Below are 72089 nucleotides of genomic sequence, written 5' to 3' on the forward strand. Positions count from 1 at the left end.
TATGAAAGGGAGCTAGATATACCTGGACACTTGGTGTTTTCTAGAATCTCATCACTTCGCATCCCCATCAGTCATATGTGAGAACTTGAGTTGTCCTAAATCTTCACCAACAGTTAGCATTGTCACTTCCTTTTACATTTTAGCCATTCTCTTGTGTATTGGAAAATAAAACTAGAGTTCTCTTCACTTGCCTTTCTCCTCTACGTTCACACAGAACACTTCAGTTCTGACACTGCTGGTCACCAAATGTGTGGGAGGTTTTCCCACATCAGCAATTCTGTGACACCAGCAGTATGTCCTACAGTTCAACTCAATTCTGACATATCTACCTGGAGGTAGCATCAGATCTCACAGGTTAAGGGCTCAGTCCCACAAGATTGTCCCACTTCAAATGCCAATTTCAAAGAGTAGGTTCCCCAGGTTACCCACAACTTCTGTCCAGCTTGGCTAAGAATCAGAAGTTCCCATGGCCTCCTTCCCCTTGGATCTGATTATCTTCTGGAACAGCTCACAGAACCAGAGAAACACATTTACTATTTTGGTAAAGAATGTGGTACAGGATGCAGACAAACAGTCAGATGGAGAGAGACATCGGACGAGGTCTGGGAGGGTCCAGAGTTCAGGAGCTTCTGTCACTGTGGAGTTGGGGTGCTGATGTGCCCTAGTGGTACATAGATGTGCTCTCCAATCTGGAAGCTCTCTGAAACCCTTATCATTGGGGTTTTATGGAGGCTTCTTCATGTAGACATGATCAATTATCCACTCCACTTGCACCCCTCCTCCACTCTCTGTGGTTGCGAGTCCACAGATGTGGAGGGCTAGCTGTATACATTGATCTTTGCCATTTTATATAGGAGACTTGAGCATCCTCAAATTTTTGTATCCCTAGAACCAATGCCCCTACCGATACCTAGGGACAACTGATGTAGTTAAGTTTTGGAAGAGTCAAAAGTATAACTACCATATATTATTAAAAATTAATGAGCAATCACCTGATAGTGTGATTGCTCAGGGTATATGTCTTATTTCATCATGAGGTAGTAGGGTTAATTTCAAGTCTGATTTAAATTGTGCATTCTGAGTTCAGGAATATATGAAGGCCAATATCCCATCCTTAACTTTGTCTTTGTGAGGAGACAGCCTTGGCTGTGGGGATTTTCTGGCACAAGTTTGAGAGCCATGCCCAGCCTTTGCCCATGATTAATGGAGTGCCGCTAGTACAGGCACACAGAGACCCAGCTGTGCCGGAAGGTACGACTGTGGGAGAAAGCAATGGGCAGACTGTAGAGATGCTATCACAGTCATTCTTATTTTCAGAAGGAAGGCATGATGAACATCCAAACTATTAGAAATAATTATACGGTCTTGGCTCTTAGTATTTGATGGTCTTGCCTAGCTCCCGATCATAGGTGACTCAGGCTTTTAAGCAGCCTTGTGTTAGCTATACAAAGACCCAGAAAACTTGAGTTTTCAGAAAAATTAGAGTGGTAGAGGAATTTTTTTCAGTCACAATAAATTTATAAGGTTTATCATCTATTCTGTAAACTGAGTGCAGCAATTTTTATGATAAATTAATCTCCTTAATCTACTTATTGAGTCCCAACAGTGTACAAGGCTTGGAGTTGTTAGACCCTGCAGGAGGCATGTGAATATTAGCCAGGGCCTCTGTCTTCAAAGGGCGTGCACATATTTCAGAAGATAAGATGAAAATTTTACTAATACTTCCTGCCATTGCAAGTGTTTGAGAGAAGTAATAGACGGAGGGCATGGGACTTCAGATATATCACTTAACTGAGATCTAAACAAACTTAGCAAGTATCTTAGACTTCACTACATCTGGTCTAAAAACAACACGCAGATAAAAGAGAGAAAACTTGTTCAAAGTTTCTCACACACCAACATACACATTGTAGGGCAGAGGTAGGCAGAGTGTTAAGAGTCAGGGAAAGGAAAGAACAGCTGTTCAATGGTGGGTAACAGAAGTATGGTGAAAAACTTGGCATGAGGTGTGTGGTTTCAGGAAAGGTTGGCAGGAGATGGCCCCTCGCCCCAGAGAGTGATTTATTGTATTTGTCAAATTGGAGGAGAAGGGTGGCATGAAATGAAGAATATGATTAAGCCACAAAAGACTGACTAGTATACTCTAAGTTCTGTTCAATCAACCTTGAAAAAGGTGTTCAGCTGAATCTGGAGGAAGATGAAAGGCGAGCCAGCTACGTGGGAGAACTCACACAGGGTGCTGATAAAAGGGCAAGAACACCAAGAACTGAGCAGCCAACCAAGCAAATGATCAGGCCCTACTTTTTTTTTTTTTTTTTGCTAACCTTTAAATATTTTACAAAAAATGTCTGGACATAATAAGTTATTTCTCCTTACATTTGGCCACCCATGCTTCTAGGATATCCTCTTCAGAAAGAAAAGAGGGAAGAGTCTCAGACATTCATTGATAATACTCAGTTTCTTAAATAAAAAATATGAACTGTAAAGACAATATCCTTAAAAAAATGTTTAATTTCCACTAAAAGCATTTATCAAGAGTCTATTTTGTGTGAGGTACTATTCTAGACATTGGGGACATAATGATGGCGTGTGATAGCCTGAATATTATGATTTATAGTTTGATTGTAGAACTAGTTGTGCTTATTTCATAGTATGATGTATGATATACTGTTACAAGTTTGTCCTTTCCAGACCTTTTGTGTTCCCTTTGAATTCAGCAGACTGGTCTATGTTTGGGCGCAAACCCACAGGGCAATAAGAACAAAATCATAAACCTAGAGGCACAGAACATGTGCTGACCATAAGACTCAGCACCATTTTGTTCGTGCATCGCCAGATTAGTCAAGAACAATTGCTGACATCTGCGGGCCTCTGGGGCTGCACGTAGCTGCATTCTGTTCCCAGCCTCAGCTTACCCCATTCCCCTTTATAATCTTGTCCCTTGCACCATGCTCTAAGATAGGTTTTGGATGGTTGTAAGCCCCCTGTCTTCTTGGTTGGCTGGCCTTCTCAATAAATGCCTTATATGATTCAACCCTACCTTCATTGAATTGGACACAGCGATGGGCAGCCCGAACTCAACTGGAGTTTCCCAGTAACAATAACACTGAACAACAGGCAACATTATCTACATTGCATTCTAGTGCAGGTAGATAGATGAAAAACAAGCGCAAAAATAAAAGCCTTCACTGACCAGGTGCTTAGTCTTCATTGGCCAAGTGGGAAGAGGGATATGGAGAGCTTAGATGTATTTGTATGAAGGGTTGTGCAATCTAAAACAAAGTGTGCAGAGATCTTAATGAAAGCATGATATTTGAGGAAAGAACATAAAAAAGGTGAGGATGGAGACCGGAAGCAGAAGACAGCATGCTGGTATATTTGTTCTGGACTGAGTAGCTGGACAGAGCTGAAGGAAAGAGTGAGGGATGGTGTTCAAGAGGAACAGGGCACCAGAGAGTGTGGGACTTATAAATCATTACAAGGAATTTAGCTTCTATTCAGTTACATGGTAAGCCACTGGGATATTTTAAAGAGAGGGATGACATGGCGTTGCTTCCATTTTAAAAGCATGACTTATTACTTTTGGGGAACAGACTATGGAGGAGAAGCAAAGATGGAAAGAGTAAAAGCACTAATCAGGAAGTTGTAGTAATCCAGGAGAGAGATGAGTGTGGATTGTTCTCAGAAGCAGTGGGGGAGATGAAAGGAGGTTAGATTCCTAGTTTGTTCTAAAGGAAGAGCCAACAAGATTTCCTCACAACGCAACTTGTGTATGGAGTGTGAGAGAAAGAGCGAGCCCAGGATAGCACCACGGTTTCTGTCTTGAGTAGCCCCATTGATTGACAGCATTGTCATTTCCTGAGGTGAGCAAGATATTTGTAGGGACAGTTTTGAGGGTGCAGATCAGGAGTTTTGCTTTTGTATATATTAAAGTGGTGATGCCCACCAGACATCAAAATGGAAACGCCAAATAGACAACCGAAGAGGAAAACCCATATTTCCGGGACCTATGCATTTGGCAGTCAACAGCATAACAGGAATTCTTAAGTCATATGATTTGGTAAGATCTCCAAGGGAATACATATAGACAGAAAGGAGGATAAGTTCAGAGGGTAAGACGGGGGCCCTTGATGTTTAGAGGTCAGTGGTACTAGGAGAAATGAGGGAAGAACTTCAAGTGAGATGGAGCAGCTAGCGAGGGAGAAGCAGCTGGGCTGGAAGCCAAGTAAGAAAAACGTATCCAAAAAGAGAGGGTCAAATAACAAGTCAAACTGACCAAGAAATAAAATCAGGACTGAGAACTGACCGTTGAATTGAAAATCTGGAGATCACTGGTGACCGTGATGAGTAATTTCAGTCAAGTATTGGGGACAAAAGAGAGTGTCTCTTGTCCCTGACTGGAGTGGATTAAAGAGAGAAGGAAGTACTAGAGACAGTGACTACAGATAATTCTGTGAGAGGGCCTTGGTATAAAGGAATCAGAAATACTGTCGTGGCTGAAAGGGCATGTGAGGTCGAGAGAGTTACTATAATTTGTTAATAGATGAAGAAAATGACAGCTTGTTGAGGAGGAGGCATGACATAGTTTTATAGGAATATGGGATTTAGGAATAGAATAGCCAGTGCTGTCACCTTGGGCCTGCTTATCCAACATGAGAAAATCTTATTATATTGCATTTCATTTTATATTCTGACACCATTTGCCTCTAAGTCTATCTTGTTTAAACCATTTTGACCTTACTAAATTTAGTGTATTTCATGAGGCTCTTATGAAACAGAGTTAAATCGAAGGTGGAAAATAATGTCAATCCTTCAACAAAACTGAGAGTTATTTATGTGTTATGCATTTTTCATTATCATACTTAACCTACACAGTGACCCTATGTAGGAAGTACTATGAGCCCTAGTTTTCCATGAGGAAATGAAAACTCTAGGAATATTAAGTAATTTGCTCAAGGTCATTAGCTAGGTAATGGGTTAATCAGAATTCGGAGGTGAGATTACTATACATTCTATCTACTTTGGGTCTGCCACTCCCCAGGAATAACTTTGTCCCTTTGGGTGGCAGAGTGAGTTGATCCTTTATGACTCTTGTTGTAGTTATTCCATGACATTTACTATGCTCATTGATAAATCTATGGTTAGACATAAAAAAGTATGATAGTGATAAAAGCCCCAAATCAATGAAGAGGTCTTAGAAAAAGGGAAGGAAATCAGCAAAAGCATGGAAACATAGCATCCTGCTGTTAAAAAAAATGTCTTAAGACATCAGACAGGTTAACAGTCCCAATTTATAAATAAAGACTCTGGGACCCAGAAAATAAGTAATTGGCCCGAGGGAGCAGAATTAGTCACAGGAGAACAGAGAGCTCCTGACTCTGAATCTAATGTTCTTTTCAATGCACTTAAACACAATTCACAGGTAGAAATTGGTTTCTGCAGAGAGAATTACGAGTTCCAGTCAATTAATGTGTTTTCAGAATACTTTATAATGACATTTCTTTTAAGATCGGACAGACAATGCTGATTTTTTGTTCCTTTGTGAAGCTTGGCCATTACTATTGCAGTTTGAATACAATATTTTTATCTTCTTCATTTACTTGGATTTACTTCCCCTTTTCTTCATGTTTCTCTTACAAAGGTGGGACAAGAATAAGCATTTTGGGTCTGCAGAGTGGGCTGCTTCTTATTTCTGACTTAAAACATAAACTCTATCATCTGTCACCTTCCTGTGCTTTCACCACCATGGGGCTGCTGGCCACGCTGTTGGCTAGAGGAAGAGAGAGAGCAGAGGCGAGGAAAAGAGGGAGAGAGGGAGCTCAGGAGGCCGAGCCTCAAGGGTATCTGGGTGGTGAGGGAGCCAAAAGGAGCTGGCAGCAAGCTCTGCTTAGAGCTGGGAGGCCTCCAAGAAAAATACTCCTGGTTAACTATTCTGGAAAGGACTGATCCTGCTGGCACTAAGCAATGAGCAGAATCTACAACCTCAAACCCTTGGTCATGGAAACCAAGGTGGGAGCAGATTAGAGAACCTTTTACGAGAGGTCACTTCACTGATTTGCAGCAGAGAAATAAGAAGGGAACAGAACATCCCCATACTTTTCTAATCTTTAAAATCTGAGGTAGTGAACACACAAAGCAGTGTGTAGATGGTGTATTATAGAATTGCACACCTGGAACCTATATAAATTTATTAACCAATACCACCCAAATAAATTCAATAAAAATATAAAATTTAAAATTTTTTGTAAAAACCTACTTTTGTCTGGCATTTGGACTCACAGTGCCCCTTTGATATTGAAATCTGTTTCAGGGTTCACTGATTTTTTTTTTGAACCCTGAAACAGATTTCAGTATCAAAGGGGCACTGTGAGTCCAAACATTAGTTTAGACACAGAAAGCTGTGACCTGAGAGTGAGAATAAATTATAGGCTATTTATATTCTAATATTACACTGCCCTACACTAGTCACTTGGTAGAGTTTGAAATTGAGGTGTAGTATTTGCCACTTGAAAGACTAATTATAGAGCAATGATGAGAAAAAATAATGTTTGCTTCCCTTCAAAAAAGAGGCACCAGTGTATGATTTGTTTAACAAAGCATGCAGAGGTGGGCAGAAATTTTCTTTTAATCTCTGCTTTCCACTTACTGATTGTGTGGTTTGAGTAAATTATAAATGTTTTTCTTCTTTGAAAGCTCTTGGTTGTTTCACTCGGGTTAACCACAGATAATGCTGAATCTTTATATTTTAGATATGCTAGAAATTAAGCCTAGCCATAACTTGCTCAAAGACATCAGACTAATGCCTTAAAGCCTTATCATTTTACCTGACACCATAAATAATAGTGATTCCAGAGAATCTGAAACTGAGAGAAAGAAAGAAAAATGAAAAGCGAATGAAACTGGTAAATAAAAAGTAATAAAAACCAAATCAACATTAATATACTTCTTAAAATTTTACACTTATCAGCCCTGGCCAGGTAGTGTAGTTGGTTAGAGCATCGTTCTGCTGTGCCAAGGTTGTGGGTTCGATCCCCAGTCAGGGCACATACAAGAATCGACCAATGAGTGCACAAATAAGTGGAACGACAAGTCAGTGTTTTTCCCTTTCTCCCCCCCCCCTCAATTCAATAAATAAAAACTTAAAAAAATTAACACTTACCTAGCTTTTAATATGCATCAGGCACTGCTTTCAATGATTTAGTTAAATTACCTCATTTAATCTTCACTATGAGTTAGCTTTTATTATTATGCTCATTTTTGGAGGCTGAGAAAACTGAGGCAGAGAGAGATCAGATATTGTGCCAGGTCCACAGGTGGGAACTGTCAGTGCTGGGAACTGAACCCAGGAGGTCTGCCTCTGAATGTGTACTCCTATTTACTGTGCTAGCTGACCTCCTCATAATTAAAAGTTACATTAATTATAGTTTACTTTTATTGGATGCTATTACTGGTTATCTCTCCAAGTTCTTAAATGCACTGTATTAATATATTAATCTACTAAAAATCACTTAACCTATCGTTCCAGACATTGAAGACATAGCAGTGGACAAGACTGACAAAAACCCCTGCCTTTATGAAGCTACATTTTTAAGAGGAGAGGCAGGCAATTAAAAATATCAATAAAAAAGTAAACAAGTAAATATATAGAATTCCAGATGGCATCTAGTGCAAGGCAACAAAGGGCTCAGAGATACCAGGATGGAAGTGAGAATGCCCACTTTGAGTGGAGTTTTTGGAGAAGACCTCGCTGACATGATGACATTTGAGTAGAGATCTGAAGGCAGGGAGACAAGCAAGACATGTGGCTGGAAGGAGAATGTTGCAGGCAGAAGAAACAACGAGCAAAGACACTAGAAACAGGATGTGCTTGACCTGTTCAATAAATAGCAAGGATGCGCGGTGACAGGATCAGAGTGAGCGAGGAGAGTCATAAGACACAAAGCCAGAGAACATGGGGCTGTTTCATGTAGATCCTATGCACTATTTCAGGTCTTCAGCTGCTCCTCTGAGATTGGAAGCCACTGAAGATGTTTAAGAAGCAGAATCACATAATGTGGTGCATATTAATGAGATCAGTCTAGATGATATGTAAATAATACACTGAAGGACTAAGAGAAAAACAGTAAGGTCAATCAAAAGGCTGTTTTAATAAAATAGGCCAGAGATGATGATGTCTTGGGTCAGCACAGCAGCAGTAAATGCAGTGAGAGATGGTCAGATTCTCAATGTCTTTTGAGGATAGAGACAACTGGATTTGCTGATGGACGAGATGCAGATGGTGCAGGCAAGAGGAATCGAAGATGACTCCTGAGTAGCTGAAAGAATGGAGTTTCAATGCCCGAAGATGGAAAAGGCTGTGGAAATATCAGGAAATTCCAGGCTATCAGGAATCCAGCATTGCACTTGTGTTTGAGATGTCTATTAGATATTCAGGTAAAGATGTTGACAAGGTAGTTGCATCTGTGAATTTGAAATTCAGAGAAGTTTGGGTTAAATACGTAAATTTGGCAGCCATCATGTTTAATGATATTTAAAGCCATGAGATTAGATGAAAACCACATCATTCATGACTGTATTTAAAGAAGAGAGGAGTTTCAAGGACTGAGCCCTGGGAATCTGAAATATTTAGGCACTGGGGCGAGAAGGAAGATCCAATAAAATAGACTCAGAAGAAGTGACAGTAAGCATGGAGGAGATCCATGGTAAACCATGAGCTAAACTCTTTAAAGGCTGGAAGTGGCAAACCATGTCTCATGCTGCTAAAAGGTTGAGTTAGGTGGCATTGAGAATCGACCACTGGATGTAACAAGGCGCAGGTCATCGGTAACACTGACGAGTGTTTTGTTGAGTTAAAAATGAAAGTCTAATTGGAGTAATGTCAAGAGAAATGGGGATAGAAGAACTGGAGACAAATGTACACTTACCTTTCAAGAAGTGGCATTATTAAAGAATTTAAGACTAGGATAGCAGGGCAGAAAGAGGAGTAATGTAAAAGAAATACATGTTTAGAAAGAAGAAGAAATGGTAGAAGGTTCTCAATATTTCTATCTAGCTTGTTATATCGAGCCTTCCTTTACAGTTTCTACACGTGGCATTTTGAATAGAAAGACCTTCTTTTACCAAAGTGTATATAACATTCTTCAATCGTTTTTTTCTAAGGCATACGTGATTTTTTTGTTTTGTTTTTGAATTTTCAGTACACCAGGAATCATTTTTAGTAGGCGTGAAGTAGGGATCTCTGCCCAGCCTACATGCACCAGCACCACAGTGGTTGCCTTTAATTAGTACATGATGTTCGCCCCTCAGGTCTTCGCCTCCAGCACCTCACAAATTGTATAGTGTGGTCAAGGAACACTTCCTTGAACTGGATCAAAACTGCCTCTGCCTGTTTGACCCTTCATCCTTGCTACCGAAGCAAAGACCAAGAACTGTGCACATTTTTTCTCAAGCACATGCACCTGTCTTCAACCAGAATCATTCAGAATGCTTTCCAGGAGGTTATTTTTCATGATTTTACTCACTTCTCAGGTTAAAGGTATGTCTTAATCCTTTCGCCAGAGTTTTCTTATACAATGAGGTAATGTCTTTTTAATCACAAAGCTTAAATTGTAAATGATAAAAACATTAACATCCATTGATGATTTTGCTGGGAACACAGCATTAGGATTTGAACTAGGTTAGAGCTGGTCTTGAGATTCTATGATTCTATGGCATGCTGTGTCCTTCTTAAAATACCCAGAGTTACAATGGCAAGGAGGCAGGGGTGAATTGAATATTTGTAATGTGGCAGACACTGTGCTAACCATGGGCCACTTTGTATATGAGCATGCTTAAAATTTTATATTATGATCTCCACTTACAGATAAGGAAATCAGAGAGATTAGGTGTGCTACTCACGGTCATAGTGCTAATAAGCTGGTAAAACTTTGATTCAAATTAGAACAGACACCAAACTCCCATGCTCTTTTCTCTACATGGCTCTTTAGTTGAGCAGGGAAGCCTTCTATTAAGCTACTTGAGTTAAAACTTCAAATCAACTGTCCCTGGGAGATAGAAACAGCAATTTGCTTGGAAACAGTCCATTCTAGGGCAGGTTTCGACATATAGCAGAATCGAGAGACAGGCATGAGGAGAATAAGATGACAAAGGTGACAACTACGAACAAGGTTAAAAGATAGAAGGAGCTGAATGACCCTGATTTCTTTGCCTCCTCAATTTTACTTATATTTTCCTAATTTGGAAATACCTGTCTCCATGTCCTTCCCAGTAAAGGAGGGGTGCTATTTCACAGTGATGTACATGGCTGCTAATTGGGAGCAAGTGAACTCTGTAAGAGTAATTCTGTTATCCAGTCACTGTGGGCGAGTATTAATGCCATCTGTATTTTCCCCTATGCTTCTTTTCAGAAAAGGCAGTTCATGGAGGAGAGGGTCCAGAGCTGGTTTATCCTAAAAGGCTTCCTGTGGTACAGAAGCGAGAAGTTTGGCACACTCATCATGATGACATACAGGTATCGATTTTGAAATGATAAATAGAATGTGTTGCTTTTACAGGCATGTGGAAAGCAACCTCTGTTTCCAATTAAGAGCAAACAAGAGAGAGGTCCCCATTTTTCTCAGGACTCCCAATCAGCCTACAGCCTGTGCTTGGGTGGGTGGGAGGTGGAGGGTAAGAGGAAAGCAGCCCCTTGACAGGTTAGGAAACTAAAAGGAATAAAGTTCAGATTTTAGGGGGTGCCATTCAACATTTCCCAGTTTATGTGAGGAGTGCCACTAACAGCTTTCCAGACTGATGTAAGGCAACCTCATTTGTTCTGAGCTGGCTCCCTGTGGACTGTAATCTCGGGGCACGTTGCTTTCACAGTGATCTGATCCACAGGCTTATTTGCCTTACAGATTTTGCAGCAAAGTTGGACAACTTACACAGCCACAAAAAGGCCTACTTGGCCTGTTGGTTAAAAGAATATTTATTCAGGTGTTAAAAGTAAAAACAGTTACAATTGTATTTTTTAAAGTATTAAATGTTTACTTATGTAGAAAATATATAATACACATCATGGGCACAAGCTTTAAAATGGGGTTATTTTCAATCCCCACTAGAGATAAAAGACATTCAATGACAGCCCTTAGATACTTGTTATGCAGCACTTGCATTTTGAGCCTTAGGTTTTTAATTTGACCCATAGAGAATACTGACTGTCACTCTGCCCCAACACTTCTTGAGAGGGCAAACCTATCCCAGTGCAATGACTTGCCTTCCCTCCACCGTTAGAAGAGCCAGCCTCCCAAGCTCTCACTTGTTGGGTTTCTCAGTCATAAATATGACACATGTCAACATTCCAAATGTGCTATTGAGGCCTCTTCCCTATGGCTTAAGATGACAAAAAAGCAACCCTATCTGCTGCCATTTAAAAATAATGTCTAAATATTTTTGTCTAATAATATCCTTACAGATACATTTGTCTTGAACTCCAAGTCTTTTTTCACCTTCTCAAACCTTTTACTGGTTGAATGTTGGTACTCAGCTAAGAGGGCAAAACCAGCTTTCTGTCACCCATTGTGTCAAAGCTGGTGGGCTCTTCTGGCATCTATTATCTCAAGACTTAATCAAGACTGATAGTAAAGTTCCATAATGAATATACAAGATGACCATGAACTGAGGCAGGAAATACAGAAGATGAGTTTGGAGCACCTTGTAGTACCAGGAAGCAGGGAAGTTCTCAAACAAACAAGCTGAACCCACAATGAGGGGAGTGTGTTAGAAGAACATAGGAGTCAACTGAAATAGCTCCCAGTGGCCAAAGAAAAACCAATTTGAACAAAACACAATAAATAACATAGCTTGGGACCATAATATAAAGTATAAATTAATGCCTATGACACTGTACTGATATAAATAGATGATTTAATAAGTAAATAAGTGGGAGAATGGACAAATAGCCAATAAAGAATATTTTAAAAAAAACAAAAACTGATGTAGCTATTCCCTTCCCTAGGAGGTGGAGCATAGGTCCTCACCCTTTAAGCATGGGCTGTGCCTAGCGACTTCCTTTCAAAAAGTAGGATGTGGAAGGGGGAAAGTATCACTTTATAGTGGAAAGCTGTCAGATGCCACCTCAACCAGGTCATCAGGGTTAACATCACCAGTGAGAAGTCATGTGGTGACTTCTTAGCAAGTATGTACTCTTGCTAGGATGTGATGGAAATGGTGCTCTATTTTGTTTTCTCCCAAATCTCCATAATCCCAGTCTAAGCATGGAAAAAAGTCATAAAAACCTAAATTGAGGGAGAGCCTACAAAATACCTGACCAGTATTCTGCAAAACTGTCAAAGTCATCAAAAATAAGGAATGTCTGAAAAACTGTCATCATCTCGAGAAGCCTAAAGAGACATGACAATAAACTAAAGTAGTGTCCTGGATGAAATCTGAAAGCAGTAAAAGGACATTAGACAAAAACTAAGGAAATCTGGCTAAGTGTAGACTTCAATTGTACTATCAATCTTGGTTCATCAGTAATGACAAATATACCATAGTAATGTTAAGATGTTAACAATAGGAGCACATATTTAAGTCATGTGATGAATATTGTTTTTCAGGAAACTTATGATGACGAATTGTTGTATGAAATAAGTCTAAGTAGAAAAACCTTAATAGTTCACCTTTTAAGATCAAGGTAAGACCTATTATGATTCAGTAACATTGATTTATTAGTCTATAGTATTATAGTTTTTGTAAAAACTGCAAGTGAAGTGAATTCAAGTCATTGTTGTATGTCCATAGTCTCAATTCTTGCCCTTCTAATGTGAGTGCACCTCATTTCAACAGCCTGACCATTATAGCTACTGGTCTCCTGATCCGAATTTCCTCCCTATTTGGGGTACTGGAGTGCTTTGAGCTCCACATACTCTAAAAATACTTTCACAACTATTTTGTGAATCTGTGGAACAAAAGAAAATTGAAAATCATGGTTCTTAAAGTAACTTCAATAGATATCAAACCAAGTTCTGTTTACTCATAGAGCAAAGTTGAAAGAATTTGATAGTGAACATTTATATACTCATTAATATACACATGTACCCATAATTCCATCAAGATATACATATATACATATATATACCCATTAATATTTTATTATGCTTGTTTTACATCATAATTCTTTCTCTATCCATCCATCCATTCTCCATTATTTTTATGCATTTCTAATGATACTCCGAACATCAATATACTTCCCCCTAAAAAACAAGCATATCATTGGAGTTGACAGGTTTTTCTTTTGATGTAAAAATTTTTATAATGCTATGCACAAACCTGAAGTGTACATTCATTGAATTTTGACAAATGCCCAAAGTTGTGTTACCTAAACTTCTATAAAAATGAACTATGACGTTCTGTTTTATTTGAAAGGGTCTTTATTTTTTCTTCATTCTCGGAGGCCATTTTTTGTAGATATGAAATTATGGGCTGACAGAATTTTTATTTCTTTTGGCAAAAATTGCTGGCATTTTCTCCTTTCCTGTGACTTCTATAGTCTATAATGAGATTTTTAAATTTTTTTTGCATTAATTTTGACTCCTAAGACAAGCGATTTTTACTAAAATATTTTCTCTAGGCTCTTCTCAAGAAGCTTCCTTGCTAAAACTGCCAGAATATTTTCCTGTCTCTTCTACAGTCTTTACCAAACCATGAAATCTAGGTAGAAAGGTTTTCCCTGTGAGTGGGATTGATTTTGCTTATCTGTTGTTAGCACAAGAGGACTTCCTGAGATTTGAAAGCAGTCTGGAGGCTTCTCTCTCACCTAATTGGTTTTATCTATTAACTGTTAAAAATGAGTAAGTCTCAGTACCTCTCTCCTCTTTTCCAGGGAGTTCCTAGCCTCAAATTACAGTGAAACCTACTACTCCAGAAAAGGAGAGGAACTCACCAGGCATCCTCCTATCTCGGTATCTTATCGAACCTTCCTATGTCTCTTCTCCAAAACTCTTATTTCCTCGTGTGATTTTGAACCCGATCCTAGCTTTACGAGCAGCGGCAGAAAGAGTTACATCAGAAGTGAATCCTGCATTGACTATGGCCACTGAATGATCCTAGAATACAAAACGGGACCCTTTGAGCTCAAAAAGAGACCAATCACTGCCTAACATGCAAATACATGACTACTAATGTATCTTTCTCTACCAAACTGGCTTTTATGAACCCCAGAATTCTGGAGGAAAGGTAAAGCAGGACGCCAAAGGAATATAAGTCACCCTGATGAGATTGTAATCAAACTAAATGAATAAAACCTAAATAAATGAGGTGATTTTAAACCCCTCATCTAATTGAACCTTAAGTGAGTCACATACCCTCGCCCCATCCTTCTGACACACCAAAAATGAGGGTTCACCTTCGTTCTCCAAAAAAATCTTTGTTTATTTATCATTAATTTTATTTCAGTGGATCCAGGTTCTGTTTTTTTTATTAACTTTATTCACCTTTCCAGAGCATGCCCTCTGGAGCCTTCTCACCAAAGAAAACAGTATTCTCTTACCAAAGGCATACTTTTTAAAACCAGTTTCCTCTATTTAAGGCAACTATCAACTATGAAATCTAAGTCATTACCCAATCTTTGTAAAATAGAACAGGAAGGAAACTGGGAACATTCTTTCATGCAGGAAGTGGTTGTTGGCCTGTGAGAGTCTGAGGTCCCTGGAGGTTTCACGGAAAGCATCACATATAGGGGGGAGTTGCACATATAGGAATGATGGAGTTACTACCTGATGGGATCACCATGGGCAGAGCACCAAGTAGGGAATGATAAAGACACCAACTTGGCAGAGGCAGAGAGCTAGGAGAGGAAGGCATCTGGGAACCTGGCTGGAGCGTGAGACCTAAGTTCGGCAATCATCAAAAACGTTGGCTTGATTTCATAGGCAACTCAACTAGACGAAAATTATAATAACACAGGAGGGGTAGTTTGGTAGAAATTTTAGGATGGATGAAAGTAGTAATATTACAGAAAGTAATCATGCAATTAAAATAAAAAGATTCTAAGGTTGTTTCAAAATTTTACAAATGAACTAACTCAGTAAGCGAATGTGTGAGTATAAATGTAATTTGTGAGCATGAAATACTGATATAATGCGAACATATAATATGTAGCTATTTTATTTATATATGTCAATATGTGGCCTTATATCAGTAGCCTCTTCATCTGTTTTAGGATCACTGTTTTTACCAAGGATCCATCATACATGAATTCGATTCTGCTGCTAGTATCAGCACGTGCAATGGTCTCAGGTAACGCACAGGATCTTTCCATTTTGTTTATGAGTTTTTCTATGGAGTTTTAAACATTTATCTTTATTGTTGAAAGTATTACAGATCTCCCCTTTTTTTCCCTCTTTGACCCACTCCACCCCCTTCCCCCTGCCTGCCCCTGCCCCCTGCGCCTCCCCTCCCCAGGCCTACCGCACAGTCTGTGTCCATGGGTTATGCATATGTGCAGGATTTTTTTTAAAGAAATTGACTTCTCATCTTTCTTTTTAACAATCCTGGTAAATAGAAAAACTAATGGGAAAAACCTACTGTGTATTTTCAGCATGAGTATCCACTTTAGTCCATTGCTTTTGTTTGCTTTCGATAAAAAAGATGTCTAGTGTCAACCCTAAGCAAGACAGGTTTTTCAGTATGTGATTCAGTGTTTGAAGAGTCCTGGAAATCTTGTGTTATATGTCAGGGTATTGAAATCAGAGATGTGCTCCTCGGCATTCTATTTGCTAGCTGTAGACTTAAGTCCAAACTAGGTCTCCTGACTTCCAGTCCTATGAATTCCCACCACACTTCACAGTGCTTACGGTCTCTAGAAAGCAAAACACCGTGAAGCCTATAGAAGGTGAAGCCTCTGTAGACCATTAGTTCAAGTACAAAGGAGAAAGATGTGGGAAGGCAAAGACAGAAGAAGAAATTCCTGTCTCCTTTGGTGAGGAGTTGACTTGAGTAGTTCCCAGTATTTTTAAGTATGAGAACCACTTTAATAACAAAATTATCACATAATTGTATTTGTACTTTAATGTATATTCTACAATTAATGCATGTTGGACATAAATATTCACAGCATTTTTGCAGGAAATCTGAGACTTGCCAGGGATCTACAATCCCAGGTGGGAATTGCTACACTACCTAATATTTCAAAGTAGAGACTGGGCTGTCAAACTTCTGAAAAATCCCGATGAGCTGACTCTTATAAAAAGTTATTAATTCAATCAAAGACGACATGTTATCTCATATATTTATCACTCAAAACACCTGGATGCATGCTCATGAGGCTTTGCCTTTATAGCTCCCTTTTCTTAAAAGGCAACATCAGAAAAAAAATCAACAAATGGGACTACATCAAACTAAAAAGATTTTGCGCAGCAAAGGAAACCATCAACAAAATGAAAAGAGAACCCACTGAATGGGAGAACATGCTCACAGATACATCTGGTAAAGAATAATTTCCAAAATTTATAAAGAACTTATAAAACTCAACACCAAAAAAACCCAAACAATCCCATTAAAAAATGGGCAAAGGACCTCAATAGACACTTTTCCAAAGAGAACACACAGATGGCCAAGAGACATATGAAAGATGCTCAACGTCACTAATCATCAGAAAGATGCAAATTAAAGCCACAATGAGATATTATCTCACACCTGTCAGAATGGCTGTGATCAATAAGTCAACAAACAAATGTTGGCGAGGGTGTGGAGAAAAGAGAACCCTTGTGCACTGCTGGTGGGAATGCAGACTGGTGCAGCCACTGTGGAAAGTAGTATGGAGTTACCTCAAAAAATGTAAAATGTTGCTGCCTTATGATCCAGTGATCCCACTTCTGGGAATTTTTCCGAAGAGACACGGAACACTAATTCCAAAGAATATATGCACCCCTGTGTTCATTGTAGTGGTACAATAACCAAGATTTGGAAGCAGCTCACATGTCCATCAGTAGATGAGTGGATAAAAAAGCTGTGGGACATCTACACAATGGAATACGACTTGGCTGTAAAAAGGAAGAAAATTTTACCCTTCGTGACTGCAAGGATGGACCTGGAGAGCATTATGCTGAGTGAAATAAGCCAGTCAGAGGAAGACAAGTAGCATATGATTTCACTCATATGTGGAATCTAATGAACAAACTGAACCAACAAGCAAATAGAGACAGGCTCATAGACAGAGAGCAAGCAGACAGCTCTGGTGGTGGTGGTGGTGGGGGGGTGTTGGGAGAGGTAAAGGGATTGAGAGGGAAAAAAAGAGGGAGAGAGAGAAAGAACTCATGGATACGGACAACAGGGTGGTGACTGCATGGGAGGGGAGGAGGGGAGGAGGAGAGAGAGGGTCTATAGGGGATAAACGGTGATGGGGAAAAATAATAAAAGGGGGGAAAGTACATATGTTAAAACTGAAAATAAAACCAAATTTGGAAGGAATTATAAAATATATAATAAAAAATGAAAAAAAGACAACATCAATAAAAATGGAATAGAGTAGTTTTGCATAGTAATGTAATAGTAAAAAGTCTTAACTATACATTATATTCTCAATCTCCACAGGGGATTCTTCAGGGTATCTGACCAAAGGTACCTCATTGAGCCAGTGAAATACTCAGATGAGGGAGAACATTTGATATTCAAATATAACCCAAAGATGCAGTATGCGTTCAATTATTCCTGTATAGAACCCAATTTTACCAGGACAGCTGTTCCAATAAATACTACTCAATCCATGAAAGGCTCCGAAACGGAAGTGAGTTCTTTATTTTTAAATTACTTTTTTCTCTATTCTTTTATGATCTCAAGAAAGAAATTACGAGCCCAATGAGTGAAGTAGACATACTACCTGAATCTAACTTTTTATTGTTTGAAATCTGAAATGTCAAACATTTGTATTTGTTAACTATATAAAAAGTGATCATTCCATACAGTAAATCTCAGTTTGTCCCATCGATTTCAAGAAGGGGAATATCTACAATGTATGTATAGGTTTACAGCATTAGAGCTACATATGCTGGAAAGAATGAAATTTACGTTGTCTTGAAACCTATCCCAGATATTGTCTGCCCATGTCTTCTCTGCCATTTTCCAGGAATTGATAAGCCAGGTTCTCTACCTTTAATCAGGACAAATGTTCTCACTGTTAAGGACAATTAAGAGTAATAATAAGTTCATTTTCTCTACAACCAATTTATATCTCCTTAAATCATCACTGGGTGATAGCCTTTAAGCTCCAAGCATGTTCATTTTCATATATTCATGGTCCAATTGAATCAATCAATGATTAATTAGTCCACATACAAATAACTTAGTCTTTGAACAATATGTCCCTGATTTATACTCAGAAAATATGCATGTACCTTAATGTATGCCACCCAAAACTTAGAATTTCTTAGTATTGGTGTTTTATAAAAGATCTGTAATTAGCGACTTTTATACATGTTTGCTTGGAATTAGACCACTGCACCAAAGGAGGTTTGGAGAGAGTGTGAGTAAATGAAAAACAACCAGTCCTATTAGCCTGCCTATAGGCTAACTCTGTGTTAGTTCTGAGCTATACAGATGGTTCTTTCCTTCCTTCCTTCCTTCCTTCCTTCCTTCCTTCCTTCCTTCCTTCCTTCCTTCCTTCCTTCCTTCCTTCCTTCTTTCCTTCCTTCCTTCCTTCCTTCTTTCTTCCCTTCCTTCCCTCTTTTTTTAACAAGAGCTTACTTAGTATTTACTTTGTAAATAAAAAAGAACTAATGCTAAAAACTAGATTTATAATTTTTAAATTTGTAACTCATTTTATTTGAAAGACTAAACAAAGAAAAATGGATAATCAAATATAGAATGTTGTTTCAGGTCGATTACAATCTGATGTCCAGGGTCACATGTTTTAATAATATAATGGGTTTTATTTAGATAACTTTCTAGAATTATTAAATATACTTCTCTACCTCACCTCTTTGTATCGATAAAAAGTATCATGTCTTACCTTACAAATGTTAGCTGAAAATGTTAAAATAAGAAATAGTAATAATACTTCATTAATTTTTTTATAAATTTCCAGATCACCCATGCAGAAAAGTATGTTGAACTGTTTGTTGTTGCTGATAGTAGCGTGGTAAGTTTTCACATGAACATTTTCTCTTCCTTCATCCTTATAAAACTAGATCTGTGATTTTAACAAAGAAAAAAATGTAATCAGAATTTCATTCTGGGCTCAATCTCTCTTTAGCTTCCCAAAACAGATTTATATAAGAGATGATTGGATCCTTTGGCAGTACAGCAGACTGAGCCAAAATAGAACTACTCTCCCCATTACAAACATATGAAAATGCTGAACAACATATAAAAAATTAAAACTATATTCATACTCTATAGTTGAGCTAAAAAACAAACAACAACAACAAAAAACATGGAAATTTCCAAGTGCTAAAAATAGAAAAGAAAATTTCTGTTAGAGTAGTAAGCAAAATTCAAAGGCTTTGTGACCCACAATATGGAGAATATAGTGTATGATGCCCAGAGCCATAAACGGCTGACCCAACCCTGAAAAGGGAACTAGAAAATTTCTGTGCACTAAAAACACAAAGAGAAAGAAAGTGTTCTGCCTGCCTGTGGCAAAGGGCAGGGAAAACATAATGCATGGGAAAAGCAAAATTTTTAAAAAATGAATTACCAAGTTCTAAGCACTAATCAATAGATAGGCTCATTAGCATGTTGATAAGAACAAGTTAACTAACTTTTTTAAAGAACGCTAAGATAAACTTTGTTCTTAATAATAACTTATTAATAAAGGCTAAGAGTTAGGGTATTTTGGTAAGAATGAAAAGGAAAACAAAGGCAGCTTTGGAAAACACACTGAGGGCCTGACACACCTTGAAAGCAAGGGGATGAGCTTTAAGCAGCTACATAGATGGAGGATATTTTGCTTACGACTCTAAGCAATTTTCTTCTCTATTTTTAGCACTTGGAAATTTCCATTTTTGTTGTTGTTGTGGTTGTTTTTGTTTGTTTTTCGCCCAGAGGGAGCAAGATGATGTGTTGTTGAAAGAGAAAGCAGGGCACAGATGTCTGATCTTGGGGAACACTAAACCTTTAGTAAAGATTTGGAAACAAAAGTGCAAAGACCCCCATAGTTATCCCTGTTCCTCACCCCTATGGGCAGAAATCAATGACTGATAAAGTAAGTACCCTATTCCTATGGCCTCAGAATCCCTCTCAACTGTGGATTTTTTCGAGTTGAGAAGCCAGCCCTGCCCGTTCATCAACAGGAATCTTAGAGTGAAAACATATCTGTCATCTAGAATCTAAGGGGATGATGGAAAAGAGAAAAGAGAAATCTGTCCACAGTAAAACACGAGAAGTGTATAGAATAATGAAATCCAAGGTGATAAGGAATTTATTGAAAGAGAAAACGGTCAATATTAAACGTGAACCATATGACCAGGAAGACGAGGGAAGCGTGTTCCATGGATTGATGACTGAGAGGACATTTATCAAGAATAGTTTCAATGAAACAGTGACAGCCAAGCCAATGCGTCGTAAGCTGAGGAGTGGGTGAAGATGATAATTGAAGAGATTCTAATGTTATATCTTTGAGGTATGTAGATAGTTAAGATAAAAGGACAGCAATGAAATGGTAATTAGGGGACACCTGCAGGATTCAGAAAATATTTCCTATTTTTATTAGGTAAGAAGCTTGACCATTTGCCTTTGTCCCTACATGATACCTTATGTTATTATTAAATATATTTTATCAGGTCCAAACTGATAATGCTGAGAACAAGGTCCTGATGGCAGAAATAGGGAATCTATCTGCAAGAACACAACTGAAGTCAGAATAGGCCGGTGATGGAAGGAGACTTGACCTGGGGTGGCGAACACACAATACAGTGTCCAGAGGGTGTGCTGTGGAATCGTGCACCTGAAACCTGCATAATTTTGTTAACCAGTGTCACCTCGATAAATTCAATAAAAAGGAAAAAATTAAGTAAATTGCCTTAAAAGGAGAAAAAAAAAAAGAGTAGTCCAGAGCAGGAAAATCGGTGTTTCCTTCCTAGTCTTTTCCTGGAAAGAAGGGCAAGCAACGATTCTGTGCCCCTTTCCTCACATCTCTGGCTCCAGCTGCCCCTTGATCGCATGTTCCTCAGTTTGTGACCACCATGGACATGGACGGGCTGATAAAGTTGCTGTTTTCTTGCAATATAATGGTTGCTGTGGAGCTTTAATAAGTTTCATTTCATCAGCATGATAAATATGAACTCTAAAGAACACTTATTAGTTGATTTGATAAATCATCTAATATAATATAATTAAATGTGAAAGGGGACACAGTTATAAAAACATTTAAAGTAGCTGCTACATTGAAGCATGTCTTTTGACAGTGCTGTATCTATTTTATATAAAAATATATATATTTTTTGCCTAAGTTGCCCAGATTTTTAGCTGAGTGGAAGGAATGCCAATGATACTTTTTCTCTGAATATCTGATAACGGGTGAAGTTTGTTGCATGTGTATCCTATTAGTAACACATCTTGATCTGATGTTTATATTTCCAGTTTCACAGGAATAATTATCCTCACAGTAAACTGAGGAACCGAATTTGGGGAATGGTCAACTTTGTCAACATGGTAAGATTTTATACAATTTAAATTGAGGTAAAATGCAAATAGAAAGGAACTTCTGGAATAGAGAGTGCTGATTTTTTTGTGGTATTTCTGAGAGAGCCCAAAAGACAAAAATTCACCCAGTAGATAAAATAGCAGAAATTCATTGAAAAATTCACGGTAACAAATGAACTACAGGTCTGAGTTTTTTGGCTTTCTAACTAAATGGCACTTAATAATTAAACATTTAAATGAGTTTCAAATATTGGTCACTAATCACAAAAACTTATAAAGCAATCTACAAAGATTTCAATACCCATCATGCAAAAATCAAATCCACTATTTTAAATTACTGCCCCACTACCTTGCACAGCAAAAAGGTTTTCAAGCTGTAGTTTATTTTCCATGTTTTGACACAGAAATTAGGGAAAATATTTTAGTAAAATATAGGATTAATGATAACTTTTCTTAAAAAGCAATACTGTGAATTGTACGTATTTTTCTTAAGTCATCGATTCTTCTAAGTCATCGAGCTCCATCACTGGGATAAAGAGAGCCCAAAGGAAGATGCTGTGCTGAGCAGCCCCATCTCGGTCAGTGGTGGTTCATTCACCAGTTGAAGGACACTTGAGCAGTTTCTAGCTTTGCTATAATGAGTAAGATTTCTTTACGCATTCGCATATAGATGTATATACAAACATAAATTTTTATTTTCTTTTTGTAAATGACTAAGAAGTAAGAATGCTGGGTCAAACAGTAAGTAGGAGAGATTAACCAAAGAACTTATTTGCATATATGCATAATCCGTGGACGCAGACAATAGTGAGGTGAAAGCCTGGGGTTGGGGGACGGGGTCAGTGGGGAATGGGGGGGACATCTATAGTACTTACAACAATGAAGATAAATTTTTAAAAAGTATATGCTCTTTAGCTTTTTCTCACAAGTTTTGATATGTTTTATTTTTAATTTTCATTCAATTCAAAATATTTCTAATATCCCTTATTACTTCTTTTTGGATTCAGTGGTTATATATGTGTGTGTCACCTAATTTCCAAATACTGGAAAATTTTTAATATATCTTTATGTTAGAATTCTGCCTATCACATCCATATTTTTCACTAGAGCTTTCACATATTAATAACTATTATTTTACATTTCCTGTCAGAGAATTTCAACATTCGGCTTATCTCGGAGTCTAGTTTTGTTGATTCATCTCTCAAACAGTGGGTTGTCTTTCCTGGCTTTATCGTGTGTTCTTTAATATTTAATAGGATCCTGGACATTATGTATAGGAGAGTAGGGATGGAGGAAATAGTGCTTATGCCTGGAAATGTACACTTCTTCTTTGGCCAGGCCATTCACAAATGGGATTAAATCAGTCTCATCAGCAAGGACACTGCTTTAGGGTTTTGCTATTGCTATTGTTACCGATAGTGCACCAGAGCTTCAGATCCCTGTAGGGTTACCCTGTGCTTAGAGTGGGTCCTGGATTGCTGGAGAGGCAGTTCCTGCCTCAGCCTCAGCCTCAGGCCTTTGTCAAGGGCTAGTGCTCAAAGGCTTTCTTTCACATACTTATCAGGAGTATTCTGTTCTTGTCTGTGGCTCAGCAGTTGCTGACCTAGGTATGGGAACCAGCGTGTTTTCTCTTACCCTGATCTATGCTTGGTCTTAGGAAAGTCCTGCCCATGGGTCACTGGGGAGCTATTCTCAGTGTTCACGCTCTCCCTCCTTTGCTGGAGGCCTTGAATGGTCTGGCCTCAAGACCATGTCCTCCCTCGTCTCTGGGGGTAGGTGTTATTCTTTCCCCTTCTTTCGGCCACAGTAGGTCTTCACTTGAGTTCTGGGCCTGCAAAAGAAAACGTTTGCTGAAGTTCCCGCAACAGCTTAAGGCTTTGCTTCTCAAGAGGGGATGGAGAGGTTTTAAGATGTTCCCAAGGCAGCAGTTGCTCCCATTCTTCAGGCCCATACCCCCGAGGGAGGATATCTCCAGTCTCCCACGCTGCCCTCCGTTGTATTTATGCAAAAGAGTCTGCACTTGGGCATAATTCCTTGTGTCTGTGTCTCCCAGAGGGTCCTATACTCTCATTCTATCCCACACTTGCTTTTTAGCAATTCCTTAAAAATAGTTGGTGGATTCTTCTTATTGGCCTGTTCGGCACAAAGCATCTCTTTTTCTCATTTTCTGCCACTGGGAGATGCTCTTGCACCATTTCTCCTAGAAGGAGAAATCCTTCGATTTCAAGCTATGCATTTGCCTGATTCTGTCAGCTCTCATGGTTTCAATAAAAGGTAGAATTTCATAGATTCTCTAGCTTTTTCTTTTGGTCAGGGTAGAAGCAGCACTCTTTACGACTGTGTACATCTTAGACAGAAGCAGAATTCCTCTTAAATTTAAATTTATGTCTACAGAAATTAAAAATTCTCCCTGTGGCTTTTTCTAAAATATAGGAGCAATGTAGAATGAAATGAGTGTATCTCAAAGTCATTTCCATTTTCTCCTATTTCTTATATCTTGTAATTGTCTTTATCGTTCCCCTAACATTGATCCAAATATAAGACTCAGTCTCTTTCTTTGGCTTTTCATCTCCAAAGTAAACAGAAATACAAAATTGTGGCACATAGCTGAACCTTTTCAGTTTAGATTGGGAGGTCATACCACAAACAGTTTAAACTAGCATGGTCTACAAGTCCTTGACCCCTTCCATCATATCCCCTTAACTGGCCTTTTATCACCCATATTGCCCACAGGGGAGGGGGACAGACAGACTGAGGGGATTTATGGGAAGCAATCTCTGTTCTAGCCCAGATCTAGCTGGATCTAGCTGGAGGGTCTGTCCTTGTATTATTATTTATTAATCATTGTATTATTTTCCATACAAACAACTGTAAACCTACTTTTGCCCACTGCTGTATTTGCTTAAACTCTGTCTTCTTTTGTCCTGGCATCAAGTATATATTAACTAGGTATTTACAAAAGCAGGCGGGAATAGAGGTGAGAAGGCTTATGGGCTACAACTGTTGCTTCCTGTTTTGGGCAATCCACAATAAGATTTCTTAGACAACAAAGTAGTTCCAGAGAACAAGCATGGCAGCTAACTATTGGTTTTTGAAAACCAATGTCAACTTTCTGATCTGCTGCAGAACCAACTCTCTGAAAGGAGAGAAATGAAGAAAGAGCATTTATTCCGTTGTGTGCTACTATTAGTATATTCATATTTCATGTCAGTTGTAATCTCGGCGTTTTACTAAATTATTTCTTCTAGAACATTCTGAGCTCAGTGCCTATAAGGCTTACGATAGGTCGAGGGGATTCAAGCATTTTTAGTTTAATTTCTTTGTTGACCATGGCCATTCACCCAGGATTCTGAGTGATTCACCCCACATTAGGTTTCATTCAACACGACTATTCTGTTTGAGGCCTGCACTTTTTGCTTACGTACCTCACGCATTAAAATTACTTTTTTTAATGTAAAAGAATATGCTCGCGTTGAGGATCCTTCTGCAACTTGACTTTGTAAAAAATTATTTCTTTTTTGAACAGATCTATAAAACCTTCGACATCCATATTACATTGGTTGGCCTTGAAATATGGACAAATGGAGATAAAATAAAAGTAGATTCCGATATAGAAACGACTTTATTGCATTTTTCAGAGTGGCAACAAACCACCCTTAAAAAAAGGAAGAGCTACGATCATGCTTTGTTACTCAGGTATGTAACTGCTCCACTCCCCTGCATAGCTTAGGAAGATTATTAAAAAAGAAAACAAAGCAAGTGAACAGCCAAAATATTTGCTGAGGCAATTGACATGTTTGGATAGTACACAGGGACAAAAGGTTACATCTAACTGCACAGAAAATTTCCATATGAACTTTTTAATAAGCTTTCTTTCTAATAAAAATCGAATGCATTCATGTTCCTGGGCAGGGTTGGGAATGCTGTTAGGCAAGTAAAGCACTTTTAGAATCCATTTACCTTCCTTTTCCTCTTTCAACACTGCCCCCTTCAGCCTTCCACACCACACTATTCCAATGCTCCCCCAAAGTCAACTTTTCTGGGAAAATGCCTTATTCTCTGAACATTTCCCAATAGCACTGTGTGCCCATCCAGTGACCAGTGGTTCAAGAGCATCTTCTTTACTACTCCAAATAACAGAAAACTGATGTGATAAATTAAAACTGCCATAGCTCTAATATTCTTAAGAGAAAGTCTGAATTCATCTGGAATATGTAGGTGATTCATTCTTAAAAACAGGAGCCATTTTTAAATCATTTTTGTTATTCAAAATACCCAAGCATACTACTCAGCCTGTAGGGAGATGAAAAATAATTGTGGATCTGAGCTGACGTCAGCCCTGTGTTTTGAGTCGCCCTGTGATTGTAAGGAATGCTAAGTTATGGAAGAGCAACTCTGGAGCAATGGAGTCTTTTGGCATCTCTCCTGATGCCCTTAAAGCTGCTATAAAAGATGGGTACCCACTTTAACTACTTCATCTACCTACAATGCCGGTGTTTCTCCTAAGGAAGGTCTGCAAACACAGCCTGCAAAGGTGCTTGTGACCATTGGAAGCTTCCAAAGCCTCTGGTCAGAGGTCAGGTCCAGCCCTTTGTCAGAATGAGACTGAGCCAGACCTCCAAAGTGATATCATTTCTGACTTTCATATCTGGCATGTCCCACAGGGGAAACATGTACCAGGCTTGGGCTTGAGCTTTCCTGAACTAGCATGACCTAAAATTATGAGGGGTACAGTAAAATATCGCCATAACCTTCATAGTGGGCAAATTCCTTGGACATGTGTTTTAAAATACTTAATAAGTTAACCTAAAAATATTTCAGCGGGTATAAGTGGAAAACTTTTAATGCCAGGAATGTCTCTTACTCTGAGAAGTAACTTCTCTCACCAATAGGATGTCTACAAATAGAGAAATGACGAGGTGAGGAGAGCTCCTAAACGCCTAATGGGCACTATGTTTGGGATTTCTTAGGTGTTGAGTGTCTTCTGTATCTTCCCTTCTATATTCACACAGATCTAGAAGCAACAAGGCACTGTATATGGCATTGTCAAGGTGTGACTTTTGGTTTTAAGTGTTTATGAGCAAAGTCAGAATCTGGACCGTGCTTTCTCCGGTGCTTCATCTCCATAGGTGATGCTCTCCCAAGATCCTCAGAGTCTAGGAAGACCAGAATTCTAAGTTTCTCCAAGATGTATAGTCAAATACTGAGACTTTGAAATGTAGGCACAGGGCCATTTCAATTATAAAGAAAGAAATAAAACACATCTTCTTGGTTGAAAAAGTTAAAGACTGAAAAGGGTCATCTAGCCTGACACCTTTCTTGTATTTAAATCCTTTCTACTCCACTCCAAGTGTGGCCCTCCAGCCCATGATATCTCTCTCTAAGGTGTTCCAACTCTAAATGTTCTTCTTGAAGGCATGCCAAATTTAGATTCCTTTAATATACACATCTGCAGCTGTCTTATTAGGTAATCCAGGAATAGTCATGTTTTCATGTGACAACTCTTTTAAATGATCATAACCATCAAATTCTCTAGGAGTTTTTGTGGTTGATTAAACATTTTTAAAATTTTTCAACCATAGCCAATTAAGCACGGTGTTGAGTCCATTCACTCTGAACATTTTTAATTTAATTTTTTTTGTTCTTTCAAGTTTATTTTATCTGAAGCTGAATGTAGGGTCAAGTCTAGTAAAATGGGACTCTACCCTTGTTGGGGTTATTTTTTGTTAGTTTTTGTTGTGTGTGTTTTCTAGAAAGTACTTTTTTAATGATTTCAACTTAATATTGCGTTGACTTTTTCAATGCCTCTAATCTACCACAGTTTTGAAATGGGCTTAATGTCAACTGAGATTATCCTTAACTCCAGAACAAAGAAAAGACACTCTCAACCTGCAAAGGTGTTAGCATTGTGGGAGTTCCCTGCAGTTTGGCCTATGTGTTAATTAAACTACTACCTCAGATTGAAGAGTGTATTTTCATCTTGTTTATAGTGGGAAGTGGCTCTATACCCATGCACAAGGGACTTCTTATCCAGGCGGTATGTGCCAGCCCTTTCATTCCTCCAGTGTCGTGAAGGTGGGCTGTGTTTTATTTATGTTATATTACTTAATAAAAAGTTTGAATTAAATTTCTGTAAGTTTTATGTGTCCTAGTGAAAGGGACTATGCATGCATTCCTTCATATATTCCCACCAAAATATGTCATCATAGAACTTACATGTTTCCTTTATTAAATGAGAAAATGTTTTATGAAAAACTATAGATGAATAATAAAGGTAAACCACTGTTTAGAGTTTAAGAGAACATCATATACAGATTAATGTGCAAAGATTTAAAAAGCTCTTTTGCATATTAAATATAGTTGTGTACAAGGACATGTAAAGTTCATTAAGCTTGGCTGATTTAGCAAGTGAGAATAGTTGTTTTTGTGCTGAAAAGAAATTGCATGGATCATTTAAAATATCATGTCAAGGCAGACTTGCTATTCATTTTCCAAAAGCACAAGACCTTCAAACTGCTGACTCGCCTTGTTTATTTGATCCTTTCCCAAGTCACTAAGCTTTTAGTAAATACTGTCGAAGTAAACATATCTAAGAATTTTTTGAAAATATCAAGACTTAGGTTTTTTGGGTGTTTTTTTTTAGTGTCTCTGCCTAGTTGTTGCTATGCTCAGCCCAATCTTGTTAAGAAGTTGAAATTAAATCCTAGTACTTATTAAAATGACTTTATGAACTATTTATTTTATGATTCTTTGTATGACTTTATCTATGGAATTTTAATAACACAAATTTTGCATCAAGAATCAATTTAATCTAACATAGGAGGTCACCATTCAAATTATTATATTATAACCCATCTAGGACACATTTTAAACCAAAAATGAGCAAGATAAAATTACCAAATTAGGGGTATTTTATTTTTATGGTAACCTGATATCCCATCCCCTTTGGAAATTAATATTTTTTCACCAATATAAAGATTAAAATGTTAAAAAGAACTAAAAACAGGTAACAATCAACACTGCCTTTGGATTTTGCAGCACTGACCTGGTTTTCTTCACAGTAGAAACTCTATTCTCAAGATTGTATAACAATTTTGTGTAGTGTGAGACTATACATTGAAAACATGAACCATGCATATTTTCAAATTTACCCCCTTTGAATATCTGGTATATGGAAGACAACCAATAATGTTTATTTTGTTGGGTAAAGCATTAGTTAATAATGTTTAGCTATTTGTAAGAATGTGTCTACGTAACTCCAACAATGACCATTATTGTTGCACAAAAAAAGAATTTCAAAATGGTAGCTTTAGAGACACTCAAAACATCATTGTCCAACCTCATTATGTAATTAAAGAAACTGGGGGGCAGGAGACAGGGGTAACTAAGTCCATGGCCTCTCAAATAAGTGCTAGTTAACCAGAAGCTATAAAACAGATTTCAACCGTTCGTTCAAAGCACCGTGTGCTACAGTGTGCTAGCTCGTAGACATTTCTAACGCGTATCTTTTTTTGGCATCAGGATCTTTTACCTGACATGAATATAATTGCAAACAGGATGGCACACCAGCTGGGGCACAGCCTTGGGATGCAGCACGACAGCCAGTGTGCCTGCACTTTGGGCAAGTGTGTGATGGACACAACCGGAAGGTAACCAATGGCACAGAAGAGACAGTTAAATATTTGGGGAGTGGGTTTTGATTCCAACTCCATACCGTAGGAACATAGTGTGACTATATGGAATTTTTCTTAATATACTCCAGAAAGTCTATTACAAAAGCAGGCGTGGTAAGGTGTTCCCGTGGGGAGCTAAATCTTACCCTCTGGTAGTGTATCTCCTAATGATATCATGAGAGAAATTCTAAAACTCCATCTGAGCATATTGGAAAAGTACACAGCAATTAATTAGTAATTGTACCAAGGTGTGTAGGAGAGGAATACACTGCTCATGCCTTGGTTTATCATCTTCACTACAAACTATAATTTCTTCCTTCAACTCTTTACTCAAACATCTTTCTCAGCAAAGCCTTCCCAGCCGCCTGATCCAATTTTTCAATCCTGTCATTTCACACATATCCCCTGGCATTATCCACACCCACTCCCTTTGTTTAATCCCTCCCTTTTAAATAAATAAATAAATAAATAAATAAATAAATAAATAAATATATATATATATATATATATCTTTATTGATTTCAGGGAGAGGAAGGGAAAGGGAGAGAGAGAAACATCAATGAAGAGAGTCATTGATCGGCTGCCTCCCGCACACCCCCCCACTGGGGATCGAGCCCGCAACCCGGGCATGTGCCCTGACCAGGAATCGAACTGCGATCTCCTGGATCCTAGGTCGATGCTCAACGGCTAAGCCACACCCGGCCGGGTTAATCCCCCTTTTAATACCAACCACTATCTAATATAGTCTACGTTTCACATATTTATTTATTATTTTGCTCCTCCATTAGAATACACGCTTCATGAGATCAGAGGTTTGTTTGTTTGTTTTTGTTTTGCTTTGTCCACTGTTACAGAACCACTGTCTAGAAAAGCCCCAGACACATACTAGGTGCTCCATAGATACAGAATGAGGGGGTTCCCAGCTCCCCCCAGCACTGAATGACCTGCAGTCAGGTCCTAAAAGCCTTGCGCGTCTCTGAGCTCTGACACAGTAGGTACACATAGCGCATTCTATGCAGTAAGAAAAATGTTCTTGATGGTGGTCAGTGCTTCTGTATATTGACTAAATGAGGTAAAGTAGCTAAAGCACCGGAGCATAGTGACTGGCATAGAGGAAGAAATCCATAACTGATATCTAATTTTATATAACCACATAATCAGTCATTTCTTTTCAGGGTCCCACTGTCCCGATCTAATCATCTAATGTATTCAGGACTCTAAACATCCATCTGTATTTAATCATTGTGTCAGTAACAAAGGGAAAGGAGTCAAAGCCAAAGGAAAACTATACAGCTTTCCTAGGACGTGCAAGAGATTATTAAATGAGGAGTTTGTTTCGACAAATTTTATAGAGAACTACTCTGTCCCAGCCACTGTGTTAACTAGTGTTTGTTTGTTTTTTAAAGTGAACATGATTCTGTCTTTTCATTGAGAAGCTTGTAATCTTACATGGATGGCAAATATATAGATTATTTCCAGAAAAACAAATAAAAAGTGACATGGGAGCAGCAAGCATAGACGGTCAGTCTAAACTGGGCTTCAGTCAGAGCATTTTCACTGCAGTCGCATGTGTCGGCTGTTTCAACACAGGCATTTTCTATAGCAAAGAGCCCAGTTACCTGCTAGAACAGAGAGGCAAGAGTAAGGAAAGTAAATGGACTTCTAGAGTTTGTTATTTACATTTGCTCTGTCTAAATGATTTATAAACTGTTCACAGTTATTCTACCAGTGTGCAATGATGTGATTAATCTTTCCTTTGCACTCATCTCTAGCATTCCTGCACTGAAGTTCAGTAAATGCAACAGAATCCAGTACAAGCAATTCCTGAAAGATTACAGGCCAACATGCCTGCTTAACGTTCCATTTTCTGAACCCTCAAGTGATTCTCCGTTCTGTGGAAACAAGAACTTGGATGAGGGGGAGGAATGCGACTGTGGCCCTGTTCAGGTATTTGCAAATGATGTTGTCCTTAAGGGACAAAGTCTGTGCTCAGCCAGAGCCCAGGCAGGCACGGAGCCATTGGTCAACCATGATCTTCCCTGTGCTTTTTTTTTCTTTCTCGTTTGGAAACAGGGCGTTGGTGCAGCCTTATGGAAGCGCTATTACTGAGTAATAGATTGTGTGTAACGATCTTGCTGGAGGTCCATTCCATCCCATTTGCCTGCTTTACCTATGAATTGGCTCTTCTTGGGGGGAGGGCCCATCTGTGTCATTGTCTGGTCTCTCATGCAACAGCAGGAATCCGTTACACACAATTCTTCACAGTCGATCCAGTTTTACTCTGGAAATTACGAGTCTAGCCTATAGCCTGGTGAGACAGTTCATGTTATAAGAAAACTGTCTTAACAGATCAGGAAACTTCTAACCTGTCACACATTTATTGCACCTTGCAAGATTATGCTCATGCTGTGGGTCCAAGGACAGTATGTTGCACATCTGCACTGGAGACACGGCACAACTCCAAAGAGTCTAACAGGACGGCAATGAAGAGACTCCGTGATCAGAGTGGGAACAGTGACATATCCAGAGATTACAACACATCAAGCCTTCAAATGTCTTTCATTAAATGTAAAGAAACTATAACTTTGGAAATAGATGCCCCTGCCCATGTACCTTCTTTGAAATGGTTCTACAGCTTCACTCTCTCACACAAACTACCTAACTGACAGGATGCCACAGTTTTGCTTGCAGTTTAAATTTTGTTTGAGCAAATAGGTCCTAAGTGTTCATCTTGCTGTTATTATTGAATTATGCAAAGGTCAGCCTGAAATACTCGGCATCTTGAGAATATAAAATCAGATCTTCAGAAGCTGTATTATCTCACATCAAAGCTTTAGGATAGAGAAGCAGTGAGACCCTCCCAGAGAGCAGAGTCGTCAGGAGAATGGGAGGTTACAAAGCCCAAGCTCAGTATGCTGAGCAGCCACCAGGGAAGGAAACAGTGTAAAAGTCCCTGACACCAATGGCAAGTGGTAGTCTTTATTCAGGGTTTGGCAAACATAGGGTTACAGTTGTGAGTATGCAAAACACAGAGTTTATTCATATTATTTCCCATACAAATAACTGTAAACCTACTTCTGCCCCACTCTGTATAGCTCTCATAGCCTAGGACTATGCATTGGTATTTAACTCTGAATGACAAGTGATGCTAAATTACACAGAAGGGCAACTAATTAATTCTTCAAACAGGAACCAAACCGCAATCCAACTTCTGATCTTTAATGTTTGGTCATTGCCAGGAGTGCACGAATCCTTGCTGCGACGCGGACAGATGTATGTTGAAGCCAGGAAGTACTTGTGCAGAAGGAGAATGCTGTGAATCTTGTCAGGTAAGAGCCTTTGCTAGCACCGGATTTCTCTGTCTTTAGTTTATTAAGGGAACAGAGGACCAAAGAGTTGTCTGACCACTGCAGGGCCCTACACCACTAATCCCAGTCCAGGGCTAGGCTTGCTAGTACACGTTAGAGCCTCTTCTGAGATGCTCCGACCTCTAAGCACTGGGCAGGGTTATGGTCTGGGAAGTGGAGAAGCGGGTGAGGGGCTTGGTCTTTGAGGAACGGAGTTGCATGGCTAACATTACTCTTGCTCCTTTGTAAATCACTGCCAACCTAGTCAACCTCAGCTGGAGGTGGGCGTGAGGCGTGGCATCCCAACAACGGTGACCTAACAGGGCAAAGGATTATGCTGGAATTGGAGCTATGTTTCTAGGAAAGACAAGCAGAGATCCACATGGCTTTGTTCAAGCATTTATTGTCATTTCTTTCCCTGGACTGTGAAAGCATAAGGGAAAGGAAGCATGCCTCATTCACCTGGAAATCTTTCCAGAACTCAGCACGATTAAATGCACATTGAAGAGCTGAATGAGAGACTATTTCCATGCAGTTCCCTCCACTGGAAGCCAGGGAGTTGTTCTATTTCACAGGGAGAAATCTGACCTATTGGGAACGGAGATTCCTCCACAGAGGCAGGGGCTCCCAGCTCTGTGTGTGTGTGTGTGTGTGTGTGTGTGTGTGTGTGTGTGTGGTAGCTGGGGGAGGGGAGCACTGCTGGAGCAAGGGTTGAAGAAGATGAACAGAACATTTATTTGTTTCTCCAGCTTATGTCCGCCCCAACTCTGCCCAATGCTGTTCTAAAGCCAAATTTCAAAAGCACCATCTCAGCACTGTTCAAATTAACAAAAGCCAAGGCGTTCACGAATGATGACAATTCCCAGTGCAATGGAAAAGGCCATTGGTTTCAGCCTAAAACCACTTGTAGATAAATTAAATGGGCCAACCTTCCTCCTACTCGCTGAACTTTCCCTCCCTGCCCGTGTCCAAGATTTAATGTCTCTGTTTTTCTTCAACAGATGAAAAAAGCAGGGTCCGTGTGCAGAGCAGCGAGAAGTGAGTGCGATTTCCCTGAAGCGTGTACTGGCCACTCCTCTGGGTGTCCAAAGGATGAATTCCAAGTAAACGGGTTTCCCTGCCAGAGCGGGAAAGGCTACTGCTTCCTGGGGAGATGTCCCACCCGGGATGACCAGTGCTCCGAGCTGTTCGATCATGGTGAGGGCCAAGCACGGTGGATGACAGATCGCGATCACAGCCATTAGTCCTGTTACTGTCCCATACCGGGGGCAAAACTGGAACGAATGCCATATTACCCAGCATCTCTTCACAGAGTCCCTTTAATGTTAATTGATGTTACCTCTAACGTTAATCGACTAGCTCAGCATGTGGGTTAAGGAATGTTTATTGCTTGTTTAGTATATCTATACTAAGATACCTTCCTGGGGGAAGAGGGTCATTGTTTAATTACTTTTGTCCCAGTCTGCCTCATCGTTACATAATACCGAAACTTCAATTACATCAGAAAAGGAAAGTGTCTTGTAATGAACAGTATTCATGCTTTCACTGTTTTACTTTTATTATACCATTTTGCACCCCAGGGGCAAAAGACAGTTCTGATATCTGCTACCTGATCAATGAAAAGGGAAATAAATTCGGATACTGCAAAAACAAGAAAAGCAAACTAATCCCCTGCGAAGAGAAGTGAGTGCCTGGTAAAGAGCTGTACGCGCCGTCTAAGGGGGTCCTGCGGGTGAGAGCAGCTCCTGCTGACAGCGTCTAACTCCCCCTCGCTGAGGCCGCCAGGGCCGGGCAGCAGGGAGGGGGGTGGCATCCTGGGCAGTGCCCTCTGGCAGTTAGGTGCTGCGCTTGTTAGCTGCAGGTCGAGCACTATCGGGAGAAGCATGGGAAAGATTTCAGACACTTAATAGACAAAGGGGGGAGTAAAAGCTACCGAAAGAGAAAGGAGCCAACCGGAGGAGGGGGGAAATGAGCAGACCAGGGCAAAGAGAAAGAGAGAAGGGAAGGGTGATGTCATAAAAAGAATGGGGGGCATTGAAATTGGGAGAGAAATGGAAGAACTAGAAGTCGAATCGGATTTTTAGAAGCATGAGCTGAGCCATACTTGTATATTTGTTGCCGATAGCTTGATATGGGCCAAAAACCAGGATTTGGCCTGAAAACCACAGTAAAAACCTATTGTCGAGTTCAACTCTGCTCCTCAGTACACTAGATAAAAATGGGCAGTCACTTAACTTCCCTTACTCCGTAACCTCCAAAACAGAGGTTATAATACTAGCACCTCCCAGGGTTATTGCGAGAATCAACTGATATGCTCTATGCTAAAGAGGTTAAGAAAGAAATCTTAGCATCCTGATCAAAGTTATGCTAATCAAATGACTCACAAAAATATTGTTTCTGTAGACTAAAGCTAATGTAGATTTGTGAGAACCACAGAGATATCCAGAAAAACATCATTTTCTATCTTTGCCTATTCATCTCCTTTCCCTGGGTAAGCACTGGCCTGCACGACACTTAACTGCTTTTCCTGGCCCTTCTGAAGCTTGCCAGCAAACCTGGGCTAGAAAAAAGGGGCCAGGCCACTTCAAGGCAAGCCTGGTCTCTAAAATTCTATTCTGGTCCCGAGTCTGAGACTACTGTTCCTTTTCTTCAGAAATGTCAAATGTGGAAAGATATTCTGCACCGGAGGGCAGCACTCATCTTTCCTTGGGGAAGAAAAGATCTATCACCTTAAGGTTCCAAAGCAGAATGCCACCATTGACTGCAAAACCTTCTATTTATATCAGAATTCTAAAGATTTGGGTCTGGTTGCTCCTGGAACAAAATGTGGAGATGAAATGGTAAGATGAAAATTCTTTGTTTTATTAAAACTTCTCAGTTCAGGCCCTTGAAAACATCTTTGGAGCCTAGAATTGGTTCCAGAGGGCCTATATATGAGAAAGCAGAAAAAAATTTGGTAATTTCTTTTTTATTGATCAGAGTAGCAATAACATTTTCACAAATATTAATTTGTTTAAGCCTTATTATACAAAATGATATGTAAATATTATACATGTGCTCAGTGTCTTACAGTAGACATCTAACAAAATTACAGGCATAATTTTTGAATTAAATTGACTATGAAGTGGCCATACATTTTTTTTTTATTTTACTCACTCAGCCATGTTCACTGGGCACATACTCTGGTGCCAGTGACTGTGCTGGACACAGGTGATGAAAAGGTGAGTGCACTTGAGAATTTCATCGATTAAATGAAATACATCATTACAATCCAACACAAGTGCTTTTATAGTGGTGTGACCAATGTACATTTGAGTCCAAAGAGCTGACTTCACGTGTAGAACACAGAATGACATCTTAGAATGAGTGACATTTCAGCTTTGACTTGATGAACAATGTTTCTCAGCACACGGAAACGAGAAAAGGCTTTTTTATGAATAAATACCTGCTTAAGATGCAAAGTTATAAAATGTATGGCATAGTCAGATAACTGGCAATTTCAGTGTGACTGGAACTTTGGGTGACCTGGAGTGAAGTGAAATGGAACGAGTAGAAAGAGGCCAGAGTGGAAAGGACTTATTATTCCAAGATACAACTTTAGAATGCATACTAAAAACAATAGCCGTTTCATCAAGGGTTACGAACACAAGCATATATGGAGAATTTATAAGAAGACTATCAAAAGATCAGCTATTTCGAAGTGGAATAGTTTCTTTCTATGCTATGGCTTCCCTTCTCTATGCCAAAATCCAGAAACATTACAGCATCCTTCATATAATGTAATAGAGAAATGAACTGGGAAACAAGACTTCAATATGTAAAAAAAAGGATTCAAGTTTAAGAACTTAATGAAAACCAACATTTCAAGTCCAAATATGAAGCTATACAGTTTCCCATTAAGATGACTAAGTATCCAAATGGTAAGGCATCTGTATTTGTGAAAATTGAGTTATGTGTACCAACCACAGCTAGAAAGTTCCGGGATTTTCAGTAAGATAGAGTGTGAAGCATCAGCTTAAAAACCAAACCAAACCAAAAAAAAAAGCCAAACAATATTTTATTCACTTCAGGTAAGGAAAATCAGCCAGAAGTACAAAGCAGAAGTAGGACATCCCCTTAAGAGTGACAGGAATTGAACAAAGGGGTTGATCTCAGAGCAGTTGTTAAGGAGCATGTTGGGGTTTTTCTCTTTTAAATATGCTTTTATTGGTTGCAAAGAGAGGAAGGGAGAGAGAGAGAGAGAAACATCAATGATGAGAGAGAGAGTCATCGATCAGCTGCCTCCTGCGCGCCCCCTACTGGAGATCCAGCCCGAACCCCGGGCATGTGCCCTGACTGGGAATCGAGCCCTGATAAGGAGCATGTCTCGATCTCATAAGCACATTGGGCCATGTACCGCTACCTAGAGTGCCTATTCTTTGAAGAGAAATCTTAGTCCATCAGCGCACCAGTAACAATGGGGCCAGTTCTTGAACCAATTCTAATGAGGGAATTTGCGTATCATAAATGCCAGTCACAGAGGTATCACAGAGACACTAGATACAGGATTTTTCATTTCGTTTTTACAATAAGATACTGTATTTTAGACATAAGGAACTTAAAAATAAATAAAAAACATTCTAGTTTCTCTTTGTAGTTATTTTTTTCTGGGTAACTTTTAATTTCATGTAGGACAAGAGAGCAAATGTATCCCACTGCCCCTGGGCACCCTTTTCCTTAGTTACACTACAGAACTTAGGACATAGATAATTTAAAAAAAAGAAAGAAAAAAGAAAGGGAAGAGAAGCGAAGGGAAGAGAAGGGTAGAGTGGAAAGAGGAGCGAAGAGAGGAGGGAAGAAAGGGAGGAAATTAGTCTGTTCTTTGACTCAGAAAAATTGCTGTAAAACTATCTGTAGTTATTTATCAAACATACAAAAATGGAAAAACTAAAATAAGAAATATCTTACTATTTCTCTCTAGTTGAGATCTCCATGGGTTTAAAAACAATGTTTCCCAGTGTTCAATGGTGCATAGCCATGTATTGTGTAAGAACAGTGGTCCCATGAGATTATAGTGGAGCTGGATTTCCTGCAAGAAATGGAAGGATATGTGGTTCAGATGAATTCTTTTTCTTTGATGGGAGCAATATCTGCAGGGCTTGGCAGTAGATTCCCTCTCACTGACAGCACCTCAATTTTGAGTGCACAGATTACCTCCCAGTCTGTCACCACTGACTCGTTTTGGCACAGATGAGCGTGTCCCCCAGCGCTACACATTTAGGGGGCACGTACAGCCCTTGATCTAGCTCGATTGTGTTCAGAACACATCGCTGTAAATTCCTCGCTGAGGATCTAAGATCCTGTACAAGGACACAGGTCCACAGGAGGTAGTTTAATAAGTACTGTTTTCTTTAAATGCGATTTTTTTCCAAGTTTATTCTTTTTTATTTTTTATATGATTTTTGTATTAGTTTCTGGTGTTCAGCACAGTGGTTAGACAATCATATATGCTTTACAGCGTCCCCCTGGTATTTCCAGTACTCACCTGGCACCACTCATGGTTATTACAACATATTCCCTGTCCTGTACTTTGCAGCCCTGTGACTACACTGTAACTACCAATCTGTACTTCTCAATCCCTTCACCTTTTAATAACTATTAAGTGCCATTGCCATTTCAGTAAGAAGCTTTCTGTGGTAGCCTGTCACCTTTCACTCCCTCCTGCCAGTCACTACTATGGTGATCTATGCCTTTTCCAGTCAGCTTCCCCTCAATATTCCTAATCAGTCCAGCCCACATCCCTGTTCATGGAACAGCACTGACAGCTTCAGTGTTCTCAGAATTTCTAACACTGCTGGAAGGGGCAGGAGACGGGCTTGTGGGACGGTGTTTATAAGTCTACAGTAGTGTACAGCAATGTCCCAGGCCTTCCCTTCACTCCCCACCCACTCACCGGCCGGAACAACTTCTAGCCCTGCAACTCCATTCAAGGTAAGTGCACTATACAGGTATATCATATTTTATCTTTTATATACTTTTTTTACTGTACCTTTTCTATGTTTTGATACACAAGTACCTACTATTGTGTTATAACTTTCTACAGTATTCTGTACAGGTCTGTAGCCTAAGAGCAATAGGCTGTGACATGTAGCCTAGCTGTGTAGTGGGCTATACCGCCTAGGTCTGTGTAAGGACTCTGTGATGTTTGCACAATGGCAAAATCATCTGATGACATATTTGTCAGTACATATCCCCATCATTAAGGGACATATGACTGTATATAGAAAATCTGTTCTATAATAAGCAAGGAAGACAAACAACAGCAGACGTGAAATAATTGAACAGTGGAGACCAATCTGAAGAATCAGAGACGACAGTCCCCTATGGAACAGATATGCACTAAAAAAGAGGAAAGTCCTTTTGGAAAAAAGTTAAATTTATATTTCATACTATTTAAAAGGATATTAAATCTATAAAAAAAAAAATGTTATAATTTGCAGTTAAGAAGTATTGCCTTCAAAGTACAAAATAAATTGTGATTACTGGTTTATTTGTAATTTGGGCAGTAAGCCATCAAAGAGATACTACATAAAAAATAATAAATTAGAAGCTAAACGTCTTAACACAGAAAAATAAGATAAATTTTAAAACAGAAAAGAAATGAAAACAGAAAAAATAGTCCTAGGAAATCTAATTCAGATTCTAATATAGATATCTAGGAATTCTAGATAAACAAAACATAATAGAGGTAAAGTATAATTAAAGAAATAATAATAATAAATGTCCTTGAGTTGAGAAATGTATAAAATAAAAACTTAGTACTAAGAAGAATTCATAGAAAGAGATGAACAGTAAAACCCTCACACAGTGAAGTCAACAGTAAAGAAAACAATCTAAAAAAGAAATTAAGAAAACTATCCCACTTCCAATATCATCAAAAACAGTAAAATACTTTAAAATAATTTTAACCAAGGAGATGAAAACTATACACTGAAAAATATGACTTTGATGAAAGAAACTGAAGACACCAATAAATTGAAAGACACCCTGTGTTCATGACTTGAAAGAATTAATAGTTATAATGTCCATACTACCCAAAATGATCTGCAGGTTCAATGCAATTCCTATCAAAGCCCAAATGATATTCTTTACAGACACAGGAAAAACAATTCTAAAATTTGCATGAACCACAAAGATTCCAAGCAAGCAAAGCAATGTTGAGTAAAGAACAAAGCTACAGGCATCTTATTCCAAACTATGTTACAAAGCTATAGTGATTTATACAGCGTGGTGCTGGCATAAAAATGGACATCATAGGCCAGTGGGACAGAGCAGAGCTGAGAAATAAACCTATGTATCCGCAGTCAACTAACCTTTGACAAAGGCACCAAGAATATACAATGGGGAAAGTACAGTCTCTAATAAATGATGTTGTGAATACTGGATGTCCACATACAAAAGAATGAAATTGGACACTTATCTTATGCCATGAACAAAAATTAACTCAAAATGGATTAAAGTAAAATGTAAGGGATGAAACAGTGAAACACTTAGAAGAAGACATCAGGGAAAAGCTCATTGGCATTGTCTTGGCAATAATTTTTTGGCTATGACACCAAAAATACAAGCGGATTAATGTTCGAAAAATTAATAAGACATAGACATTTTAATAATTGAGGAGTTTGTGCATAACAATATTCGAACATACATTACATTATTTTCAAATGGCCATCAAACATTTAAAGAGTACTTCTTATTCCACAGAAGATTCTACATGTGATTATTCACAATAGAAAAAAATACGTAAATTATAAGAGTAAGTCATTCCAATTTATCTTGGTTATTTCATTTGTAGGTGTGCAAAAATGGTGAATGCGTGAAGATTGAAAAGGCTTACACTTCAACTAATTGCTCCTCTCAGTGCAATGAAAATGCTGTAAGATTTGACTCCTTTTTATATTAATATCTTACCAGACATTTATTTACTTAGGACTTATTATCCCTGGGCCTATGCGTGTGTGTGTGTGTGTGTGCACGCGCGCTTGCACGCAAATGCACACATGTAAGTATGTATAGTGATTTTGAAATTAGATGTTCATTTGGGAACCATTTTTTTTCACATATAATAAATAAAATTGATCCAAAGAGCTAAACCAGGTATTAGATACTACCAGCATTTGCAAGTATATGATTTGTTATTAGACTGGTAATCTAGAAACCCAGTAACTTATGTACATATGAAGTTTAAATGTAAAGTTTAAAGTTGGATCTATCATAATATCACTTATACTTAAGTTATATCAATGTCAACATTTGCCTGAAGCTTTTGAAAAAAAACAAAAAAAAACCCATATTTTTTTACTCAACAATATTCAATGATAGTGGTACCTAGCAGTCGTGGGTAACGTCTTCTCAAAGCCCAATAAATCAGTAGTACTTATCTAGAGAGTGTATATGTACCAGGTACTCTCCCAAGTACTTTACATATATATTAAATTTTAAAAGCTTCATAACAACTGAAAAGGTGAGTCCTCTGCCTACTTTTACAGAGAGAGAACAAGCCACACTTAGTTTATGTGAAAGGAAAAGCTGAGATTTAAACCCAGAAAGAGGGCGTGTTCTTAATTATCACACAATACTCTGATGAACTAAACACTGTTCTATCACTTTATCCCACACTTATATTACCTCATCATTATCAAGCCTAGTTAGAGTCTGTTCTTTGGCTGCGATATATTCAACACTAGCAGGGGCTGTTCCTTTAAAAAAAAATTGGTGCCTTCTGGAAAGATAACTCACGCTGTGTTGTTTATCTGGTTTTGAATCTGACACCATCGTTTTCTTGTTGGAAGGCCGTCTCCAAAGGCGGTTGATTCTTGTATTTTGTTTGCTTATTTCTTTCAAAAATTGATTGTAGTTTGCGGTTTAGTTAATCAATCAATAAAAAGTTTGTGTGTGTGTGTGTGTGTGTGTGTGTGTGTGTGTGTGTGTGTGTGCAAAACACATCTCATGCCAGTCATTTGATAAAACTGATTGAATGCCCTTCCAGGTGGATGGCAGTGAACTTGAGTGCCAGTGTGAGGAAGAAGAGGTACTTGTGAACTGGGAAGAGGCCTTAAACATTACCAGTGAGCATCCTAGAATATACTGTCCTGCATATATCAAAGCCCAGCCAGTGAAAATGCTTTTTTTTTTTTCTTATTTTCTGAGTCTACTACATATGTTGTGCTTCTGTATGGATTTGTATGGTCCTTTTTTTGCATATTTAAATACCCACATTTGAATTTACTCCTTGCTTTTAAGAATTAATGGATCTTCTCCTAGTTTAATTTGGATTAGGTCTTCTAAGAGCCCACAACCCAACAAAGCTTTTTCTATAGTCTGTTAATAACTGAGAATCAAAACTTTTCTGCTGACCGTTGCTCCCTTAAACATAAGGAGTGTTCATTGCTAACACAGATGATAATTTGTATAATATTTTGGCCTTTTACTTTATATTTAAGAAATTGTGGGGAGGGGGAATCAAAATCTTTTAAGGAAGAGAGAACCAGTGTCACAGCTCAGTTAAATGTTAATATTCTACTGTCCTAAAGTTGAAATCTTGGTTGAAGCTTTTTTCTTTTTTTTTTTTTTTACCATTCCAGATATCTCCATCCTGGTTGTTGTGCTTGTCCTGGGCATTATTGGTGCTGGGGGTATCATATTATTAATTCACTACCAAAAATGTATTAAACTGAAGAAAGTTCAGAGGTATGTCTGTCTTTTCTATGTGTTCGAGAAGGCCATTACTGAGAACATATTGGCTTTGTGGCCACAGAGCATACTTGATGGAGGCAAAGGATAACCCCTTATTGAAGACGAAGGAAGAATACCAATAAATCAAGTGCTAATCCTAATGTTTATCCCAATGGTTCCCAAACTTGTTGGCACATTGAAATTACAGTTTAAGAAAATACTAATTTTGGTTTCTCCCTCAAATATAATCGTTACAAGGTATAACCTGAGTATCCGTCTTTTAAAAATCTCCTAGTTGATTTAATATTAACCACAGGCTCACCCCCTATCTTGTATCAATATTCCGCTTCCTTCTTGACAGCCCACCTCGAGACAGACTGGGAGTGGAAAATAAAGGATACTTTGGGGATGAGCTGCAGACTAGGACTGAGCCAATCTTACCTGATATTCATCCCCTACACGTAAGACAATTTCATTTGCAATAGTTGATTATCTTAAATAGTTGATTAACTTGAAATGGAACTAGTCCTAAAGCTAAACAAGGTAGAAGATGCAGAACAGTTTAACACAGTTTCATACCATTAAGCCTTCAGTCTACATATGGGGAGGGAGAGGATGGCAGGACCCAAGCAAACCAAGACACTATTTCAGAGAAAACTATATTGGTTAAATAAAATACTGATTTGTGCACTATTATAAAAAATATAAACATAAACCAAATTCTGGTTTAAATGTCTTAATACATTTAAAAGATTGAAATCATACAAAATATGCTCTCAAAATAAAATCATTAAAAATCAGTAACAAAAAGATACTAGGATATGGGTTACAACAGAGGAGGGGGGTCTTCAAGGAAGGAGAGAAAGTTTTGTTTTTGGATCTGGATGGGGGTTGGTTACACAGAGGTACTCATTTGTGAAAATTCATCCATCTCTACACTTAGTGCTTGTGCATTTCTTTGCATGTATTTAACATATGCAACCAGCACAGTCCCTTTCCCTAAGTTGGTCTTACTGGAATTTCAATAGATGCACTTTGTGAATGAAAGCTCTATCACTTGAAAAATGTTTGGAAATCTCTTACTAAATATATTGTTGGAGAGATTCACAGGGTTTACAAGGAAAAATGGTTTCTGATAAAACTTCCCTTAACCAGAACTGTCTCCCCCACCCTATCCCATAGGAATTTAAAAACTGTTTTAGATTTTTCATGAATCAAGAAGAGGGGGTCTACGCGTGCATATGCTCATGCATGTGTGTCTGTGTGATATATGATGCAGTTCCTGACACAACGACATGTATTTATTATAGAAACCTGCAACTAGAGACCCAAGAGGACTCGCAGATTCCAATCAACGTGCCAAAATGGTAGGCTCCCATGACAGAAGGTACCTCCCCCACTTGCGACATTTTTCAAAGGCTGGCACCCTTTTGTGTTCTTTGCGTACTCATTGACTGACTAGGGACATCCTCAGCTCTTATCAAAAGAAGAGGATGGTTGGGATTGTTTCCTCTGATGTGCTAACATTTCTAACAGATAATCCAGCAGAGCCTGTGTTAATCCAAGAGTTTCAACCTGCCCAAGGGAACGAGCTAAACTTCAACAGTGCCAGAGTTCTCAGCACATCAATAACTAACTGTATCTAAGGGGTTATTTCACTTTTCTTTTTCTTTTTTAATGTTTTTTTAATTGATTTCAGAGAGAGGAAGGGAGAGGGGGAGAGAGAGATGGAAACAACAATGATGAGAGAGAGGCATCGATCGGCTGCCTCCTGCATGCCCCCTACAAAGGATTGAGCCCGAAACCTGGGCATGTGCCTGACTGGGAATTGAACAGTGACCTCCTGGTTCATAGGTCGACCCTCAACCACTGAGCCACACCAGCTGGGCCCACTTTTCAATTATTATGTCTATGTTAGAAAATGTATCAAAAGTGTGGAGGGAGACAAAATTATTAAAGGGAGACAAAATTAGGACTGTTGGGCTACATTTCAGAGTTCCTGTTTTCTTTCCTTCTTTTATCCATTCGTTGATTTCTGTCGAGTGCTACAATGTACTGGGTTAATTTGAAGCTTTCCCCCACAAAGCATTCTCACAAGAAATCCCACCCAATACACTTTTGTTGTTGGGATAGAGAAGAAGGGATGTTTCTCACGGCCCTGCCTCTTCACAGTGATGAACCTGTCTCACACCGGAGAGTGAAGAGAGGCGCTCCTGGTGCAAGCAAACTGGCTTCCTCTAATGAAATACTAAATGATTTTCTTTCTTTTGTGATAAGCTCATTTGTGTTACAATAGCTGCTTCATGAGCCTTGGCTAAGGAGAGCTGGGAAAGTGAAAAAAATGTAGCACAGCAAAATCCAGAAAGATTATTGCAATTAGTAGGTATAAATAAGTAACTGAAATAGAACATGCTTATAGATTTTACCAAAAACCACTTATTTTTACCCATGTGTTTCTATTTAGAGCTTGAAATTGGATATCGAAGATGGCTGCGAAAGGCTAGGCTGAGGCTTCTGGATGCAAGATCTTCACGACCTTTCCTCATTGTTTGCTGCACAGATTTTGATAGTTTCTCAAATGTTCTATATCCAGACAGAAAACGTTGAAGAGAAACAACTTGTTTCTGTAATATTTGCCTGTAGAACTCATGACCTGTAGTGTAGACATATGCTACAAAATCATTATAGGTTTTCAAACCCTCTTTAGCTTAATACAAGTATAAACAGTCTCCTTGCTTTAGAATGTCCCTATAAAATGTTAGTCTAGTTACTTAAAAAAGAGTCAAAACCTCAAGGAGAATAAATTACAACCCTGAATCTAAGAAGCAAAAAACACTGTTTACATAAGGTTATTTCCTTGGGAGCATAAAAGTACCTACCTTAATGTGAACTTGACATGATTACCACTAATTCTGGATTAAATGAACTCCTCTCCTGCAGAAAAGCCCAGGAATTCAGTGCAGGAAGGCATCGACTCCACTAGCAGGCTGTTTCACTTATTTCTGTTCAGTGAAGGAGGCAGAAGTCACCCTAACTGCAGGGTAGTTCTTACAATTGTGCTGATAGCAGTGGAGGTCTTGAAATGTTTTTGGTTAATTCTAAATTCCTAGAATTTAATTTTAAATCCCCAAATCTTTAGAATTCCTTAGAACCTGACAGAGAAGTCAGAGGGTTACAAAAATTTCAGAAAATGAACCCCAGCAGAGAATATGATTCCCATGAAGGGCTTGTGAGATCCTTATAATTCATGGATTTGATCACTTACTGTGTGATTTCTGTGCTGCGTCCACTCCTCCCTGTCACTTGATTGCAGTGTGTGGGGTCATCCTGGGAATGATTTCTGCTCTTTCTGATACCGACACTTCTCAGTGTGCTCTCTTTTGCTTTCTACTTTCCTTTGGTTAACTGTTTAAGCTGCATCCAATTATTTTTTCATTCATTGAAATAAAGTTTTCAAGTGCTAAATGCAAATTTTATGATTCAATTAAATAAATGCTGCTAATCAGGGAAGAAGGCCGGTTGTGGTTGATGAGATTTTTGTTGCTATGCCGAGGGGTTGAGGAGAGAAAACAGTGGAGATCGGACAGCAGTGACTCAGCACTTTATATCCCGGCAGCTGATTAAGGGTTTGCTGTTCTAATGAAAACCATCCCTTTAAGAAAGAACATTGATAAATGTGTACTTAAAGCAGAAGATGCTGATTTAAATATTTTATGTAAATTTATGACAAAAAGAGAAATTCCATATAAAATATAAAACCTCACCTATATTAGCAAACAATAATCCTCTGGTGTTCACAATAATCACACGTCTGTCTTCGCTTGAGCAGTACATATGCTGATGAACAGGGTGCATTTTGGTGACACCTTACCCCCCTATGAAAGAACAGCCTCCTGGATTTGTTCTTGTTACCATGCCTCTTCCAGAAAGCTCGCATCACCACCCGCCTCCTCTGCATTGGGCTCTACACTCCCCTAACTATTCATTTCCAGTGATTTCCTCCCCAAATTTCTTCTCTCCCTCCAATTATGTCTGGTACTCCCCCAAATCTTCCTGCCTCATTGCTTCCTTCCTAATCACTCTAGACTTCTAACCTGCTTCCCTCTCTTCAGATAACCTCAGGACCTTCTGATAGCTAAGAACCTTCTTTAAAAATATACATTTATATATCTTTATTGATTTCAGAGAGAGGAAGGGAAAGGGAGAGAGAGAGAGAGAGAGAGCAATATCAATGACGAGGGAGTCATTGACCGGCTGCCTCCTGCGCGCCCCCCACTGGGGATCAAGCCCAAAACCCGGGCATTGCCCTGACCGGGAATCGAACCGCGATCTCCTGGGTCATAGTTGGTGCTCAACCCCTGAGCTGCAGCGGCCAGGAAGACCTTCTGAATTTCAGGCAGTGTTCTTCATGCTTACCCAGAGTGTCTCCCAGCCTACGGAGATGTTACCTGCGCCCCTTTCAAATGCTGCCACGACCTGCTCTGTCTCTTAGGGACCCTCGTCTTCCAATACTGTCTACAGGTTAGGAAGCAGCTGCAACCTTCTCCATATAGTGGTCCCCTTGGAGGCCCAGTTCTGTCCCTGGTTATGGAGCCAGTTGTGACTTCATAGTCTTAGTATTTCTGAGCCTTGCCACCCCCAGGGGTTTGAATCCTTTCCCTTGAACTCATGATTGCTAACAGGACTCCTGCTGTGAATGGACAGACCTGCCTCAGTCCCAGGAACTCCCTGCTGCCCTGCCCCAAACACAGAGAACCCTTCCCGACGCTGGCATTTGCCTAAACTAAGGCTGAACTTCCGACGGCCCTGGGATGCTGTGTCTGGGGTCCCGGGCTATCCTCTGCAGCTGGGTCATGAGGATTTATCTGGAACTTAATGAAGCTTGAGCGTCAGGGCCCATAACATATACTGCCCCTCCCAAGACTTTTTATCTAATTTTGTGTTTACATTTTTTAATGACATTCAGTGAAGTGGATTTAGGCTGGGAGGAGGAAGTGAAATGATTAATCAGCAGAAGTGCCTGAAAGAAACAAGTAAGACACAGACGCATCTCTGCTAGGCTGAGGTTGCAGTCTCGGGGCGGGTGGGGAGTAGATCAGCTCAAAGCAGAATGGGGGCGGGGAGCTGGGCGTGAGAGGCAGGTTGGGCAGCTCGCCGCCCCCACCCCCACCCCGCACCCCGCTGAGTAGAGAAAGGCCTCCCTGGGAGTGAGTACCCAGCAGCATCACAGGGAGTAAAACCCCAGAGAGGGGTGAAAGCTGAGCGGCCCGTGTCTGTGTTCTCCAGCACGTATGTAGTTCAATGGCCAAGGGCAGCAGCTTTACCAGCTCGGGGAGTTTGAACAAAACCTCTGCTCCAGTCACCGGCCACTGAGCCATGCAGGTCCAGGGCAACCCATAGGAAAACAGTACGAAAGATAAAAATATGAATTAAAACCCGAGCAGAGACATCAGCTATATAGTTCAGGGGGCAGAGGGTGGACGAGGTTTTGCAGTTGAAGTTCAGGCAAATCATTTTAGAAAAACACTCAGAAGAAAGGGAACAAAAGTCTCTCCCTGTGCTCCTGACCAATTCCTGTTTGGCACTGCCTGATTCGAATAGATTTTTGCTCAAATAAACTCTAAACAATTAAAAAAGAAACACTCAGAAAAATAAATCAGAATCCATATTTATTACTATATATTATCTAAATGCTACTGTGCCAAGGAATACCAAGTGTCCTTACATTGATCCTTTCAGGAGTTCAGTGATGGCGATCTGCAACGAAACATAAAACAAAATGAACATTCCCAACAGAGCAGCGATTATTCTCAAATATCAACCAGCTCCACAGGGCCACTTTGCCTTTTTCTCAAGGCCTCTGTCCTGATAGATGGTTGTGGAGTTTTAAAAATTGCATTGGATGCACTGAAATTGGGTAGGCATGTTCTAAAGGAAGGTATCCCCTTATTAGCATGCAAATGCCTGGCAGGACTGTCCTACCCAATCTATCGATGAAGTTCCTCCACTGTCCACCAGATGGCGACCTAGCAAACCAAATCTGTGCGCGAGAAAATCCCATTATTTCATCCCTTTGTCAGACAACCAGCGTCTGCCTTCAGAATCGTGACTTTAAATAAACTTACTAAGAAATTTGTTAAGCTCCTGTTCCTTGTCACTAAAGATGTAACTTTGGGGGAATTTTGCCACACACCACCTCCTTCTCTGCCAGGGTTGTGACCTGAAGTAGGTAAGCAGGGACCACGCTCCTTCCTAAACAGAAGGGGAGCTGGGCTGCAGCCTGAAAGCTCTGAATAGAGATTTTAACTTGGAAACAGAAATGCTATTTACTCTCATTTCTGAAGTCCAGTCTCCTTAAAATTGATTTGTCAATAGCCCCAAAATGATCCAGTCTCCTGAAAATTACAACGGGTGTCTAGTTTTTGGTGGTTTTTAAAAATTTTCTATTGTTTATGTACTTTTTTTTTTTTTTTTTTAACTAGAAAATTAGCCACTGCTGCCACTGAAACCCAAAGAGCTCCTCCTTTCCCCAGGGACACATGATGGATAGTCAGTGCCAGGAAAAGCCACAGCCTATGTGACTTATAATGACTTTGGGGTGGACCGATGATGTCTCCCTACTAATCAGCATCGAGGAGTGAGAAATATTGATTAGACTCCTGAGCTTATTGGAAGCTTCCTGATCACTTTCTAACTGAAGGACAGGCTTTTAGGAAACTCTAGAGCGGTGAGATTGGGAGGGAAGTGGCTGTCTTGTGGCCTCCACTGAATCCATTAACATCTTTCTCCAGGAAAACTGCAATCGTGAGCTATTTGTAATGGATATTGATTGCTAAGAAAAGATACAGATAACTTTAAACCTCAGGAGTCTCTAGGGATAAAAGACATAGAAGGGGGGCCTTTGGGATCACAGGCATGCTAGTTGGGAAGCAATTGTATTGGATGTAACTTACAGAATCAGATAAGTGAATTTGAAAGTCAGGGCTTCTTGCTCAAGGATACCAGTGATCTGCTGCAAGGAGAGCAAATATACCATTTACCAAGTACACACTACCTGTCAGGCGCTATTCTAAACACTTCACATGTATTACTTTATTTAGCTTAAAACAACTCTACGAATTAACCACTATTATTATCCTCATTTTATAGTGTGAGAAAATCAAAGTCAAAATAAAAATTTGCCAAAAGAGATAGCCAATTAAGTTGTATAGTCAGACTATCAGCTCGGGAAGTCTAACTCCAAAGACTATACTTTCAATCCCTACCATGCGCCTGGTGTAAATATAATTTTGTTCCGGAAAAGGCACAGATCTTCGGACCTGTGTAAGAGAAATTAATATGTCTCATTCCCACTATCACTGTCACTCACCAAACTGCCCAAACTTCTTAGTCACAGTAACAAGATTCGAGGTTTACATAGCAAGGAAGGGAAAGGGAAGCCAGGCAGCAGTCACCTCCCAATCTAGCCAGACCTGTTTGAGATGCTACTGTCCACATGGAGCTGTATTGGAGATGCACCTGAGACTTTCAACTTTTTACTGTTCTCCTGACCAGTCCCTAGGGGGTGCTAGTGACCCTGAAATCTTTTCTGGGTTTTACAGTTAACTTCAGGTTCTGAAAAACGCTTTCTCAACAGAACAGGGCTCTGCCTGGGTGATGTTTGAGCTCAGGGTGGCATGCCTGGGAAAGCTCTCTGTTGCTGCCTCCACCATCTGTGTGCAGAGAAGGAAAACCAACAGAATTATTGACACTTGACAGCAGCCAGCGGGCGAGGGGATAGCAGGGGGTCAATAGAGGGGCAGAGCCTTAGCTCAAACCTGCTTCCTTGCTTTAATAAAATAAAGAATGTACTGGGTAAGTGGTCACTTTTAACATGTAGGGAAAGAGAGAGTGTCTGCATTGCACTTTTCAGACTCCAGGCACCTGCTAGACCTTCGCACATGTTTCCCATGCTGCCCACTGCAAAGCCCTATGACAAGTATTTTACAGGCCAGGAAACAGGATGAGAGGTCCCCAGACGTGCAGCCGTAAACAGCAAAACAGAAATATGAGCATAGGCCTCAGACTAAAGCTACATCCTGAACTGTTACCCACTCCACTTTTGAGGCTGACCTATCAGGCACCAATGTGACAATGACATCACCGGTGACCACGGAATGACCCGAGTTCATGTCTGGGAAAGGTGACTTTGATCTAGACAGGGGCTTGCCAGCAAAGGGCAATGAGTGAGCCTACGTTTTTGTCGTAAAGCTCTGGCATATTAATTTTACTTCACATTTCTCCAGGTTCCTCAAAGTAATGATTAAGGGAAGAAAATGTCCAAAGGCCTATCGTCATTTCAACAGGAATCAAACGCGTAATCACTAGATATAAAAATGTAAATTATTTTGAACCAATCTTCCAGCATTTAAAATCATTCTCATCCTACATTTAAACTACTCTTTTCTCTCATATTATCAGCATCAGCCTCGATATAAAAGTTTATGTCAATGACCCAGGAACAGTGACTTGAAAAACAAGCAAACAACTGAAAGTCCTGACTCAGGGACATGCCTCTTCAGGTCCACCAGGGGAAGGAGCTGGAGGTTAATCTGATCTCTGAAAGGCGTCTGCTGCTCTCTGAAGGACAGAGGTTGAAACAGCGTCAGCTACAGCCGTCTTTAGATGGGCAGAGGGAAAAGGGGAATAACCTAAGGAGCGCACTGAGCAAATTTTTGCCTGAATATTAAGGCACTGACAAGCAATTCAGAAGAAAAATAAACCAACTCATCCCATCTCCTTAATGCCGCCCTGGCAGTTTAACAGGTTTCTATGCTGAAAATACCACCAGCCGGACACGGTGTCACTCAATGTGCCAACTTCCAAAATGAATTGCCAGCCACAAGGCAATCTCATGCCAAACCCCTCCCCGGGCTCGCTGGCGTCTTCAGCGTGCTAGTGCCCAGACGGAAGACAAGGTGAGGGACAGGCCACACGACACCGTTTCTGGGATCACAGCACAGCCCAAGCCACAGTCTCCTTCACGAGGACCCCCGCCCCCTCTGCAGGTGACCCTTCTAAAAGCAAACAAATAAAACCCGGAGACGTAACACTTGTAGATTTCAGAGGGAAATTGGCATGAAAGTAACAAAATAAACAGGGGTTCCTACCACTTAGGTTCTACTTGTCTAATGACTCATTTACTTTTCTGTTCAATGTGTACTCGAGGTGGTGTTACAGGTGCCTGAAGATACACAGATTTATAAAGCTCTGCCCTAAGAAACCCAGGCCTCGTGGGAAAGCAGAACAGGTTCCCGGATGAATGATCATAAAATAATGTGATGACTGGCACAAAGGGAGAATGTTAACACATGTGCAAAGGTTTGCCAGGCAGAGAATCAGTATTCCAGGGAGGATCAGGGGGTATGCCTATCAGAGTCCGGTGGCTCTTTCCTGGGGAGTAGATGGTGTAGCTGAATTATGAGATGTATAGGAAAGTGTGGTGTGATGGCAGGGCAAAGGCAGGCTATAGGGTATCCGAAGCTGTTCATCTTAAAGGCAATGAGATCTTATTAAGTGGATTTAAATACCAGTAGATAATTCCTAAGAGTGACGTACAAATGGAAGTATAAGTAACTTACTTAGAAATATCGAAGTAGCTGGTAGTGGGAATAACTTAATAGTTTGAATATTTAGTGTATAATGTGTGGGAACCAGGAATGAGAAAGTATGGGGCAGAGGCTCCGGTCTTTCATTATAAATCTTTGAATATTATTTTATATTAAACTATATGTATTTTTATAAAAAAATATATATTTTTCAAGGAAGTAAGGCAGGTGTCCATCATGAGATTCAGTCATTTAATTAGGAAAATAGATTTCTGGCTCATATAAATGGGGAAGTAACTTAGACAATTTTGACGAAAATGTAATACTCTTATTTTATGATGGAAACACCCAGAGATGCAATTTTCTGACCTTCACTATAATTTTCCCCTATTATTTCAAATTGGTTTCCCCTAGTGGAGAATTCAGCAGAGCAGGCTGAGGGGAATATGGTGCTAGAAGGACAATGTAAAACTGTGACTGAGAGACAAAACAGAAGCTCATCCAAAGAGTCATGTGCAAAGTAGGCCCTAAACTGCGACAGAGGAGGCATCCAGAGCCCACATATTGAAATCAACTGGAATTGAAGAGCAAGGTAATTTGAGAAGCATTGGCTGGAATAGGAGGTGGCCTGGACTAATTCTGGAGATGGGGACCCATGCCTGCCACCAGGCCTGCATGAATTCTCCCTACATGTCAGCATGAGAGAGTACTTGCGCTAAAGAGGATGGGACAGAAAAGAATGTCAAACTGCCATATAAAGGGTGGACTCAAAAATCGAACAAATATACTTGCATCTTCCGTGACAAACACCCAAAGGATAACCTGTTCTCTTATTTTGAAATTCAATGCATGATCTCTGTGAGCCGCCAAATAATGAAATAGAAGAGATCCCCAGTCTGCAAGTACTCAGGACAAAAGCCTCCTTCGCTGCAATGCTGCAACAGCATCGCTGGGTGACAGCATCGGGAGACATCTGAGGGACTTGACGGAACATCCGCACCCTCTTTTAGACGAAGAAGTCTAGCGGGGAGAGCTTGTTTATCCTGGGAAATGGGTTGACTTACCGCTTTGCTTCAAGGAGTGCAGCTAATATGAGCGATTATAATCAAGGCTTCAATAAGAGCATGAAGATGTTTTCAAAGTGATTTACTATTCTGGTTAGATGCAGTGATTAGCGTATCTTGCATTACATTACAGTACCTAGAAGATGATGGTGCAGTTTTTCTTTTATCACAAGAATAATTTTTATTAGTGGATTCAAAGGATGTACACCCAGAGTAGTAGTTATCATGGTTTTTAGAAGAGTAACAGTGTCACGAGGAAATTTTAAAAATCCACTAAGCTAATGATGTTAATATTTGTATTCATGTGGTTAAAATCTTTCTTGTTTCCATGCCCCAATTTTTCAACTATGCATATGTTAAATATATAATTTTCCCCAAGTTACAAGAGGTACAAAGTTGTTTCTTTGGACGGTTTTGCATTTTGGTTTGCACTACCACATCCCTTCTCTAAATTACTCTAAACCATTCCCAAAAGCAGGCTGTCTCTGCTGGGTACTCTCCATGTGCCCCCCAGATGCACTGTCTACCCTTTTCACACTTTTTCTGCCTAAGGATGCTGACCATCATGGACTGCAGCATTGAAACTTTTCTTCTGGTTTCCTTCTGGGTTTGTTCAAAAGGAGACAACAGGAAAGAATTTAGAGAGACAAGTGCAGCTGGGGTTTTTATTTCCCAATCCTTCCAGACAGGGCTGTGGGCTGGAAGTTGCTGTGACTTCTATAGAAAATTGCACCCTCTCCAAAAGCAATGACTCATTTTCTCTCTCTCTCTCTCTCTCCCCCCCCCCCCTTTGAGTAGTGGTTCCCTCCATTGGCGACTTTCGACTAAGGGTGTTTAAGAGCTAGCTGCTGTTGATAGTCTCAGGGTGTTTTACCATCTTTTTTGAATCTCCTGAAACCCTACCACAACTTTTCACAAAATAACAAATTCTCCTCCTGTTACTCATTTCATTAATACTCGTTAATGATCCATCCCCATTTGAGTGTGGCATTTGGCAGGACCTTGATGGCTACAAAGTCAAAATTCTGCTTGGTTTCATGCAGAGGTAGGGAAATACTCATCTCTTTCCCTCATTTGGTGCCACATACATTTACAAGGGCCCTAAAGCAGATCATCTTGTGTCTGGTTAAGCTGCATCAAATCTCATGAAATTCAGTTCCCTACCTTCTTAGAAAGCGGGCAAAAACATTTTTTAAAGAATGAAATCACTTCAAATCACTCTTTCCATCCTTGTCATTGTGCCTTGCTCCTATTCCAACACCCCTCCCGAGCATAAAATATAGATACAGAGAGACACGGTTGATGGGGGGCATGCGGAGAGAAGGCTTGGCTTACAGGACAAAAATGTATCCAAGCAAAACATTCTCAGTCCATTCATAGAACTGGGGAGGAGGGCAGTTGGGGGAGGTAAGAAATTCATAATCACACAAGTTGGGCTAATCATAAACGCTTTTATAGACGGGACGATTACAACTTGACCTGGATAAAGAGAAAGGATTTGGGATTTGTTAGGAGTTTGGAGAGCATTTCAGGAGAAGTTTACATTTTGGTAAAGACAAAGAGGTAGAGTATTAGCAGACTGTGTGCAGTAGGTGCTTGGGGGTAAGGGAAAATGGGACTAAATGGGTAGATGCAGCTCCTTGACGGAAGAGCTTGAAAGCGAGGTAGAAATATTAAAATTAGATGTATTCAGCAACAGGAAAACATTGAAGTTATGTGCTAAATATGACCAGAGCACTGCAAAGAATTCTGTTCTAGCAATTTTGGTTAATTTAACAGGATTTTGGAGCTGAGATAGCACTATCCTCAGAGAGACCATATTAGACTTTTCAGGAAGATGTGGAAGTCAAGAGAAGCCAAGTCAATTCTTCCATAACGGCCATGTGGACACCTTGACATCTTTAGTTAAGGGAGTGTTACAGGGAGTTACAGTGCTTTGCTGAATCTCTGTCCAATAATGGAGAGATGGCAGATAAATAGACTGTGGACACAATTCTGCAAGTGGAGACTGCAGAGCTGTCAAAGTATCTAGAAAGTCACCCAGAGGCGGATGCCCAGAGGAGAGTTTCCTCGATTTCCATTTCCAGAAAAACAAATCAGTAATAATTCTTTAGGCCGTGCTACATCTATTAGCACACAGTTTCATTTGCAGTCTGGAAGGACCAACAGTGCAAAAGAGGGCAAAGCGGTGAAAGTGATCAGTCGGATGCAAACAAAGCCCCTTTGGCATGAACTCCAATAAGACTAAAGGTCATGAAGTGCTCGGTGCTTTTTAATCACCTAAATGGTCTGGTATGACTTTTTATTTTTATCCCATAGAGCAGGATAAAAAATACGAAATTAGTGGAGGGGAAAAATTAGCATGTGTTTGAACATTTAAGAAAGGCTAAGATCTGTGCTATGTCCTTTGAATTTCCTCACTGAATAGTTTGTTCAAGATTACACAGCAACAGGTTTTAAGTTAGGACAGTCCGTCGTCAAGAATGCTTTTCGTGTGCTCCTCACCTGGTGTGCCTGAGCAGAAGTCGTTTGTTTAAATATGATACATGCTCAACTCGGTAGATAGGAGTTTTCTTCCAAGAATTTTCATCAGGTGTGCTGCAGAGCTAAGCTCTAGCCAGTCCCATATTTCTCTGATCAACATCAAGCCTCTAGTTAAAGGAGATCCACTCTCCATCCCTGACCCCCTCACTGGGTTTTTTCTTCTCATTTTTTTTTTTTTCCTTCTTGTGTGTGTTTGACAGAAAATAATATTTGATGTCACTTATTTACTTATATTTTCATATATTTTAGCACCTCCTATATGCAAGGTATTAATAAGTACTAAAAATAAAACTATAATTTCTTACTCAAGGAATTTTTATGTACATTAAGAGTAACCCTGAAAAATGCATCATGTTGAAGTGACAATTTGTATGCTATAAAAAATTTGAATGCCAGCTTCAAGGAACTGGAAATTTAGCTAGGCACTGATTTTATATTTTAGAGAAGAAAAGTCATTCTAATATCCCTCAAACCTGTGCAGTTTCCAAATACAACTTTGAGATGATTATTTCGGTATATATGTAGAATAAAAACATAGAATTTAGAACCGAGAGATACCTTTAAAATCACCTTGTTCTAGCCTCTCATTTGTCAAGGTATATGTTTAAACTCAGGTGAAAATTCCTTAACTGGGCCTAATAGGGTCTGGATAGGGCTTCCTTCTAAATGTAAAGGTCTTAGTAGATTGTCATTGGACTGAATGTCCACTTATTTAACTCAGAAATCAGTATTTCCCAGGATCTCTGTGACCACTGACTCATCATACTGACAGAATCAACTGAGTATCCATGCTATATACTCTGGACATAATGAGAAAAACAGCCCCAGCCCCTGCCCTAGAAGAACTTCATTCACATGGGGAGGTGGAAATGCCAAGCAAGACAGTTGGTAACACATTTGGATTCCCAGGGTGTTAGGCAAGAACAAAATGCATTGTGGCCCCTTAATGCCCAATGAACTTATTACAATGCATGGATATTATGTTTGAAAAAACATTCCAAATGGGATGCTTATTAAATGCAGATGACTTTATGGTAAAACCCTCAAGGTCTGGATTCACTCTGTTAAAGATACTGTTAGAAAAATGTTGCTGCATCTACAGGCAACACTCCCGCTTGGAATAAGGTCATGAGTGTTGTGCTCCTCAGTGCTGGAGGCCACTGCTTTGCCAACAGCCACTGCTCCAGAGACTGTTTAAGCTAAATTCCCATTCAGAAAAACCACGAGACAGGCTTCTTCCCTCTTCTATAAAGCAGCCAACCCTTCTTTAGCAGCTGGCTGTTTGCTGAGCTGGGGGAAATCTCTTTCATGAGAAAATTTTATTTTTTCAGGTTCAGAGTGGTTCAAGGCTAGGGAAGGTCATTAAGCCATTTTCCTCATTTTTCCAGGTGAGGAAACTGACACCCCCAGAGCCCAGGTGACTTGCTAGCTCGCAACCAGAGGGAACCAGATCCCTAAACACCTGTCACTCACCCAGGATGACTTCCACAGCACCGTGTTTCTTTGGTACCTTCTCTAATGCAATTTCTTCGTTATCCGTGAACCTACAATCACTCATTATGGGGCCGTTTCAAGAAGGGTTCTATGTGCTCATTCAACACTAATCTGGGTCTGCAAGGATTTTATTCCAAGCAGAGTGGCTGGGATAAGAGGAATTAAACCAACAGGGTTTTCTCTTTCTTTGTGGCAACTTTCCTGGGATGCACCACTCATTAGCCTGTATCTTGTGTTGAGCCGTGTCCAATCTAGTGATTGAGCATTTAAAACTTTAGGAAAACCCTAAGATAGACATCTCTCTGGACTGGACACTTTGCCTATGTCATCTCATTCAGCCCTCACAAATCTCTGAGGGACAGGAGAGTGTGTGCAATTAACTTTACTATGTAGATTAGAAAACTGAGGCTCTGAGAGGCAATCTATTCAGGTCACGTACCTCGTAGGTGAAAGCTGAAAATAAACTCTGGTCTTCCTGAACCCAAATCCATGCTCTTCTCCCTGCACCAGTTTGCTCACCAAATGCCTCCACTCCGCCCGTAATTAAGCAACGGCAGTATTTGCTTTCATGCAAGGCAGTCCTACGGGTATAGCTCTGGTTTAGAATGAACAGAACCATGCTTAAATGCATATAGCATTTTGCGTTTCCCAAATGTTTTGCAGCCTTTTTTATTGCTTGCTCAATGAGAAAAATCTTTATAAGCGATTTTTGCAAGTCATAGTGATATATTAAAAAAGCAACAAGCGAGGAGTAGGGGCCCTGTGCGGGGATGGCTCTGGCATTCTATAGCCTCGGGGGCGGAGAAAGATGACAGCTTTTAAAGCTCCCTGGGTTGGGGGACTGGGTGAAAAAGGTGAAGGGATTAAGCAAAAAAATAAAAAACAGGAAAAAACACACCCTCACAGACACAGATAGCAGTAAGGTGATGACCAGAGGGAAAGGGGGTGGGGGAGGTAGAAGAAGGTAAAGGGGGATAAATGGTGATGGAAGGAGACTAGACTTGGGGTGACAAACACACAACACAATATACAGATGATGTGCTATAGAACCGTACACCTGAAACCAGTATCATTTTACTAACCAATGTCATCCCAATACATTCGATAAAAATTAAAAAAATAAAGTTCCCTGGGTTTCATTAATGTCCTGTAGTGATAAGCCCACCGCTAGCAGGCCCAGAATGGGTAGAGAATTGCCACATACGACTATTCTCTACAATACCAGGCCGCTCTGTTAAACAGCAAAATGAAGACTATTGCGGAGCGATGCCTGGGAGTCACAGAAACTCGTGTTTGTGATCCGTGGAAGTCTCATCGCCACCACTGAAATGTCAATGATGCCTGCCACCTAGGGAGCCAGCAGCCTTCAGCCACCTAACATTACATAATGTAGTAAGAATTCCCTGGGTGGGGGCAGGAGATGTGTCACCTTGTTACGACGTTTCTGTACAGTGGCCCATGCAGTGACGGCTTCCACGTCCAGGGCCTGTGGCTGCCTTGACGATGCTGCGTGAATTTGCATAAGCACAGCGTGGGTGCCAGTCTGGCTGACACCGCAGCGGCTCTGGTTAGCGACACCAGTTCGGAAACTCCAGCCTCATCGTCCCCAGAACCAAAGGCTTGAGAATGGTATATTTTAGCCAAATCGAGGTGATGCACGGTTGAACTAAGCTGTGGGAGTTAGTCTTCTCACCGACCTACAGCTGCAGAAATAGACTAGGGAAGTCCATTTAGATCATGAGCAGAAAGAAAAACAAGAAGTGGAGTGGTGGCGAGGGAATTATCCAGCAGGTATGAAAAAGCTGCAGGCACAAATTCTCCTGTAAAGCCCTGTGACTAAAAATCTGCTGGGCTACAGCTGAAGTCTAAGTCAGATGCTAGAAAAATCCGAACTCGTTCCTGGTTCAGCACTGATTTTTTTAAAAAATAAGCTTAGACACAAAATCTGTACTTGGGGACCTATTTCCACATCTGTGGTTCGAAGCATTTTTCTCTGAACCCTACCAAAAATATGCCTTACTCATATTTACTACCTTGGAGCATGACAGTATCTAATTTAGAGATAATTCGAAACTTGGGTTTATTGAATAAATTAGGATTTTGTCTTCTTATTGCCTATAGTGCTCCCACATCAAGGGGCAGCATAGTTTGGTGGTTAAGAGTAGAGACTGAGCTCAAAAGGCGGTATTTGAATCTTAACTACACTGTCCACGCACTTAAACCTGGTCAAGTTCTGTAAGCTCTCTGTGCCTCACTTTCCTCAAATGTAAAATATAATAATAGTATCCGCCTCATAAGGTTGTTATAATGATTCAATGAGTTCATATAGATAAAGGCATTAGGACAGAGCCTGCACATAAAAACATTAGTCTGTGTCAGCAAGTGTTACCATGCTACAAACAGCTTCATGAACTCTTCAACGATATTCTGTTAAAGAGATTTATGACCACTGAAGTGCCCAGTGAAGAGCAAGGGGAAGAGAAGGCAACAGCGACTCATCGAAGAGCCAGCATAGACATCTTGCGCACCCCAGCTCCCCCACGTTGCTTTCCCGTCCTAGGGGACCAACATCAGAGCATTTTAACCAAGCTCTTGCATAAAACAGTGCATTACTCATTAGTTCAGGACTAAAAATGAAAGGTCTCTTCTCACAGCTGCAAAAGAAAACTAGAGGGCAGGTTTGCCATCTAATTTCCTTGTTTGAATTTTTATTACAGTTTGCATTCTTTTTTGACTAGAACACCCTGGGCTTAAGATGTTTATTAGAAGCTTTGTCTTCGAGGCCATTAATCTGCTAGCATGTCCTCACCATGCATACCCATTACAGTTAATTTGCTGGCACTGCCTCCTCATGTATACTCATTACAGTCCCACTGGGAAGCACTTCTGATTCTCTAACATACAACTCAGACGTTTACTTGTCTTAATTTCGCATTCCGCTGAGAAATAGAAGTAGTTTCCAAAGGGATCAGGCAATACAACTGCTAATTTTGTTATTAGGTAATCTACTTAGAATTAGACCCCCTTGAAAACATAGGGATGGAAGACTTTTTACTATCATATGAGCCTACTCCTGGCTTCACTATAGCTCTTGGCCTGTCACGTGAAAACTCAGCTTTGTACCAATTTAGATGGCACCAAAGAAGTCTATGAGGAAACTGGATACCACCCTCAGACAGGGTCAAGAATTGGTCTTACTTCACCAAGCCCAGGGGCTGTTCTACCTGTAGTTATTTACATTCAGCTGTCAATTGAGCTGCAGTTTTGCACAAATGAACATCAATCATCAGTTTCTAGACCACAGGCCTGGGCTTCTGTCTCTGTTTCTTGATGGACACTCCGGTTCCTGATGGCATTGGAAACTGGAGCTAAAGCCCAACTGAACTAGATAGGGCTTAGGCCTCGTTGGCATTTACTTGGGGGGCTGGACCTGTCTCTGGACTTCACTTGTAGGGTTCTATTTTATTTTCATCCAAATGCACCACCTGCAACCGTGACGCTGATTTCGCCTGACTAGGTTTCTCTCCACTCTTTATTTTGCAACATCCGCAAGGTCAGGCTTCCCTGTGAAGAAATGGCAGCCCGGATCAAGAAATAATGTTGCTTTTAAACTCATCCAGGGTTGCTTATGCTCTCAGAGAGTAGTACTACATTTGGGTCTGATACTTCCCGCCCAGCTTATATCTACTTATTCCACTTCTCACTGAGCAGCCATAGGGGTTTTATCATGCCCCAGAGCAGAGCCTTGTGTGTGTGTGGGGGGGGGGGGGTAGGCATATATGGAAAATAGCAAGTTGATTTTATTTATTTATTTATTTATTTATTTATTTATTTAAAAATATATCTTTATTGATTTCAGAGAGAGGAAAGGAGAGGGAGAGAGAGAGAAACATCAATGATGAGAGAGTCATTGATCAGCTGCCTCCTGCATGCCCCCGACTAGGGATTGAGTCCGCAACCCGGGCATGTGCCCTGACCGGGAATCGAACCCCTATCGCCTGGATCCTAGGTCAACGCTTAACCGCTGAGCCCTGCCCAGCTGGGTGCCAGTTGATTTTAAATATTATTTTGCAGCTGGAAATAGAAAGAACTAGAAATGGCTCAGATAAACTGGAAGATAAACAAAATTGGATAAGTTATACTTCCAGATATTAAGAATTTTATAAAGCCACAGTAATGAAGACAGCGTTAGCAGATGTCCAGATTTCTTATGAAGCTACAATAATTAAGACAGTCTGTAAATATAGAGGGATAGAAAAGAAGAGTGATATGAGGACATGGAGGGCTGAGAAGCAGACACATATATTGACACATGTCAGAGTCGTGGGGAAATGGTTGTCTTTCCTTAAATGCTGCTTAGGCCCTTTGATATCCTTCTGATTTTTTTTTTTTAATGTGAATATTGACTCCTATCTTACTGCATATACAAAAATCAACTGCAGTTGGCTTGTTAGTTCTAATTTTGAAATAATAGAGAATATAATGTGTGCAAATCTCTTTCTAATATTGAGGTAGAAAAAGATGTCTTAGTCAAGACACATACACATAAAACCATCAATGATAAAAGAAAAGATAGATGCATGGAATAAAATGAGCAATTTCTGGTCATGAAAATATACCTTTAGATATATCAAAACACAAGCCACACAACGGGAGAAGACACTTGCAGAGCCTAAAATTTAAAGGTCTTTGCATCATAAATATATAAAAGGCTCCTACTTAGCAAAAATTATACAACAGATAACTCAATAGAATCGGGCAAGAACGCTAACCAGGCATTCACAACGGAGATAAGCAAAGGCCAACACATGCAAAGGGGCTCAATCTCATAGCCATCAGAGAAATACAAATTGAAACCACAATAAAACGCCATTAACACCCTTCAGAGTTACTAATCTAGAAAGGCTGTTAAAAGAAAATGTGGATGAAGCAGTAGAGCAGCAGGAACTCCCGTATACTCTGTGGGTAAGAGGGTAAGTTGGTTTAATCACTTTAGGAAACTCCGTAGTAAGCCATGAAACGTTATAGATGAATTTGCAGGCACAATTTTGAATAAAAGAAGATAAACACAAGAGAGCGTACACCAGATGATTGTGTTTCTGTAAAGGGTGAAACCAAGCAAAACTGAGTGGGAATAATAGTTACCTCTGGGGAGATAGGACATGAGGTTTTCTTCAGAAATGCAGATACCATCCTACTGCGATTGCTCTGGGAAAAGAACTTTCACATTTCATATCTGTGCATTTTTCTGAAAGTATATTATGTTATAATTAAATGTCATTAAAACATAAAACATGGTCCCTGCTCTTTTATTTGGTGAACACAGATTTTTAGATAATACATGATCATTCCTTTGCCCATTTATCCACCTTCATCCTAGTAATATTTTCCTATGGGTATGTGAGGCCAAAATCTATCGTTGTAGCCCTGACATCACTGCCCGCCTGTCTCCGGACTTGAGACAATGTGGTCACTTAAGCGCTCCCCCACCTACCCTCACAATACCATTCTTTCTTCCTCTGAAATCATGCGAGTCCATAATTTTCTCCCTCCCTGACACCACTCATTCCGCTTGACACTTTCATGCCTTTTCCTGAACCACTGCAGCAGCCACCAAACTGACCTTTACAAAGGCATTTTATACCTATTATAAATATAGCTCCTTCAAGAACAAAAATATGGTAATGCCATTATTTTGCTCAAAAATGTCCATTTCTCTCAACTGCCTACTGAATATAATCAAGGCCTCTGAACCACATGGTCTTACTATCTGTGTTTTGTTTCTTTTGTTCATAATATTCCCTCTGGCAAGAATTTCTTTCCTGCCACCTTCAGAGACCTAAGTCGGTGTGTCCTACAATGTCTAATTCAAATGCCACCTCTTCCATGATTTTTTTTCCCTAATTTCTTCCTGATGCAACTTCTCTCTCCTTTCAAAGACCATCCTTTGTTTTTATATCTCCTCTGTATATCTATCCATTTCCACCTTATATCAAGGGCCTATTCTGCATAAAAATACAAAATCTATTATCAGAAAGCATGAGTTTGAATTGCCCCTTTGCCACTTACTAGCTGTGTGATCTAACTCGAGCCTCAATTTTCTCTTTTGTAAAGATACAGCAGATGCATAAGACTCTCCAGGACTCACTGCAGTATAAACTTTATCATGAAATAGCAGCTTTCCAGACCTCTACAGATCCAAGGAAAAGACTCTGCTAGGTGACCTCTAAGGCCACTCCAAGTTTCATGAACCTCTCTGTGTTTTAAAGATATCTCTGTACACTTTCCTGCCCTTCACAGGGCTACGGGTTCCTGGAAGATGGAGTTCGTGATTCACTTATGTTTACTGCCTTGTGGCAAGTACAGTGCCTTCCACACTACACTTGCTCAAGAAATATTTGTTCCCTAAGTAAATTATGCAAAAGAACCACATATTAATTATTTATGGTATCTTACATAGACAGTTAGGTACATAAGGAATTTGATTTGGAAATGGCCAAAGATACTGTCATCAATGATAAATTCAAGATCCAAGCCCAAGTGTCATGTCTCAGCAGCTAAGGCTATAATAACGTGATGGTCCATCCAATCATCCAGAAAAGAGTGAAAGGAACCCCAGTGACCATCTAGTTCAAGCAGGTCATCTTGTCATTGAGTTCCCCCACCACCCAAACGCTTTTCCCACATAACACAGTGAGAAAGCTGCAGCGAGGAGCACGGTTTCCTCTCCTCTCTGGAGATGTCTTCAGCATGTCACATCACTTAGCTCTGGAAGCTCTGTTGCTAGGCAACAATGAGCTCATTCAACCACTTAAGTTTTAAGTGCATTTTATAAATTTCTCTGTTTGACATACGAGAATGATGGTGGCGTTTACTAGCAAGAAAGAACAAGCCTGGAAATGGCCCGTTTGTGGGCTTAGGGCAGTTAACGCAATCTGTTTCTCCACCTGGGAAATGGGACTGTCCGGCCCGATGGGAGTAATGGGCTTGATAAGGGCATTACGGCATCGAGCATCGGCGGCCACGCGTGCCTTGGGAATGCTGATTGAAACGCTCACCTCTCCTTCAACAGCGGGGAATATTAATCTCAGCATGCCCTTTTACAATATAGATTTTGCACAAAATTACATTTTTTGATCACTTGCTTTCACGGGATTTTCACTTGGGGACTTCTGCATTTAACCTGATTTTTATAACAACTTAAAGCAGTATAGAGACCTTTCTCTCTCCCCTGATTTATCACTTTTCTCCAGAAAATTGCCCGGGGGATCCCTCCTGGCCTGCTGCTGAGCTCCGGGTTCTTTGGCTGCTTGGCCAAGGAAGCGAGTGGGAATTGAAGCCGACTTCTATAACTGGATTCGGCATTGCCACTCAAATTTCTCTGCAGTGCACCACACAAGTCCCTTCTGAGCAGAGATAGCTCCAACCCGATAATGTTTTCATTCTGTATTTCTTAATGTATAATATATTTCAATTTTTGAACATGAACTACATATACAAGAGGGTGCAATTTTTCAGACTTGGCTATGATGAGCAGATTGTATCCTATTAGTCTCCTGATGACTCTTTGTTTCATAAGCAAACTCTGGACACAATTTACTTCACCAAAAACTGTTCGTTTTGGTTTTTATTTTAAATCTTAACCCAACCCTACCAGTGATAACTCACCTGTTAAGTTAAAGTATCTTTATACTTAAAAATAATTTGCCAAGTGCCATGCACATTTGACTAAGAGTGAACTATTAAATAATTTGTAAAATGTTAGAATTACAACTTATAAGCATTTAGTTTTATGTAGCTCTCTTCAGGATAAAAAATACTTTATTCTGATGGTTACAATGACCCTGTGAGATGGACACCGCTCTGTGAAGGTAGGCATTAGCTTCAATTTATGCAGATAAGAAACAGACTCCAGGACCTTAACCCAAGGCTTATAACTTCCAATCCACTACTCTACTAATAACTATTCTTTGTCAAATATCAGTAAATCATATATACTGAGCTATTTATCCCATTCTCTGTTTGACAGAAAGAAATGAAAATTCTAATTATCTAATACTAATCCTAAAAGTATCTAATACTTTTGGAAGCAATGTCCTATCAGGTAGGTACTATAACTATCTCCTTTTTACTGATGAGAAAACTCAGGCAAAGACAAGTGAAGTAATTTGAAAATGCCACGTGCTTAGGGGAAGTGAAAATGCAAATCTAGGCCATTTGATGACTCCTGAACTCCCCTGTGTCTGATGTAACAAGTATAAGGCAGTCAGCAGAAATAAGGTGCAGTGGTGACTATGGAAGCTTACAGGTTCATTTGGGGACCCACCTGCAGCCCCGAGGCTATTACCACTGTATTAACTCATTGAAAGCTTCAGGCAAATAACTGCTGGTTTGTGAACGCAGCGGCACTGTAAGCCATCGATGCTGTGCAGCTGAGGACTATTAGATGTTATTACCGAAGGTGGGAGAACACAGCTGAAGGCGGTAGAACAGAGACACAGCTCCTCCACCAAGTTATTGCCATGGACACTTGCCTTCAATCCTGCTCTGATTTATTCCTATATCTTTTTTTCCCCAGTGGTATCATTTGAATAAAATATAGTAGGTAGGAGGATCATACACCCTAGTTTACCCAAGTCATTTTTGTCTTGCATCTGTTGTTCCAGAGTAAGTGTTAACAGTAACCCTTTTCACTCGCAAAACCTTTCTCATCTCGGTTGAGGGTGATGTGCTAAGGAACTTGTAATTTCTGAAATACCAAAGTCTTTCATTTAGTGGGAAAACCTATATTTTGTTATAAAACTGCTTTCTAGATACTGTTTCAGCTTGATAAATTTTGGACGTTGTTACAGCCTCATAGCTTTCATTTGCAAAATAAAAATACCAATATCAATCTTGCACAGGTATTAGAAGGATTAATGATGTAAAAGCATTGGTTCTTGGTAAGATTCATTGCAATCCTTTACTTTTAGTACAGTATCTTACTCCGATTTAACACTTAACTGCATGCTGACAGTTATTCCTTCCCATCTATGCTGCTTGTCTTCCAAATCAGAGAATCCTTCAGGACTCACGATCAGATGGGAAATCCTTGTATATCCCAAGCACTCAATACACTTCCTTGTACCAGCTCTTTGTATAATAAATGTTTGTGGATAGTGGATTTGTTTATTAATTGATCTTACTGAAATATTTAAGCATCAATAAGATGCAATAGTATTATGGAATCAATATTAAGGCTGGAAAGTCATCAAGCCCAAATCTTTCATTTAATAAAAGAAAGCTGACATCCAAAGAAGAACAAATTCTACTCTCTTGGGCAAGCCAGTCTTGATGGGTGTAATGTTTCTCATCTTACTAGGGCAGCCTGTATCAAGCAACCATAAAATAGTTCACATGGGCTTGGTGCATTGCAGTTAAAAGTGCTTTTCCATGCACCATCTCTTTTTGATCCTCAAATCACACTTATTATCTTTATTTTGTGCCTAAGAAAACAGTGTGTACCTCATTAATGAAGTATCTAGTATAGCAGTGGCCTTAAAAAGAATCAGGCTCTCTGTTAGAGATGGAAGTTTCCTTAAAAAAACCCCACACTGCATTGTGTCTTAGGAAGGTGCTGACAAGCATTAGCTACAGAGAAAGTCAGTGCCAAGTCAAAGACTGCATGAAGATACACTCGCAGAAATCTTTGCAGCCTGCTGGGCTGATGCATAGGATCCAGGGCCTTTTGCACCTAAAGTGGAGAGGGAGAGTAAGACAGAGTGGGTAGCCTGGGGCAAAAGGGCAGGGCTTCACTGCAGGCAACTCACCTGCCAAGAGGCCAGCTGAAGACACAACCAGGCAGCTCCGAGGATAGTGAAATAGGGAAACAGGCCTCGATTAGGAGGTTGTAAGTGATCGGTGTTGAGAAATAGAAGCAGGTAGAGAGGACATAGTGTGGTGAAAATGAAGCGGAGAGGGGCAGGGTCCTTGGCAACCAGGTAAACTGTCGTTATGATTCTAGGAAATCTCCTTATCGAGCAGAATTCACAATCGAGCCGCTAGAGGAGATAGGAATTATAATTATCCTACTAATACGCGTTACATTTTGTAGTAATGTCTTGTGAAATATTTGTCACCTCAAAAGACTGTAAACTCAGTGAGGGCAGGGGAGTCTCACTTGTTCTTGTTCTAATCCAGTACCTTCCTGGGACATTGTAATTGTTCAACAGATATTTGTTGTGAAAATAAATTAATTAACAAGCTACTTAGAACAGCAGAGTTGCAATCATGGAGACTAGATAGAATATAAGAAAAATAATTTGGAAGGGAGGTAAGGATTCAGGCAGAGAGAATGCTAACGTGGAAGTGAAGTTGTGGTTCCGCGGGCCAGGCTGAAATTCTGGCTCTGATGTGTGCTCACCTCCACATAAAATATCCAAGGTCAACCTGGCAGGAGAAGAGACTCCATGGGACCATTGAAATTCAGGCTGGAGAATATAGCTTAATCTCACCTCTAACCAGAGAGGAACAACCGCCACAGATAAGCCCTATTCCTATCAGGGGTGGCTCAGAGGACAAAGTCCAGCTGCCAGTGGGTAGAGCACTGGAGAATCACAAAGGCATTAGGGTATTTGTCCTTGCATTAGGTCATTAAATAGGCACTCTGGCAGACTCTGTAGTCTACATATTGACTTCATTCTGTATAGTAATTTGATGGAAAGCTGGGTATTGATTTTTTCAATAAAAACAAGAAATACTTGGAAAGATTTTGATCATTTCCATTAACTTATTAGGACTATAACGAATCAGCCATCTATTAAGACTAGAGCATGTGTTGAGAGAAGACAGAGTCCTACATTAAATTTGTTTTGTCGATGCTCTCTCACGAGGCAAGTACAGCGTATTACTTAACTACACTTTTAAAGATTTTTCTGTTTTTACCCTATTATTTTTGTTTACCTGTTTACTTTTTATTTTTTATTTTTTAAATATATCTTTATTGATTTCAGAGAGAGGAAAGGAGAGGGAGAGAGAGAGATAGAAGCATCAGTGATGAGAGTCACTGACCGGCTGCCTCCTGCACGCGTCCGACTGGGGATCGAGCCCACAACCCGGGCATGTGCCCTGACCGGGAATCGAACCCCGATCTCCTGGATTCTAGGTTGATGCTCAACCACTGAGCCACGGCCGGCCAGGCTATCTGTTTATTTTTAATGTAAATAATTCTACTTAGGAAAAGCCACTTGCTTATTTGCTTTGAGGTGAATTTAAAATTCCAGGACATATCCAAATTATTTAATACATATTTGTCTCTGTTAACATTCTCTTCATTTCCCACTTGAACATCTTTTCCTATAAAAGATCTAAGGTAGCATCTAAGGATAATTCTGACTCAGCTATGAGTCATATTGGGATCAATGCAGTACAAGGTGAAGCTAAGACATGGTCCGATCAAGACAAATGGGACTAACTCTCTAGCATATTCAACTCTGCATCCTGGAGCTTAGGCAAGGGTTTCAAGCAGAGTTACATGCTCAGAAAATGGATGGAAGAATAGATTAAAAAAATGAAAGAGTGAATGAATTAACTGATCTTGAAGAAAATATGTGTGCTAACTGGGGGCTCAGCCATCTAAAGTAATTCCCAAAGAGATCAAGGCAAACAAGTCACTATGAGCAGTGACAATAGAGAATCAGGTCAAGTCTGTGGCTCATGACATGACTCCCCTTAGCTTGAGCGGATAGCACAGCTCCTTCTTGAGGAATAGCAGGTGCCAGCAACAGGTCTAGGTCCTAGTAAAGGGAACTACAGTTGAGGTTAAGACTCTTAGCTCATCATGGAATTGAGCAATTGAGCACGGTGACAATACCCTGCCACTTTGGAACAAAGAGGTCCACTGCAGAAGTAAAGCTGAAGACTATAGCCTGTGACATTCAGATGCTCAAGGTTCACCAGAGGTGAACATCAGTGACAACAAATTTAATTGAAGATCCATTGATTCAGAAGTTGGATGCTGTCAGTGTTCTTCTTTCTGTTTTGATGGGGATTGGCTAGAGACTTAGAAGTAAGTTAAGCCAGAAGTGCAGGGTTTTAGCATCTCATAGCTGAGTAGGAGGTAATACCAGAAAATTCTTGCTAATTACAAAATATCTTTTCTTACCATCCATGATAAATGAATCTTACCCAGAGGAAAGGCAAGACAGTAAAAAGATGGCAAGGTGGGTGGATCTACATGCCTTCCTACAATCCCTACAACCTATTTTGTGTACTAGGCTCCATTTACCCAAGTTTTACAGACAAGGAAACTGAAGCTCATGGAATTTAAATAGCTTATCCAAAATTACAACACAGAAAGTGACAGGGCTAGATCTGTTCCAAGCTCATTACACCTTCAGTAACCTTAAAACTCTGAGAAACTAGGTCTGTGAACTGAGAAAGAGACAAAACAGACACACACACACAAAACAGGTCTTCTTTTTCAGAGTGGACTTTCCTCGTCCTGTTAGCTATTAAGAAGTGTGGTCACTGCCCTGGCCAGTGTGGCTCGGTTGGTTGGAGGGTCGTCCCATACACCGAAGGGTCTCAGTTCAATTCCCGGTCAGGGCACGTACTCAGTTGCAGGCTTGAGACCCGCTGTCGGGGTGCATTTGGGAGGCAGCCGATTGGTGTCTCTCTCACATCCATCTCTCCTTCTCTTCCCCTACCTCCCCTCCTCTCTCTCTAAAATCTATTAAGGAAAAGGAAGACATAAGGGCATTTTTGGCTCCTTATTTCTGAGTTCTGACCCAATCATCACCATATTGACAAGTCTTCAGGTTTTTATTGCTGGGTTCTAAGAAAGACGCAAAAAAATTGTAACTCCTAAATCTTAACCTCATAGAATTTACAACCTAATTGACAACACAAGATAGAAACTGTTGGGTAGCAATATACAAGGTCACAACACTAGCGCAGAACTATCATGAAACAGGACAAACGGGTCAAAATGTGAGGTGAAACTAGTTAAAATTGTTTTAAACAGAAGCAATGGGATTTCACTTTTGCTTTAAGGATCAGTGGGATTAGGAAGATAGGGAGTAAGTATCTGCTCTTGATAAACTATATGAGTCTTATATCTCTGGATTCCTTTAAATATGCTCCTATCCCTTAGCTGTATTTATTATTTTTTCCACATACATAGATTTCGACTCCCCTCTCCAGCACCTAAACCCAACACTAACCCCCAACTTGCCCATGACAAGTGGGTGTCTGGAGGAATAGTCCATGGAAAATACTGGATATTTCAGAAGCCACGGGGTGTGGTACACATAGCAGACATCAGTTTATGATTCTCTCTGCTCTTTTTTTCCCCCCAAGGACTAATGTTTTTCTAGCAAGCAAATAGAGATATTATGACTCAGCAGAAAGAAAATTAAAGTTTTAAAAAATCAAATTGACTACTGGTATTGTTTTATATTTTGAATGGAAATAAGTGGCATTTGCTTCTCTAATCTAACCATATGTTATATCACCCAGAATGTCCTTAGTATCAAGAGTTAGCTCTACTACCGCATTATGGAAGATTTAGAAACACAAGGGTTAAAGTATTAGAAACTATCTCAAAGCTACTTGAAAAGTGAACAGCCAATGAAACACACTTTCGATGAGGTAATGCTATTCCCTTCAGCTTCATTGGTAGAGTCTAAAATTCCTGTTTCCAGGAGTTAGAGGACAAGTTTCTCTGCAACTAGAAAGAACTGGATAGTCTCCAATAGCTTATATAAGATATTTTATGATCACTCAATACAAGCAAGTCCCTTCTCAACCTGCCAATAGCCTCCTCTGAATTATTTCCCAACATCAAGCATACATAAACTTCACTGCAGAGGTTTCTGCTGGTTCCAAACAAAAACCTACTTAAGAAATTTTAAAATGCTCAGTGATTATAATTGTGTGCTACGGTGTAAAAAAAATACTGCACTACCAGTTCAGACAGGTTGTTCTTCATTCCGGCTCTGATATAATAACCTTTGCAAACTTGTGCTGCTACTTACTGCTTCTAGAATGTTTTTGTTTGTTTTGTAATTCTCACCCGAGAACATGTCCACTGATTTTAGAGAGAGAGGAAGAGAAAGAGATTGATGTGAGAGAAGAACACTGATTGGTTGCCTCCCGTCTGCACCCCAACTGACCATGGATCAAACCCACAACCTAGGTATGTGCCCTGAACGAAATTGTACCTGCAGCCTTTTGGTGTATAGGATGATTCTCCAACCAACTGAGCCACACCGGCCAGGGCACTGCTTCTAGAATTTAGTTTTTTCTTTTTCGACTTTGGATTTCTTAGCTGACAATAATAATAGTTGTGGTAGTCCAACCTACTTCATAGAGTTTTTGCATGCAACAGCATTTAATTACAGTATGTTCAAATGTTCTGAAAGATGTACATGTCAACTTCAACTTCCAGAGCAGCCTATCATTTTAAGAAAAGTAAACATCGATGACTTCTTATTTTTGAGGCAAACTTATCCCCCTTTATAAGCAAGGGCAGAGAGCCTCTTGGCCAGAACTGGTCCTTCCAATACGCTGAAGGATCCCAGGCAACGAGAAAGCAGTCTGTGCGTTAACGCAGGCCTTCTTTGGGCACCGCTCTATCCAAACCAAACTGCCTTCCTTGAGGCTTAATTACCTAATTAGAATATTGCTCTTACCTTTGTGAAATACAGGCAAGCTGTCTGTGACACTGGGAGACTTACCCCCCATCTTCAAACCCACTAGGCTTTGAGGCAAGTAGCCCATTTCACGTTGCAAATCTAACCGCCTGGGTGTACGACGCACTGGGTAGGTACATCTACAGCTTTCAGTCTCTTGCTATCTTGGCAAGAAAAAAAGCAACAAACTCCTTTTCGAGAGACGGTGCTAGTTCTAGGTCGTTAACCTATTTCAAAGCAAAACCCTCGGTACCCTTGCTGCCCAGTCCCACCTTCCAAACTCGTCCCCCCTCTCATTTAGCAAGAGGAGTCTCGCTCTTCACGCTGTGCGGGCGAAGCACCGTGGAATTTCCTCTCTCCTTCCACCCAGTTAGGA

The 72089-nt window shown here is 39.9% G+C and overlaps 1 protein-coding gene across 1 annotated transcript; it reads left to right on the forward strand.

Annotated features, from left to right (window-relative positions):
* Positions 1-8686: 8686 nt before the first annotated feature.
* ADAM7 (ADAM metallopeptidase domain 7) lies at positions 8687-44861 on the forward strand (the record flags this gene model as incomplete). The annotated part of the gene is made up of 21 exons (XM_081135481.1): positions 8687-8702; positions 10407-10510; positions 12597-12673; positions 13862-13940; positions 15200-15276; positions 17572-17764; positions 19061-19114; positions 21556-21627; positions 25145-25314; positions 27609-27693; positions 29140-29267; positions 31064-31238; positions 32531-32620; positions 33640-33835; positions 34219-34321; positions 35292-35478; positions 40473-40553; positions 41667-41745; positions 42262-42367; positions 42714-42813; positions 44817-44861. The coding sequence occupies 21 exons, from the start codon at positions 8687-8689 to the stop codon at positions 44859-44861; spliced, it is 2217 nt and encodes a 738-aa protein (XP_080991607.1).
* Between the last annotated feature and the right edge of the window lie 27228 nt (positions 44862-72089).

This window comes from Miniopterus schreibersii (genome assembly GCF_964146895.1).
Source record: "Miniopterus schreibersii genome assembly, chromosome: 4".
Classification (NCBI taxonomy): Eukaryota; Metazoa; Chordata; class Mammalia; order Chiroptera; family Miniopteridae; genus Miniopterus; species Miniopterus schreibersii.